This window comes from Melozone crissalis, unplaced genomic scaffold (assembly GCF_028551555.1).
Source record: "Melozone crissalis strain CALT ecotype California unplaced genomic scaffold, PUWL_Pcris_2 ptg000042l_1, whole genome shotgun sequence".
NCBI lineage: Eukaryota > Metazoa > Chordata > Aves > Passeriformes > Passerellidae > Melozone > Melozone crissalis.
The window spans coordinates 5,189,154-5,251,994 of NW_026535820.1; the positions used below are offsets into that span (position 1 = coordinate 5,189,154).

Here is a 62,841-nt window from a genome sequence, read left to right on the forward strand (position 1 = left end):
CTAGGGCACTGCTGTGCTAGACACCAGGCAGGCATGGTACAAAGAGGAAAGTCTCTTCCCTGAAGAATTTGCAGTCTCTGGCATGAGTGTGGTCATTACAAAGACAACAATCTTTTTTTCCAAGAAACGCCTCATCTTGTTCATTATCCCTTGCAATTAGTCTCATGGGGCTCCACTTCCAGCAACATGCACCTGTTAAGTGCAGCCTAGTCAGAGCTTAGAGAGACTTTGATTCCTCTGTTTTTTAATGAACAACAAATGGTGCATTAGAGATGTTTGCTACTTCAAATATTCAGACATCTGAATTTCTAATTGTTTAGCATTAGTCATAACTTAAGTAGGACAGAGCAGGTTCTATATATAGCTCGTTGCCCAGCCATTCAGGATAGATAGTGTGTTTGTATTTCTCCCCATATTTCCTCACTTGAAAGGAGTGAGAATGCAGTTGCAACATCTCAAGTACTCCAAATTGTTCTGCCCTCATCTCCCTTTCCCCCAGATGTTGAGACTATTTTCCAAATAATAACATTTTTAGAGAAGATTAATTCTCACTCAGTTCTTCTGGTGTTTATCTGGGGATTCTCAGCCCTGATGATATAGCTGGATGATGTCTCTAAGCTTGAAAATTAATATTTTAATTTTTTTTAGCAAAAGTTGAAGTCATAGCAAGATTCCAGGGCAGGAGTTGCCCTTGGTATCACAGAAGTCCTTTAATTTCACTGATCATTTTCCCCCTTTAGTCAGTTTTCATTTTTCAGTCTCATTCCCATGCTGTACATACTCTTACATGTGAATGTATCATGTGTTTTACATTGCTGCATCCAGCTCTGGGGTCCTCAGCACAGGAAAGACATGGATCTGTTGCAGTGAGTCCAGAGGAGGGCCACTGAGATGACCAAAGAGCTGGAGCACCCTTCCTATGGGGAAAGGCTGAGAGAGTTGGGGTTGTTCAGCCTGGGGAAGAGGAGGCTCTGGGGAAACCTTAGGGCTCTTTCCAGTACCTAAAGGGGGCTGATGAGAAAGATGGGGAAAAACTTCTTAGCAGGGCCTGTTTCAATAGGACAAGGGGTAATGGTTTTAAATTAAAAGAGGGTTAACTTAGATACAAGGAAGAATTTTTCTTACTGTGAGGGTGATGAAACTAGAACAGGTTGCCCTGAGAGGCAACGGATGCCCCCTTCCTGGGAACGTTCAATATCAGTGTGGATGGGGCTCTGATCGATTGGAAGGTGTCCCTGCTTATTGCAAAGGGCTTGGACTAGATGACCTTTAAAAGGTCCCTTCCAAGCCAAACTATTCTGTGATTCTGTGATTATGAAGGAAATCCTGGCTCACAACAAGCACATGTGGTGGATGTTTTGCAATTGAATGAGCGTTTCACTTCCTGAAAATTCAAACTCCAGCATTTATTCCATTACCTTCTTCTCCAACAGTGGGTTGGCCATTGAAAAGAACATAGATTCAGAAGTTTGCTCAACTCTCTTCTGCCTGGATGCTGGAGAAAATGCCACAACAGTTCAGTTGTGCTCAAATATTTCTCTTGAAATGCTGAAATATTTCTCTTGAAGTGTTCAGATCCATCACCCCAGCTGCCTGGTTCCCCCATGCTCGTGACATGGCTACAACATCAGCGCAAAATGCACTTAACCTTGCTGCTGACACTACTGGCTGATTAGTGAGAGCCCTGGTGCTGCACATGATAAGATCAAGGCAGGTCCCTGGTATCAGTGGTGTGTTTGAAGGCTGAAGCCATCTCTGGCCCCATGGTCTTCCCCATAGGAACATCCCAGCTGGGCAGACAGACTCTCATCTGCTCCTGGCCCTTTGTGGACAGCTCTTCACAGAGTTCCTGGAACAACCCTGCCAACAGCCATCCATAATATGGACACAGCACTGTGGGCTCCCCTCTGTGCCCCCCTTCCAACCCCACTTTCATGGGCAGTTCTGGGCTCTAACCTCCCAGGACAGAGATGTTCCTGGGGAGAGGCTCTGTGGAATTTCCTCCCTGCCCTTCCCTGAAGGTCCACCCTGGTTTCCTCTCCTTCCCTGTGCCCAGTGCCCTCCCCTGGCTCAGCTCCCCTGTTTTTCTCACTGCAGCCATACCCTGCTGTCCATCGTGTCTGTGTGTCCATACCTCTGCCCCTCTGAACTGAAGTGAACCCGGCTATCCCAGTGGCTTGCTCCAGATGCATGCCAGATGCAAACCCAAATCCTTGCCCTTGCCTCACTCTGCACCAAGGATAGACAGACAAATTGGGCACTCAGCTAGCCAGCAGAATTTCTTTCATGGCCAAATGTACACCAAGACAACCAGGAACACCAGTTGCTTGGACATGCCTGTTTGATGGATTTCCTCGTTGCTATCAATAAGTGTGAGATTAGCTCCTGCAGCATGATCACTCACAGCATAGAGGGCTCGTGCACGTGCCTGTGCAGCCCTCTCCAGCCCTTATCTGAGAGCCAGAATAGCAGCTGACAAGTCTTGTGAGGTAAATATAAAGGTCAGCTGTTGGCTCCCTGGATGAGCGCTGTCAGGAGGAGAGAGCACTTTCCTGCCTGCTTGCTTCTCACAGCCCCTGCAAGTCCCTGCCCTGCTCAGAAGAAGAGAGCAATGCTGTGAGGCCTCCAGAAGTGCTTTTGGTGCTTCCAAGAGGGGATGGGAGCAGCTCCTCCCCGTGTGACCCTCGCTGGTGGGAATATCCCCCAGAACAAGAAGAGCTTTGGGCAAAGGGAAGGCTCTGGATGGGCAGTAGGGCCATGCCTGGGATTCCTGAGCAGTGCACGCTGCCCCTGCTCAACTGGGGCTCAGCCATCCCTGCCAACCCACCCTGTGTGAGCTGCTGGGCACGGCTGTGCTCCTCCCAGACATGGTGGAACCAAGAGGATATTCCTGAGGAATGTTTCCTTCTGCTGGGACCCCCCAAACCCATAAAATTATGTCTTGTGAGCAGATATCTAGGATCAAGAGTATGAATAGGAAGTTGTAAATGAAAATAGTCCTCTCGTTGAGCTAATGAGCTTGGTCTCAGATAACGCAAGATTCACTCCTGCTTCTTACACAATTCCTGGAGAGATACTTGATAAATTTCTTCACACTCTAATGCTGTTTTCCCCCATGGAAAGTTTGGGAATTTAAGGTGCTTTACTCTCTCTCTCTCACAGGACTGTAGGACAATCTGGTACAAGTTATAGGTGGAGCTCTGCTGTAAGATTGAGGTGCACCACAGAAAATCTCTGTGACAGGAGCATGTGACTTCCTTCCCAGAGCAAGGTGATTGAAAAATGAAAGAGAAATTAAAAGTGAAGGAGAGAATTTTGAAGACTTCTGGGGTCAGAAGCAAGGGCAGATAGCTGAAATCCTTATCCGTTTAATTCTTCATCCTGATCTACAACACACTTTTTTTGTATTTAATTGATTTATTTAGATTGATTTTTATAACTCACTTTAATTGAGGTTCTCTATGATTATTCTAGCAAACTCAGTCTGCTGTGGAATGATAGGCAAATGTATTTTGTTCTTAAAGTGACTTATCACCTTCAGGCAGAGTAAGATACCCTGAATTTTTCTTTTCTTTTTCTCTCAGTTGTCCTAGAATCCATAATATTTATAACTATCAGACACAGATTTCTTTGTATCTAGACTACCAAAAGATGAAATGGAAGTGTGATGTACACATGATTGCTGGCATCTCAGATGAGCTGAGTTCACCTGAAATAGTCAGACTGTTAGAATGCATGTCTGATCACAGGGATCAGGAATGAAGGGCTACTGTGGGATGTGGAAATGTTTGCTGAACTCACCAATGCAAAAAATCCTTACTGCCTTCTGACAAAGTGGTAATGAAACCCTGCACTGTGGTAGAAAGTTGATCTACATCTAGTGTGTCCTTCCACGTTTGTAGCTGGACATCCTCAGAAATACCTGGGGTAAGAGCCATACCCTCAGTTTAACACCAGCCCTCTGCATTGCCATACTTAGAGCTGCTGATCTCTCTGCTGTGGTCAGGCCCTGAGGAGGGGATTCTTCTCACATCACACTGCCGTCTGAGAATCCTGTGGCCAGGCAAAGGTGGCTGTCTGCACTCCCTTTATAGACAAGGGAGCAAGGTGAATGTCCCCAGGAGCCTGAAGATGCTCTGTTGCAGTGGGTGCATCATGCTCTGGACATGCTTTTGCTTCCCCTGAGCTACCTCAGAGCAGCTGCAATTGCTTTTCAGGAGGTGCCTGGGTTTGAGATCACCAAGGCTAAAGGGCAAGAGCACTCAACCCAAGTCAGAGGAGAGGAAATGGGCCTCAATAGTGCTTTTTATTTCTAGACAATGTTATTTTGTGATTCACTAAAATTTCTGTTTGCTCCTGATGTTTGCAGAGTGAGTCAAATATGAACACTTTTCCTATGAAGGGTATGCTAATCTCAAACTATAACACTAAACAAAAATCTCTAATCCAGATGTACCTGATACCCTCCTTGTCTTTCCTTTTTCACCCCTCTGGGGAGAAGCCAAGATTTCTTCTGTGGCAATCTCCTTCAGGAGTGACAGCTGACATTTCACTCAGAAGCTAGTGACTCTGGAGAAAGGACTTTTATATTCCTAGGCAGTCAGTTCTGCATTTGAAGTGCTGAGGGAAGGGCTTTTTGGTTTATGTACCTGTGATATTTTATATTCCTCATTATCAAGACATCCGACTGTCTCACAGTGTTCCCTGCATTGCTGCAAGCCCTCTCACACATCACTCAGGATCTATGAGCAAACTGGGGCAATAAGACCATGTTGGCTTAGAAACAAGCTTGTGTGAGACATTGCAGACCATTCTCAGAGCCAGGAGGGAGGAAAAAAATGGAGGAGAAGAAACTGGCAGGTTGTACAGGTCTTGTGAAAACTTGAGAACCCCAGCCTGATTCTACGTTGCATTTGCTATACCTGGATTTTCTCAAGGGATTAAAGTGTCTGCCTAAAGAGACCTAAATAATATTGTAAATTATTAAAAACACAACATAACCTGTGCCATTTCTCACTGACATCAATCTTTTGAAGAAGAGCAGCTCTGTCTTATCCAGATCTCATCCCTAACACAAAAAAAAAATTGATCAAAATTCTTCTTTCTTTACCTTTATGGTCACATTATTTTAAGAGGCTTTTGTGTTTTTAAAGAGTGTTAAACCTAAAAATGGAGACGCTGTGATAAAACCCACCCCAGAGCACATCTGAAGGGTTTGAGTTTAATAAGTACCTCTCACATTTTCCTTCAATAGATTGAACTTAGCTCCTGTTTCTTTGAACCTCTTGTTCTCACTGAAAGCCATGCTGACATGCTCTAAAAGCATACAAATAACTGCTGCTGCAACTAGCTACACAATATATTCTGTTCTGTAATACACATTTCAGTTCATGAATGCCTGAGCAAAAAGTGGTAATGAAGAGCTAAATCTCTGGTACTACTATTTGTTTTTCCATTTGTTTCTTCATGATGCACAAGATCTGATTCTTTGGCACTTTGCAAAAAGTGCATCCGAGGCTGGAGCTTGGTATAACTAAAATTGAAGTCTAGAGCATCCCTAAGGAGATGCTCAGAATTGGGCTGTGGCCAACCTCATACATTAAGTGGTTTTAACTTTGTTATTTTATTAAGGAAATTGAGTTCAGATTTATCACTTTGCATCAATAGCATGTGATCACCTGTTCTGTCCCAATTCCTCATTACGATGGGACACACTCAAGTGTGTGACCCCAGGAGTTTATTGTCTAGACAAGATAAAACCAATAGGGTTTCTGTAAAGTTCTCCAATTTAAAGGGAGGGATATGACTGATGTTTCAACTGAGGCAGCGGAGAAGGAGGACTGAGAGACGTTGGCAAAGATAATGGGATACAAAAATGGAAGAACACACATTACACATGGAATGGACGTTGGGCAGAAGTTATTTCTATAGGCAGCACTTCCTTTTGAAGAGATCAGAGGGCAAGAAACCCAGGTGGAGACATTGATGTAATATGGCCTGGAGCCTGAAGACATACTGGTCATGGGAGAACACTTGGAAAAAAGCTCCACGTGGTGTTAGGACAGGCTGGAGGGGAAGGCCTCAGCTGAGGAGGGCAGGCAGGGAAAGCACCCGGCCATGGCGTCGAAGAGGTGGGGAAGGTCAGCCAGTGGAGTGGAGAAGGGGAGCAAAGAGCAGGTGCTGTCTCCCCGCAGGCAGTGTGAAGGCAGTGGAGAGGAGCCCGGCGGGAGCGGTCCGGCAGCGGCAGCGGCAGCGGGAGCGGGCCCGGGCGGAGCAGGCGGCGCTGCCGGCGGTGCCGGGGCAGCAGGAGCGCAGCGCCCCGGGGCGACGCTCCCTGTCCGGGCAGGTGCTCCCCGGCGGCCCTGGCGGCTCTCCCGGCCTTCCCCGCCAGCCCCGGGGCCTTTCCGCCCCCTCTCCCTCCGCGGGGTCCCTGGCAGCTCCGGTGCCAGCGCTGCCCCGGGTCCCCCCGGCACCGGCACCGGCGCCTGCTCTGCCTCAGCCCCTTCCCCGCGGGCTCGCTGCGCCCCTGCCCTTGCCCGCCCCGCGGGGCGAGCGCTGCCCGACCCGGGCCGACCCGGGAGCGGAGCGGAGACGGGAGCCACGCAAAGCACGGGCCCCGCGGAGCCTCCCGCGCCCACCCGCCACAGTCGCCCCGTGCGGGCGGGCTCGGAGGCGGCGGAGGCCGGGGGGCCGGGAAGGAGCGGGGATGGAGACGGAGCTAGCCCGGGACAGCAGCCCCGGGGCCGCTCGGGCCGGGTCCCTCCCCGCGGGCCGGCCCGTGAGTGGAAAGTTTCCCCGGAGTGACCTCTCATAGTACGCGCCCGCTAGGAAATCTCATTCACGTATTTTTGTCAATGGGGTGGGGGGGGCATCCTGCTCCCCGGCCCCCGGCCCGGCTGACGTCACTGCAGAGGCGATAAATATCTGTTGATATAATTGGACGTGAGATTTGGGGTTGCGATAGCGAAACTCGGCCCATCGCCGCTCCGACGGGCCCCCATGATTTATTCAGCAGTAGATCGGGGCACGCAATCGGGCTGTCAGGGAGAGCGTCAGCTTATTAGGCAAGTTCTGCGTGATTCCAGGAGAGGGTCTAAGCTATAAAAATCCCGCGCCCCGGCTCTGATTAGTACCAAATCTGATCCCAAGTTCGCCAGGAGCCGGCTCCGAGGGAGAGCGAGAGGAAGGGACGCCGGGCACCGCCGAGTCCCGCCGCCGCCCGCCCTGCCCTGCCGCCGCCGCCGCCCCAGGTAGGTGCGCGGCCGCGCCCGGGCGCGCAGCGGATGCGCTGCCCTGCGCTGAGCGGGGCTGAGCGCCGCGTCCCGCGGGATGCGGGGACCTGTCCTGGCCGCACAGGGAGCGGGGAGGTGGGGAACGGGCGCTGGAGCCCCACAGCTCGTGGGGAGAGCCGCCCCGCCACAGGCACCCCACGCTCCCGCTCGCCCCAGGTGGGGAAAGAGTCGCCGGTCGCGAACACGGGTGGAAGCTCCGCAGGGGCTCAGCCCAGCCGGGTCCCCGGGAGCCGCTGCCGGGGCAGAGCGGAGCCGCCCCGCGGGGCTGTTCCGCGGGGTTCTGCGGGGAGCGGCCGCCTCGACGGCGCGGGCGGACGGGCCCGGCTGTGCGGGGAGCCGAGGGGCGCGGAGGGCGCGGAGCGGAGCGTTTCAGCACCGGGACAGCGGCGGCGGGGACGCCCCCTGCCCGGCCGCCCGCTGCCCTCCCCGCCGCTGCGGCTCGGCTTTGTAACCCAACCCCCGTCCTCCCTCTGCCCCCGCAGGTTTGGGCCCCGATCATGAAGATCCCGCTGCTGGTCTCCACGGGAATCCTGCTGGTCGCCCTCCTGCCCTGCCAGGAGTGCAGAGCTCTCAGCAAGAGCCCGGCACCCGCCCCTGGGGCTCTGCACCAGCCAGATTTCTTCCAGCAGCAGCGACAGCAGCAGCAGCAGCAGCAGCAGCAAACTCTGCCCGTCCTGCTCCGCATGGGAGAAGAGTATTTCCTGCGCCTGGGCAACCTTCACAAGAGACCCCTTGGCTCTTTCTCCGCCTCCTCCAGCAGCACCAGCCACCTACAGCCCGACGCCTCCGCCAGCAACTTTTTCCGGGCGGCGGTTCAACAGCTGCAGCAGCTGCCCGAGCGCTCGCAGGGGAACCGAGAGGACGGCGAAGCCGAGGGTGAGGCGGTGGAGAGGGAGAAGCGATCCGAGGAGCCCCCTATTTCTCTGGATCTGACTTTCCACCTCCTGCGAGAAGTCTTGGAGATGGCCCGAGCCGAGCAGTTAGCGCAGCAAGCTCACAGCAACAGGAAACTGATGGAGATAATCGGGAAGTGAAACGGCCCCTCCCCGCCTTGCCAAAGAGATTCCGCAGTTAGCACAAGAATAATTACACCGTCCGATGTACCATAGTGCTGCTCTGATGTCATCTCTTTATTTTTATATAGCTTTAAACCTAGAAGGGCGTACTCCGAACAGCCTCTGTCCCTTGACTAGCATGCACAACCGTGTACCAAGTGCAGAAACACGAGTGTCGTTTGTAACCTCCCTTACCTTTATTTATTTCTCCATTTCCCAGTTATTCTAGTGCCATCGCTACGTAGGGATGTGTGAGCATTGGAAGAAATGGTGCCAAGAAGACAGAAAACTTTTCTGTTGGGAGCAGGGAGGTGGGAGGGGGAATCTCTGTAAGCTACTTTCAATCCACTTTTTTTTCCTGTAAACATTTTCACAATAAAACATCTTTTCAGCGCTCGGTCGATTTGGTTGTGTAAGAGAATGTTTAATATTTATATTTTTAATAAAAGCTGCAAAGTAAAGATGCCTTGATAGACTTTCTTGCCTAGACGCCTGAGGGCTGCTCCGCCTCCCTCGGCGCTAACCGGGGCGGGGGGGCACCCATGGACACCCAGAGCCGCGGGGAGCCCTGGATGTCCCCCGGGGATGTTTCCCCATCCCGGGGAGCTCCGTCTCCGCGGGCTCTCCCGAGGCGCGCCCCGACGCCGCCGGCCCCGCACGGGGGCTGCTCTGCCGCCGCCCTGGGCGCAGGCTGCTCCCGGGAACGGGGTGTCGAGGGCAGATCGGTGCCCCCGGAGCTGCCGAATCCCAGCTCTGCAGCCCCCCGAGGGGGCTCCCTGCCTCCTGCCGCTGTGGCCGGGATCAGGCGGTGGGAAAGCGGTGAGGCGCTCCCGCATCTCTTTTGCGTTTTCGCATCCTCCCCGCAGCCCAAAAGGGCAGGTTCCTCCCTGCCCCGGCTTCCCCCGTCCCGACGGCCGTGCCTTAGCGGGGTCCCTCCCAGGGACTTCTAGGGAAGCTGCAGTGGGTGTGGAGAAACTTCCCGGGAGGAGCTGGGGGAAATCTCCAGGACGACTGGGAGAAAATAGTAAATCCCTCAGCCCGAACCAAATCCCAGAGAAAAGCTGCTCCAGCAGCCGGAGGCGATGCGGTGGCGGGGCTGGGCGGCGCTCGCTCCGGGCTGTGCGAGCTCCAAAGCTTTGCAGAGCTCGCCTGTGCAGTCTCCGAAACTCTCGCAGGAGAGTTTTCCAGGGAACGTTCTCCATGGAAAACAGATACGAGCGAGGGCCGGTAGCAACGGGACAGGGGCTGAACCCACACGGCCTGCTGACCAGTCTGCACTGCCTGCTCACCAGCCCTGCTGGGGCACAGCGCAGCCTTACGGCCCCACACAGACCCCTGCCAAAACAGGGCACCGAGGGATTTGGGATTTGGGGATTTGGGAAAGATCCACACGTAACCCTAGTGCAGAGCTTGACACCTGGTCCCCTATGGCACCAAGCATTCCCAGCAGCTGCCAATCTCTTAAACACTGCTGAGTGTTGACACCCTACTCTCAGTGAGAAAAACCGCAGTATTGCCTTCAGTACAACTTGTAGAGCCTCTTTTAAGACACAAATTCGATTTCATTTGATGGCTCAACATCTGCAATGCATATGAAACAGGGCAGTCAGCATCTACCTTTTCTACAGCACAGCACAGGGTCTTCAGATTAAACCTTGAGTGAGTACCTGTGGCCACCTTATTGCACCCTGGTTCCATGTAAGAACATGCCCCCTTTTGTACACACCAATGGCTGAGAGGACATGGGCACAGGTTACAGCTGGACAGACTGGGCAGCACTTCAGCAACTGCCCCACATACTCTGAGATGTGTGGAGGTCCTGGCCAGTGCTTTTGGTAAGTGTCTCTTCCTCACTCCTGCCATTGGGAATCTTCCTTACAATTGTGTTTCTGCAAGTGTCATCTGTTGTGGTTTAGTAGGAAGAGCAAGCGCAAAGGAAGAGATGGCAGCTTCCTCCTTCCCTCCCGTGTTCAGCCTCCGCAGCCTGGGAGGCACCAGTGCTGTTAGACACAACTCTGACTTGGGGCTGCCAAGGACATGATAGTGTCACTGAAGTCACCAGCACTGACAAGCGGGGACGCAGGAGGATACTGAGGAGAAACTCTGTTTTGGCAAGGGATGCTACTAGAGAATATCATACCAGTGTTTTAGCTAAGAACATCGGTGAGGTGTTTACACCTACATGGGGACGTGCCAACAAGTGAGTTACAAAACACTAGCAGTGCTCAGCCTAAAGCTGTAGTGATGCTTCTTCCCCCTTGGAAGCGAGAAAATATTGGAAAACACTCTGACTACAATACATAGAACAATCTGTCCCCATGCTCCCCTCCCTCTCAGGTCTGTCAGTTCAAGGGTATGGTCTGGAGGTCAGCTGAGTTCCCAGGAATGAAACCTGCTCGGATGCCCCTTCCCAGGCCGGTTTCTTTGCTGACTGCAGCCAGGCTGCCTGTGCTCACGGTCCTTCTGAGGAGAAGCACACCAGAAGCCAGCCAGAGTGAGTCATCACTCATTCAGGGAGTTCAGCCACGAGAAGGAGAAGACATGACGAGCCGGCTCGTCACCCCTCTCACTGCTCACGGGAGCTTCCTCCACTCGTCCTTGAGGGTATGGCTCAGAACCAGTCTGCAAAGGAAGGAAAGGCTGATAAATGGAAGAGGAAAATATGAATTGCATTAAAATCCGTAAGACTTCACAACATGCAGGGAAACAGAATGAAGTGGGACAGAAGGGAAAAGGCAGGGAGCATGGAAATTTGGGAAGTTAAGACAAGTCTTCTAACACCAAAGAAGTCAGAGGCACTTTTGCCATGACAGTGTCTGAGGAAGGATTATGCTGGGTGAGCGTGTCGCATCTGTGCAAAGGGCTTAGTCCTGATTTGGACCTCTGGAATATTATTGCACTGAAGGTGATAAATGCCTGTTCAGAAGTGATCCTGAGCCAGCTTGGCTTGTGTAGCTGGGCCTCCAGATTGATGTGAACCAGAGCCAAATGTTATTGCCAGTGCATTGCCACTCAAAATGATACTTGTTCGGCTGTTATGAAATCTGCCTTGGAAGTGTTTTCTTTTCTTTTTTTTTCCTTAAAATCTTCTAATATTTATTTCACTTCAATTTGACTCAGATGAGAAACAGGAAATAAATAATACAGAGATATAAACTTCAGTTTATATCCCTCTTTTTTGCATAGGTATCCTACACTTACAGTAGAAGAAGGAATCTGGACATGTATACTGTAGCTGCTAATAAAAGGAATTTCTAAAATTAATTGAATATTTAACAGACCAGTGTAACAGGCAGAAATATTTTACTAGTTCCAGATCCCTTTGGCAAAGAATGAAGACCGCTTTGTGATAGGATCAGAAATCCTATTAAAGATAAATAAAAATGTGTGATTTGCTAACTCCTTGTGTCTTCATCATTAAAACCACAATTTAACTTGCAATATACAGGATTTTTTCCCCTTGTATTCCTAGATGCACACACACGTTATTGTGCATTCCTAAAATTAAACCAGCCACGCTGCCAGTCTTCTTTGTGCAGCTTACTTCTTTTTTAGCTTACTTTGGAAACCTCAGCATGATCTCAAGTGAACTATTTGTTGTCAACATACTACTCAATAAAGGGTAAATGACAAAGTAGTGTCCTCTGAATTCCAGCACCTCAGTCATTTATAGAATTGTCCTAAACCAGAAAGTTACTTAAGCAGTGTTGCTAATAGACACATCCAGCAACAAACATTGAAGTGGGGATGCTTTTGAGGAGCTGAAGCATGGAATGGATGATTTTACTAAGCATTTTTCTAAGTATTTACTGTTAAAGTGTACTACAAGAATAAGTAAGAACTAGTGGTGTGTTAAGCATAAATTAGCTTTTGGGCTTCATTCCAGTTACTACCTATTTCAGTGTCATCAACAAACAAGACAGCATGAAGGTATGAAAATAAATAGATCCCTGTTTCTTTATTCATATCTAATTACAGTTCACAGTGCCATTTTTATCAATATCCTTGATTGCTCTAAATTGAAACAGCCCTATTAATTTCAATGAAATATTATCTGAGAAACTGCTTTACTATTTGAAATGTGGACCAATCTTTGACTTAGATTCATATTTTCAAAGCAAGGCACTCATGGCGACTTACTGCAAAACCCAAACAGGCATCTTGCAGATGAAAATAGCTTTTGCTTGCTAACTTTATGATGTATTTTATGGAGACCACAAGCATGGTGAAAACATGGGAGAAACAAGTGTCTACTTGAATGCAAAAGCCCATTTCCAGCAATGCTGCTGAGAAGGGCTGTCTCCCAGGCTCATGCAAAAGCATGGCAAAGAATTGGGCCCAGGAGGCCAGATCTTCAGCTGAAGGCAGGTAACTAAGGAACAGGATTATAGAAGATCTGCCTCTCAGCCCTAGAAAGTGCTGATTGCAAATCTTTCAACCTGACTACAGTAAATACATGGCTCTGAATTATAAGGCATTGGAGCTCTCTTCATCTTGGTAGATGCAGGAGCGTAGGTGGTTTATTAGTCTTTTGTGATGCTGAAAACTTTGCCTTTGTTTTTGGAAGGGCAGTCAGAGTGCCTGGACTAGCTAAGAGTAATTTTGAATCTGGCTGTACAATTTTGTCCAAGCCCTCAGCAGTGTGTGTAAGCAGGCATGGTCCTCACTTCTCACCCTGTAAAAGAATAGGACTGTCAAGAGGTTTAAAACACAATTCCTGTTTTTTTTTTTTTTTTTTAATTTTAATCCACACTGGTACCTTGCCATAAAGGAAGGTTTCCTTTAGCACTTTCACTTGCTATTCCAACCAGCCACTATCCACCAGTTTACAGTAAATCAATACTAACTTTGAAGCAAAGTTTCAAGTTATGTTGAGTGTTTCATAGGATTTGGACTCAATATATAAGAAGAAATAAAGCACAATGCAATGACTTAGACTAGTAAGCTGACTGCATAACCCTGTTAACCAGCACTGCTGCTACTGCATTTCAAGCAAAACAATCTTTGTCTGCATCACTGCCAAAACTGTATTTCATAATGTGTTAACTCCTTCGTGTTTTGCTGCGATGACATCTTCCTGTGTCAGCAAAACAATGTTAGAACTCCAACACATTCCCACTGGGTTTGGCTGGGTGAAGCATTTGCTCCCTGCACCTTGCTGCGCTCAGCAGGCTGCTAGTCTGCAATACCTCCATGTATTTCCAAAACCAATCATTTTCCATCACGCCCAGCTAGGAGTGAAGCAAGCACAAAACTGACAGTAGGGACATTACTTGGCTTTTAGGCTTGTGTTTTCACACCTGTGACACTTCAGTGTTTGTCTCTGAATCACACAGTGACTGAGCTCTGCTCTCTTCGTGTAAAACAAGAAAACATCAAAAGGTGCCAGGAGGAACTTTGTCCATATTATTAAGTCCATTCTTCCCTTCCAACAGCAGCTGACACGACTCAGAGTTATACAGTGTGCTAGAATTGTCCAAGACAAAGATTTCAGCTGTAGATTTTATAGAAAAAGACCTGGTTTGAACCAGGCTGTGATTGTGAAAGACAGTGCAGAAGCAGGTCATTGGGATTGAGGCATCTGACCGCTCTGTAAATCCCTGTAATCTCATGCTGGATTATCTCGCTCTCCCTGTTACTGCAACCCTACTCTGCTCCCAGAGGAAAGCTCAGTGCTGAGCATGGCACAACCCTGGCCACATGCCTTTAAGACAGTCCAGATTCAACACTTCATTGTGTCTGTCCATTGCTATTAGGTAACTTGTCAAGCTTCTACCTGAGCTTTATCTTTGCCTTGGCAATCTCCTGGGTAGGACTTGTTTTTCACATTACTAGAATAACAAGTCCCAGCCCTTTGGGTCCCTAAAAGTAATAAGGAATAACTAAAGGGTTTACCTCAGATTACATTCATCACATTAGGCCAATGCTGAGAGAGTGCTGAATACTTACACTTTGATTTATGTTTTCCCTTGTGGTGTCGAGTGACATCAGATGGTGCTTTCAATAAGCACCAGGAATTTTCACCAGGCCAGCTCATGAAGTGGGGAGAGAAGTATACCATGCATGACTGATGGTTGGTTTTGTTTTTCCCATAAGCAAAGTCCAGGCTGGAGTTTGCATGCCAGTTCTATGGAGGTGCTGAGCAACCACAACTCCCACTGAGCAGCCATTCAGCACTCCTCAGCATCTGGCATGCTAGAATTTGCATGAATAAACAGTATAAGGATCTCAGAGTTGAGCCTGATGAGTCGTTTCAAAGTTGCAAATATTCAGCATCTTTCAGTATTTGCTTCCTTAAGCAGGGCTCTACGTAAATCTGTATTAGGTTCTTGTAAAAAAGGGTGTGGAGATGAGGAAAGAGGTCGGTGGGATGGTTTGTCATAACATTTTCATTTATTAGGTCCCAGCAGTTATCTAGTTTATGCTAGGAGAAAATATGTAGTTTAGGCCTTTTATATATTTGAAATACAGTGAAGTCTACACATTGATTTCTGCTTTACCAGCACTAACCTCAGCAGTCTTTAGGTACAAATTGATTTCTGCTTTACCAGCACTAACCTCAGCAGCCTTTAGGTACAAAGGCTGGGATCTGTATTGACAAACTTTAGTCATCCAGAAACAAGATATCCACTCAAGCAAACTCTGTTCATCCCCTCTAATGGGAGTGCTCAGAGAAAGGCACAACCAGAGGGTGATTTGTCCCATGTTCAAAGAAATGGATTGCTCTCTGGAGGTACCTGTTTCACTCTAGTGACTCCACACACACTCTGGGTGACTGGGTTGGACTACATCTGGCTTTTAAGCAATTATACAACAAAGATTCCAGCCAAGTATTTCAGGATATTAAAACACACCGTGATAGGAATTCAGAACTTTGACTGCAGTATTATTTGATGAGATCACAAACTCCTAAATTTAGGAAGTCAGAAGGAAAGGTGAAGGGCTGAAAGGCTTCATAATCTACTTTAATGTAGATGGATGAGGCAGTTGGAAACAACCTATGTGAATGTTTTCTGGATCAACAATGCCACCCAAAGCAGGTTCTGTCCCTTGGGTCCCCATTCACCTCTTCCTGCTTTGGTTCCATGGTTCAGTGTCCTTTGAAGGGCTGTACTAAGAATGGGAATGTCACTGGAACAACATCTTTTTTCTTTTTTTCCTTTTTTTGAGGTGAAGGAAGATATTTTTAAACCTGGATCATTTGAATGATTTGATTTCAGCACTGCCCAACAAACAGCTGCCTCAGCACAAATGCCCTGTAAGTGGTGGCATCTGGGAAGCAATAAGAGGCAGGGCCATTTGGCAAAAAACTCCCGAATCACCTTTTCTGCCAGAGGAAAAAACTGGATCCACACCCTTAGAGGCACATGCACTACCCAGTGCCTTTGCTGCCTCCTCTTTATCCAGCAGGAGAGCAAGGGTGTGAATTTGTTAGAAAGTGCGGGTCTTGGAGAGAGAAGCAGTGAAAATACAGATTTCTTGCTTCCAGGGTTTCTGTAGCCTCAGAAAATGAGCTAGGAATTAAATTTAATTCCCATTTTTAGCTGGCTTGTTTAGAAACAACCCCCAATGTTGACAAGAACAGGCATGATTAAAAAATGCTAGCTGGTTGCAAAGCAATCACAGAATCTGTAGGCTATGTTTGTCTGCCTCAAATGTCAAGTGTTACACTGCTGGCACTCAACACTTCCAGGCAGCGGAAACAAAGGGAGCACAACAGGTTATTTTTAAATAGTTTAAACTTTAGTTCAAGCATTTTGTTTTCATATTTTTATGCAGTCTAGCTCCTTCAGCATAACACCTGGCAGCTGTCACGTAAATCACAACAATATTGTTTCAAAGCTAAGGGGCTGCTTATTTTGCAGGGATCTTTTTTATCAGTGGGAATCAACAGAGCATTCTCCAAAATATTTGTTACAATTACCTGCCACAGAAATACATAAGGTAGCAGTCAAAATTATATGCACAGACAAGCTCCATCAGACACAGAATTAGACATATCACTCTCTTAATAGTGGTCAGTAATTAATTTTAAAAGTCCATTGGGAGGAAATGCCTTTCTTCAATAGATCATCACTATATTACAATTAACATTATATGGACAATGTCTAATGCAGAATCTCTTACATAATGATCTCAAAGTGATAAAACATATTTCAGAGGAAAACAGCCCAACTGGCTTATTTTGGTATAGGTTCCATGCATCTCCCATGGGACATGGAGGTCCAGACACTTGAACCTGTGGTGGAAACTACATTAGAGCATGGTGTGGGAGAGCAGCTTTCTTCTCAGCATTACTTGGGACAAATAACATACAGTTCCCCTATAAAAGTCACCTGTTATTTTCATAACTCAAGGAAGAAAAGGAAGAAATAACATACTTGTGTAATATTTGACCCATTGCTGCACCTCATTGATCCAACTTTTCATTGAGAGTAATTAACTACATATTTGCATGAAATCTGGTCCTCCTACTGGGCAGGAAAATGAAGGAAACCCAAGAGGAGAGTCTTAAATATGCATGAATATTAAGGCTGCATGATCAGAACAGTCTGTCCTGCATTTATCCACACCTTCTAGGAGTGAAGGTTTTTTGGGACCTCCTGATCAATAAGCCTTTACCATTTCTGCTCACTTGCAGCCCTGCTGGAGAGCTGTCTAGCAAAGGAAGAATCCTATTGAGAGGCTGCAGGAGTAAGTGCTGGTCACGTACTACACACTGGTCACCAGTGCCAGGAAGCTACTCATGAATACCAGCTCTTCCCTCTTCCTCCTACTGCTGCTTTGTCACACAAATAGATAGGAATTCAGATTAACAAGTTTAATGTGAAGTAAAGACCTTCCAAGAACTTCTCCATGGCAGTAATCAATCTAATCCGTGTTGTAGAAACTTTGCTAAATAGCTTTCAGGGAGAAGTGGAAAAATAGTAGTGGTTTAACGTCCTGTCTGTCTCTGTCAGGCAGAGACAGACTTTCCTTTGACTAACGTGGACTTTTGTATTTCAAAGCTTTTTCTCCTTCTGCAAATGGTACTTTTGGAAATCCAATGAATGACACAGTGATAGTTCAGCTGTGATTCACCCTGGAGCTCCATTTGTGGGATCAGATAACAGAGCCAGCATAGCTTTGTGGTGTGTAGACACACACATCCCATGCTTGGAGGCTCATCCCAGGCTGCTCACATTGTGAGTAACTGACTGCCCTAGGCTCTCCTAAGCCTGCAGGGGGTGAGAGTGGTGTTTGTGAACTGTGGGCACAGCACAGCTCCTCTGAGAGAAAAAAAAAGTGGAGATTAGGGACAAAAACCCAGATTGTCAGCTAAAGCAACCTGTTGCCATTCCTTAAAGCCACCACAAAACAGAAGAAGAAAGTCTTGGCCACAGTTACAACATTTTTTTCCCTCATCAGCTGTTGCTGCTACCACTTTTTCTTTCTGTGCTTATTTTTCCACGTCTCCGGTTGCCTGAATCTGCTCCTTACTGCAACCACAGCAACTGAAGCTGTTATCCAAGCTATGACTCTGCTCCAAAACTCCAGAATTGCTCAGTGAGTAGCACTGTGATTGCCCAGATGGGTGTCTGTCGTGTCAAATCTCACTTTGTAATCTCTGCTTGCCCGTCAGCAGTGCTGGCCTGCTTGCACAGCACTCAGCCAAGTGATGAGCGAGATATTAAATCAAGTTTCCTTCTGTCCATCTCACACTGTTCCCAGGTGAAGTCCAAGGAGCTGTGATAAATTCTGCTCATGGAGCTTTGGATTCAGTCACAGTTATTGACCAGTTATTGACAGGGCATGGAGTACAGATTGCAGTCACTGTCGCCAGAGGCAAGCTTGGAATTCACCTGCATGTGGACAGGCACCAGCTCAATTTTTCTTTAAAAAGAAATTTATTTATTTTATAAAATTAAATTTTGAATTTGTACATAAATATAAAAATGAATGTATTTTAAAAACAAATATTTTGCCAGATGTTGAAGAGGCTCATCAGCACTAATGGGGGAAATGACAGCTATATTTTCTTGGTAAGGCATTTTGTAATAGAATAAGTCATACAGCAAGTGTTTCATCATGAACAAAAACCACTTCTGTGAACAGAAGTGCTGAGCCAGGAGTGCTCTGAGTGACTGATCTGTATTTCGATCACCACCTTCAGTGGCTGAGACAGACCCAGGCAGATTTTATAGGGTGCTCTCTAAATTGAAAAGAGCAGTAAGAAATTCAGATCACTTATCCCCCAGGACTGTGAGCTCCTCATTCTCTGCTCAGTCAAAGGCATGATGTCTCTGTTTGAACATGGTTTGAACATTTCAGTACCTCTTGGCCGGCAGCCAGGGATAACAGGTTTTTTTAATTAGTCACTGGCCTCTTACTTAATGACCTGAGGATTATTGCAAAGATGCCAGGAATATATATCACCTGCAAAGAGATACAAGATTGAATCATCACTCTTTGATATGTCTGTCTCCCCATTTTCCATTTAACTTTGGTTGCACATGGTCTTTATCTCCATTTTAGTCCCCCTGGTCTTTATCTCCATTTTAAAAGCCCAGCAGGTGGGCACTGCAGGATGCTGCAGCCCAGCCCCTGCCTGCTCACAAGCCTGGAAACCCTGAAAGGGGAAGGATACCCTTCCCAAACATAGGGGTTCAGGCCCAGTTAACTAATTGCCACCACTGGGATTTTCAATCAGCTAGGCTGGAATTTAAATGTTGATCCATCTCTAATGCTTACAGGATACCAGTGCTGCTTTCCAGAGGTGAGTGAGTGCTGCACTGAAAGCCTGGCCTGTCTCAAGGCAGTAAGATAACTAAGCAAATATCCCAAAAGCATGTGGTTTGTGTAGTTGTGACATACATCTACCACAATGTGATGTAAACCAGTAACAGTTCATCCATGATTAAAAAATATTTTTTGTTTACATTCTATTTTCCTTTCCAAACTCCTTAACAATGAGCAGAACAGTGATGCTTGGAGGAGGAGGCTGAATGGAGGTAGAATTCAGTATTTAGACGAGCTAGTCACAGAAAGACAATGTCTAGGTGAGCCTGGCTTTGTATTAATTTCAACAGGAAAAATAATTTTGTCCAAACTGTCACTGTGGAGATCCTTTTACTAGTAATAGACTGAAAAAAATGAAATATCCATAAATCAGATGGTATCTATGACTCACCAGACAAACAGCAGAGCAGACTATTTGAGGGAAAACTTCAGGTGAAGTATTTGCCACTCATATTAATTATGAGAAACTGTTGTCTGAAATCTGGTCTTAATGCATTGCCCTCACGACTCATCACTGCTGTCTCTGAATCACCCAGATAATTCTCAAAATTAAGGGAGAGGGAGGTGTTAAAAGAGGAACAATCAAGACTTTGCTGATCTCCTCCGCATGTATTGCCAAACTGAGGGGAAAAAATTCACCTGAAGTACAAAGTCAAGAAACAAAATGGAAATTTACAGGCAAAATTTGTCACCAACTGAACATCAGCCTGAATGGCCACAGATGTAGCTGCTATCACTGAGTCCCAACTCACTGAGTCAAGCTACAGAGAAGCAAAGGCAGAATTTCCTGATTGTTAACTGAGTTTCTTGCATCTAGTGTTTGTTCAGGTACAGGCTGAATGCTTCCCTCCACAACACCCACCCCCCCCCCCCCCAGTGAAATTTAAAAGATGTTTAGGAAGAAGATCGAAACAGAGTTTAATTTGGGCTTCTACACCAGCTGATTCAAGGGTCTCCTACAAAAAGCTCAGCTTCATGGAGGACAGATGACTCATTTTCATTCAGTCAAACCTTGCAGATATTTTCTAATGGTACAGGAATAAACTCATCAATTTTCCACCTAAGGAAAGGTAAAATACAGATATATAAAGACCTAGATAGCAAATATCAAGTTGATTTTTGCTGTCTGCAGTCCCAGATCTTTCATTAGCACTAAACACCCTTGTTGCAGGGAGCAGAGAGCCTTTACAGCAGCAGCTGGTGTCTTGGAAGAGAGCTACCTGGGCCATGCCCGTGGCTGATGCTAACAAACTTCTTGTTCTGCTCTGGGGGAAACTGTGGGAAGGTGTGTTGGGGATGGAGACCCTTTCTTAGCCCCATTCCTGCAAGATCCACCCTCACAAGACTGCCTTCTCTTGAGCAAGAAATCCCTCTTGGAACAGCTGGCTTGAAGTGGGTGCTTGTCTTCCTCACCTGAGCACATTGGCAAGACTTAATTTCCAATTTGGTGAAGAGAACATTTCTTATTTGTGTTCTGCTGCCTTTCTTGTGCAAACACTCCAGAGCAGCACTGTGCTAAAATGTGGGACCATGCCTTTTATACCCTGATGGAAAAGTGGAGCTATGTGAACAAAGAGCACAGTGCAATCTCTTGGCCTTATTTTGGTTTTAAATGATCTTATTTTGTCCATGTTGTCTGCACATTGACATGACAACCAATCAGCTAAAAGTTAGCTAAATCCTGACTTCTCTGATGTGATTTAAAGATGTTTCACGGGGAAAAAAAAAAAAAGAAGGATCACCAGCTGAAATTAAAATATTCAGCAGCAGGGCAAAGAGAACTACAGTACATGAATACAGAGAAGACTGTCCTTATGGTAATTCTGGCAGATGGCATAAGGTTGCAAGAAAGTAATAGAAAATTTTAAAACTAATGAAAGAAGATTAGCATAGGCCATTCCATTAGTATTTCTCCTCCCAAACAGTTCAGTCCTGATTATATTTTATATCCTCGCGGAATTAAAGAACTGTACTTGCTGGCTGCAAAGGGAAATTAGATCAGGCTACTGTTTGTGGATGATTAACTTGCATTTCATTTCAGACTAAATGTATATACACTGGAGTCCTTTGGAGCCACAGACAGACTCTTTTCTGAATTTGAGCAACGGGATGCAGGGTCCAGTACTTCATTTTAGCTGAAATAAAATGGGTAACCACACACAGACCCAAACCAAGACTTTAATGAATGCTCACAAATTTATATGGTTTCACTCCATGAGAGATGTTGCTGACAAAATATGATCAGGGAAAGTTGTGGGACTCTGTTTCTCCCTGCTGTCTGTGTCACCCAGCACTAATGCAGCCCTCCCCATGGAGCCAAGGCAGTTCATTGATGCTATTCCTGCTCCCCATGCTGTAATCATTTGCTGCTGGTTCTCATCTCCCGAGGCTCAGATCTCCCGAGCTTCAGACACCGAGCAGGGGCAGCTGGGCTGGGAGCAATGTCACCTCACACTCAGCAGGCAGGTGGGACAGGTGCCAAGGGACAAGCAGCAGCTGCTGCTGAACTTGCTCAGACTGGAGATGCCTCTCTTTCTCTGTCAGAGGCAGAAGCAGCCCGTGGTGACCACACTGCTGACTTAGGCACTCCCCAAAGGAGGATGAAGCTGTCTGATGCAGAGTTACCTATTTTGTTCATGCTGAATAATCTTCTTTTGGCCTTTCTTACACCAAACAATCTGCACACCTGTGGGCTGTGGCTCCTGTTGCCTTGTCCCTGCTCTCACACTCTGGAGGAAATTTAGAGATGCATCAATACAATTTCTTAGAGTGACACGACCCTTAAATAAAGTAAATGTTGGGAATTAATAGGGGAACTGATCTCTTTTTGCTGCTGAAAATGAATGAAAGCCCTATTGGTGCATTCTGTTAAAGGAGCCTGAAAATAAATTATATGCTGCTCTTATGATGACAGTCATGCAGGTTTATATTATTATTATAAATAATTATACAGTTATTCAAAGTAATTCTGTTATTTGGCTTTCGGGGCTTATCACACAAATGAACAAGGGCAGTGACCTGATCTTTCATATGAAAAATGAAGACACATAAACTGTCTAATCAGCCACCTCACTATGCAAGGAGAATAAAACCATTTTTATGCAAATAGAATCTGAGACCAAAATGTCTTTTTCCTTCACCTCCTTTCTACTTCATTATTAAATAAATCATAAAGATGTCACTGGAGACCACACAGAAAGAGGTCTCAAATAGCAGAAATAAGAGCTTTCTGCCTTTATCTATTTTTAATTTTAAAAGGTATTCTGAATTTAAAAAATAGGGAGAGGGGAAAGAAAGCATGCCTGATTTCCCAGGAATAAAAACAACCTCTATGTCCTTTAGTAATAATACAAGTTTTCAAAACCAAACACAAGTAAATGAAGATTAAACTATGGTCCATGAACTTAATTGAGATTCACATTGCCCAATGCTCTTCAAATTCAAATTACTACCAGACAGTGAATCTTTTTGGCCAATTTATGCAACTAAAGTGTAGATGATAACTTCTTCCCTCTCCCTTTTAATTATTTTAATTGAGAGATATTCTTCTGTCATAGTGCTGGAAGTTCTGCACACTGAATAATAATTTGTCACTTTTGCTGTGCATGATGCTCCATATCATGCACAGTGCTGAGACCACAGTGCAGAAATGAGCAGGGAAAACCAATCATCTTTGTGTTGAAGAATAGATTAACACTGAATTTGTCTGTCATTTGAGCAAATACCCAAAGCTAACTACAGCTGGTTTGAGTCAGGTTTTTTGTTTTCAGTAAACAACATTGAATATCCCAGTTATAATACAAAATTCTCTGTAGATCAGTTATATCACACTGAAAACTAAACACACATGTATGTCTTACCTAGAGGGGCACAAATTTGGAGCTGGAAGATAGTAATGGATATTGTCTACCAAAAAAGGGGTTACTCCAGAAGAGATGTTAAGGAATAGTTAAGGTTTAGATTACAGAGTTTGTATTTGGGACAACTTCATTTGATAGAGAAGTTCTTAGTCCTTGATCTTGTGGATATTTCAACTCTTAATGTGACCTAAGGAAAAAAAGCCTTTGTCTAGATTGGGTGGGATTCCTGTAAATGCTGCATTTCAGGGCCATGATTAGTGTTCCATGCTCACTGGGAATGTGGCAGAGACAGCTTTGAATGGCAGTGGGACCTGAAGGGAATGTGGGGTGTGCTGTGTGAGCTCAGGTGTGAGGGACCTTTTCCACTATGTCCATGGGGAACTCTGAAGAGTGGGGCTCAAGCCATCCACCCAAGAGAGCACAGGTGATTTGCTTTCTGTGGTGATCCTGGCAGCAGGATTATTCAGTGGATTTGTTTTCCTGACCTCAACCCCTCTGATGCCAATTATTACTCTCCAGCTCTTCCTCCCCTAATTGTTGGACTGAACAAGCTTGGTGTTCTTCACATCTGTCGACCAACAGATTCTCCATCCTGCTGGTCATCTGAACAGCAACTGAAATACAAGCCCATATATCTGCAAGAGTAAATGTCTCTTTTCACTTTGAACCAGGAAGATGCAATATTTAACCATGCAGGAGTAAGCTGAAGGGTGGCATTTGTGATGAGGACGAAATGATTTAGGCAGCTCGTGTTGTGAACTAGCATTATGTTTTTGGATAGGAAGAAAGGGGAAAAGTCCTTTAAAGCTATAGAGGAACATCACCAGATACACTATTTGAGCTGTTAGTTAGTGGTAAAATGAAATATTTCCTACCCATGAAAGTACAAATCATGTATTGAATCAGATTCCAAAGACGATGTAGTATGATAAGAAATGCCAAAAGTGTTATGCAGAATGCTAACTCCTGTGAGAAAATAAGAAGAGTGCTTCACCAGTGTTGTCATCACATGAAGTACTCATTATCACTATGTTCTGTCAAAAAGCTCTGTTTCCACAGCACTTTTCAATGATATACTTTAATTAGAGGAAGGGAGTAAATACAGTGGTGTGAAGAACATCAGCTGGGGTTAAAAAAAAAAAGGGAGGGGGAATATAGCACTTCAGAGTGGGTTGAGTAAAATCACATGCAGGAAAAATACAAAGTTGAAGTTCACATAGCTGAAAATGATCACTGCCCCATGACAGCAGTCATTTCCTTTGTGACATAGACACATCTCGATCCTTAAACCTGATCACAGCATCATCTCATGGCATCACCCTCACTCAGACACTCTGCTCTTTCTATTCTTCTGCACATTTCTGCTTCTTGTGCTTTCCTATCTCTTGCTGTGTCTCCAGCCCATTGGCAATCCCATCCTCAGCTGTTTCCCCGGCTCCTGTCTCCCACATCCCTAGAACCATGAGCTACTCTACTCAACATCCTCCTCCTCCTTCCAAAATGCCAGTGTCACCTGTGATCTGGGAAAATAGTGAGATGCAGCAACCCCAAACCCACATGCCAACAGGAACTGACATCTTTCCTATGTGCCTGTTTTTGCTCCTGGTGCTCAATGAAGAAAGCTGGGTACCAGGCTGCTGTTGTTTTTCAGACAGCTGCCCACATCAAACACAAGTTTTGTTCCTTTTCTTCTTGCTGGGGCTGAGGGACACAGACCACACTTAGGCAAGCTCCCAGGGAATTAACCTAGTACAGAATTTATCTACCTATGGTGAGATTAGGCTGCCTGGTCATCAGTGTAACTAATAAAAGGAAACAGCTCTTAGGAAAGCTAAGAGGAGACAATAAGTTTCACTGTGAATTTACTTGTTGCCAGCTTATTTTGAGTATACTTAAGAAAACAATGTCAGAGTAGATTTGATAATTTTAAAGTACTTTTAGTTTTAATTCCACTCAAATATTCCCAAATAAAACCCTGACTTGAAAAATAGCCACTGAAATTTAGTGGTCAGATGTTGCTTTTGTTAAGAAAGTCAGCAAAGTCAGCCACCAAATTCAAGTATCACTGACTGAAACCTCTAGCAGAAATTCCCCTTTTATCATATCTCTGTGAACTCCTTCTCTTAACTTTTTGCCTGGAACATGATTGTTTATCTATTGTCATACAATTGTTAACTACATAGCTGCTTATGTATGCTATATAGTCATCTCCAGACTTAAAGGAAACAGCATGAAATACTTAATACCCACTTTTTCTTTCTCTCTCTCACACACACAGACACACAATCTCCTCTCATTGCACACATACAGGTAATTGCTTTGTTAAAACATGCAGCTAGGACCTGCAAATTACTATGGTTTGTTTTACAGTGCTGCTCATGGGCTGGTAACCAGACACTGGAGCAGGACCTGGTGTAGTGTGCAAATCCTTGCACAGATCCCTCAACTCTGTTCCTTGTGTCTGGGCCATGTGGAGTTTGTATACATGTGCTGAAGGAGGATTATTCAAATTCAGGTTATACCAATTCTAATATTGTCATTTTAAGGAAAACATCCTCCTGTACTCATCAGGATACATCAGTATCTGTTACCCCATCATGCTACTGAGTGTCTAACACTGAACTGAAATGTATTTTCTTCACGCTCTCTTTTAATCGAGTCTCAAGAATCCTTGGAGCAAACCCTCTGCCACAGATCTGAACCCAGGAAACCACACTCGTTACTGAGAGGCAACCAACCACGCAGGAAGGCTCTGGGTGTTTGCATAGCTTCATGTTCACATGGGGAAGCACTCCAGGTGCAGCCACAGAGCTGCAGAAGGCAAAGCCAAGCCATAGCTGCTCAACCAGTCACGGTAGGGCAGCACATACATGGACTGTCAGCAGGTGATGAAAGTAATCTCATGCACAGGATTTCTCTGCCACTAACACATGCAAATATCTGATGTGCAGAGACATCACTGGCCTCTCCAATAGCTCCTGTGTGTAAGTAATTTGGATAACAGCTGGCACAAGCAAGGTGCACTGGCAGGTAAGCACAAGCAACCACCAGCATGCTGCTTCGAAGCTACAGTCAGCCTGTCACACATTGAACCATCTATAAATCCAGTTTGTGCTGCTTTCACATGTTTGAAATTGCTCTTATTCTTTAGCATGCAGAGGAAAATGAAGCCACATTTTCCTTAACATTGCTGTTCCCGCCTTGCTGCATGTCCCAGCCCTCTGGGGTGACTTTGGGAGCACTGACCTTGGACGTCGCTGCAGTGGCATTACTTTCCTTACCACTCCCTGCTGCACTCTCCTCGATTGTTGCTGCTGTCGGGGCTTCTGCCTTCTTTGCACTTGTTTCCAGAGAAACAGGAGTCCCTACTTTCCCCAGCCCGCTCACCGGGCTGGAGCTCGGGCTGCTTGGTTGCCGTGACTGGGATTTATACCAGCTAGGGTAAAACAGGGGATCCGTGGGTTCTGCTGGGGCCGGCACTTGGGTGTCAGACTCGGGAGTCTGTTGAGAACCACTTGGTGTCACAACAACATCCTTAAGCAGGACAGATAAAGAGAAGAACAAGCAGAGTGCACCACGTTACCTTCCTGCTGTAGCCACATTGTTCTGCGTGTTGTGTTTGTTAGATAGCACTGCAAGGCATAGGTTTGTCCTACTAATATGATCTGAAAGAATTGCAATCAAAATGCAAAGCAAAAGCAACTATCATTTGAATAACACAGACAACAGAAAGAAAATAAATGTACCCAAAAATACAACAGGAGGGTAGAACTAGCTGGGAAGGGGGTGCTAACTGAGAAAGGAGTGAGCAAGGGGTTCCTCAATTCAGATAAACCCTCAATTCAATCCTAAAAACTTAAATTCTGCATGAGAGTCTCACGAACCCATACCAGCCATGAACGACAGGTGTAGGTACCTTCAGATGGCTTGTTGGGTTTTAGGCTAAGAATAACACTTTTGCCAAGGGGTCTGTTGATACAAGCAGCAGAATAAAGGGAATACTGGAGAGAAGCATTTGCCCACAAGCTTTGCCATCAATGCTGTAAGCCAAGCACTGTTGCTCTGCCAGGAAGAGGAGCAGCCAGATGAACTGCACCTCTACCTGCATCAAGCTCTTGGGGTTTCTGCACACACAGTCTGCTATCACCACTGCATTTCTGCTTTGCCTTTTTACACCAGAAGGCAAAAACTCAAATACAGGTATCCCCCACACCACAACACCCACATACCATGTCTGACTCCATGCCTGACTATTGTAATGGCATTTTACAATTTTTAGAGCAGCATGCTGTACCTTTCTCACCTAAACCTAGAAATTAGAGAATTCTTCTTGGTGGGCAGAACTGCTTATGCCTAGTTCTTGTTTGCATAAAACCCTGCATCAGTCAAGGAGCAGAAGTTTAGTTAAGTGAGAAAATCTTCAAATTTTGATTTAATCAGTAAAGCCTGATTTAAGAGCATCATCACATGACTGGTGAAAACTCACACGTGTTTTTAGATCAAAGAAAGAATGAATCTATAATATTTATTTTCACTTGTTTTAGATAGGGAGCTTCCTACAATCAAAGAGCCTTTGTGTGCTTTCTTGTTTTCACATAGGCCTTCTCAAATATATTCAGCAGCCTTTACCCCTCAGCAACTTCACTGAGCAAATTGTCTAAGAGGAGAATTTAAGTTAATGCTATGCAAGGCAAACTAAAGTAGCACATGAAGCATATTTTTAATGTACATCTTTTAGAATATGCAGCAATTATAGTCTCATTCTAATCAAATTCCCTAAGAAAAGTGTTGGCCTAAAATATTCACACCCTGAACCTGTTTGCTGTCAGGTTATAAGAGGCAGTTTCCTCTCCTGTTTGGTGTATGATACTCCTGCATCTAGCTAGACATATCCCAGGGATGATCAGAGCAGAAGGCAGCAAGCGCCATTCACAGCTCTTCCTCCCCTAATTGTTGGACTGAACAAGCTTGGTGTTCTTCACATCTGTCGACCAACAGATTCTCCATCCTTATAAGAGGCAGGAGAAAACAGATTAGAAGTATAATCTAAAAACTGGTGATGGAAAGCTTCCTAAATCCAGAGGGAATGCCAAATTCTCTTGGTATAAATATTTTAACAATCATCTCATTTATAACAGTTAGTCTGAGTTAAATCACAGCAAGCAGAACATTCGTTGTAATGCACTTAACTCCCAAATGGAGCCTTTTTTATTTATCACTTTTGTATCCCATATATATCTTAATTTATCTAGCAGCTAATTTTTTGCTTATCAAGTGACACATGCACATGTTGAAGCAAAGTTGCATATATGTGTACAAGGGCAATAAATAATTTTGCCCTCCAGTGCATTAACTCCCTTAGCCCTGCTCCTGAGTCATGGTGCCCACAGGACACAGGGGAGCATTTCTGGCTCTGCCAGGTGCACTCAGCAAAGCTGGCAGGGCAGTGGGGCAGCACAGACATTTACCTGACCAGCTGGGGCAGCCAGCACTGGTTCAGCCTGGGGCTCTCCCCCTGCACTCTGTGCTTCAGGGTCCTGCTGAGGTGCCTGTGGTGCTCCCTCTGACCCTTCCTCTTCCACCTCTTCCTCCTCTTCCTCCTCTTCCTCCTCTCCTGATGACTCTGTGTGGACTTGACCCAAGCCTTCGCCATCCTCTGTCTCCTCCTCTTCTTCTTCTCCCTCCTCCTCTGACAGAACACGTGTAAAAGGACATGATGAGCACCATGTGAAGAGTTCAGCCTTTAGGTAATTAAAAAGCCATTTGCAATTGCATGGCAAAGTCACTGACAATCTTCTGCCTGGCAGAGAGGAACCTGCTCCCACCAGCCTGGACTGGGCACTGCCATGGACCTGCCAGCTTTGGGGCAGGGAAGACACTGAACACACACGCTGGGGAAAGGGAAGACACTGAACACACATGCTGGTTAAAATCTTAAGCTGTCCCTTTCCATGGGAAGGAGGACAGAAATACCTGTCAATGCAGTTTTCCTCATGAGGAATGTGCAGCACTGCCCTGCACATTTTTGGGGAGAGGCTACCTGGGATCTGGCACAATCTGTCATGAGAAAAGTCCTTCTTCCAATTCTAGGTATATGTTTGTTTAAATGCCATTGAAGCTGTGCTCATAATTCTTTACTGGGTCAGTGCTTTGAATGGATGACTGGAAGTTTGAGATACCAACATGCCTAAACCAGACTGTCAAACTTGGTCAAACTGTTGCTTTTGTGCCATCTGACAAATCCTGTGGTCTGCAGTCATGGCTCAGGTTGTTTCCAGAGGAAGGCCTCTAGCACTGCATTTTCTTTTTTATAATCTCACTAGTTATCCTAAAAAATGTGCAGGGCCATCCTAGCACTTTAGAGAAATAAAGCTAGATTTGATTATAATTGATACATAATGCTTTGGTTACATTTTGGCATAGAGAGAAATATCTGATTTGAGCTTTCCTACTCAGTATGATCATTTTGGTGAAATAAATTACATACCTCTGTCAAAATCAATTTCTCGTATTATTTTTTCTTCTCTACTGAGGTTCACTGTGAATTGGTTCATATTCTCATACCCATCTTCTATTTTTTCCATTTGAAATCCTTTAGAAGCTTCAGTAATTCTAAAATAGAAATTGGTTATTGTCATTGGATTTGAAGATAAATTTATAAATTGTGATTATAAAACACAAGAGTCTCAAGTTTAAATACTTACTTTTGTAGCAATGTTTTGGCATTCTGTAGAAACAAAAAAGAAATAACTGAATTCATAAATTATTCAATTTTCTCAGAGATTTTATGCATTGAGAAATAATTCTTACAATATCAGCTTTTAAAAGCACTAATAAGAATTTAATAAGTGACAGCCATGACATCCAGGAATGAGATGAAATTTGGATGGTAATTAGCATACAGCTGAGTGAACCTTTTAGTTCTTCAAAGATGTTTTAATTAAAACAGGAGTATGATGGGAAACATGCAGAGCTGATAGGAATAAACCCAAAAGGAAATTTTTTTCCTCTTTTTTTTTGGTTGTGTTCGTGGTGAAAAGCATTTGGTCTGTTACCCTCTTTTGGAGACACAAAATTCTGTTTGTATTGGAAGAATATTGTACTCTTCAAAGACAATTATTTGATGAAAGTAAGTGTTGGTTATTTTAATTTGGTTTTGTTTGTGGTTGGTTTGGGTGTTTTGTTTTGTTTTGTTTTGTTTTGTTTTGTTTTCTTTTGTAGAAAATGTCCTTCCAGCCTTTAATATAGAGGAATTGTAAAATTGCAGGACAGAAATTCTACACCAATGAATTCATTGGATGGGCTGCTAATGGCTCCCTATTCACCTCTCTTAAATTTACAGTAAGAAAACAAAAGACAAAAATATAAGTAAAGGTATCAAAATGTAGCTTAGCACATAAATTATTGAAAAGTTAATAATTTTGTCAATTTACAAGTGAAACCCATAATTCTCAGAAGATCATGTACACATGAACATATTGTCCCACCATGGTATTGGTGGGAAAATAAAGATTACCTGGAAAATGTTTGAATTTCTATTTCTTCCAAGGGGACCAGAAATTCATACACAGGGTAGTATATTTTGTTGCAAATAGCAAATACTCATGTTCTTGATTTGAATACTATTCACAAGAAGAGTAGTTATTTGTCTGAGCTGATTCAGGTGTTTAAAAAAATGAATTTGTATACATGATCACTTGAAGATAAATGAACTCTGAATGGGCCTACAATTGAGAAATGCTTAAATAATATATCAACAAACCCGTCATTCTTTTTCTGTCTTGACTTATAGACTTTATACCTGCAAAAACACAGCCATTTCTGGTTCTTCCATGAACTGGATTCCGGATTCAACCAGTTTTGAGACAGCTTCCAAGTGATCCGCATACTTCTTCATCAGGGAGCGGACGTGTTCCAGTTTCTCCTCTTGGGTTCTAGTGATTATTTGTGTCATCTCATTTTTTCTTTCTTCCAGTACAGAATAGAGATAATCAAATTTTTCACACAACTGTTCTTTCTGTCGTTTGCAGCATTCCTGTGAATCATTTGGTTTATGTTAAACATGTTATGTTCTTAAAAGGGTTTCTATTTTTACAGTTACTTGGAAGCATTTTCATCAAAGAAATTCCTCTTTCTGAACAGTGCAAAGGATTCTGAATGACCCCAGAGACTTTTATAATTTTCAAAGTCCAAGCTGTGGGAACAAAAGTTTAAAAACTCTTCTCAAACTCTGAGTTTCAAGCCACTGAAAGCCCCCAAACAGGTTATTGTATAACTTGTGAGTCTGCTAAAAAAAGTAAAAAGGTATTTATGATGTCTGTAGTGATACATCAAAGTCTGCAGAAAAAGTAAAAGCTCCCACCGTATTAGCAGCTGGGTCCATTTGCGTGAACAGAATGGTTTTAAAAGGAGTGAGCATCTCAAACAGCTCTGGAGAAATTTCTTTTTCTGCCAGAGTACCTGGAACAATCCTGGCTGGGCTTGATTTTCACATACGCCCTCTTAGACTCTATTTGGACAAGAGGTGTCCATTATGTTCCATTTACTGTGCACTGAATGAGGTAGAGGTTCTGCAAAGAAAATGGGGTGTGACAGAAGCACAAAGACAAGAAGGAGGAATCAGATTCCAACCAGATGTTCAGGAACTGATTTTCACATAGTTTCATGAGACACTGCTATTGTCCCTCCAAGCAGAGAGCAGCATCTTTCACTGAGCTAGGAGGATGTGTTTGATGCATTGAGCACTCTCTCAAATGAACAGACTACGCTTGTGAAGGAGGATTTATGGGGAGGAAATGGGGGATAGATTATATATAATGTCTAAGGTCTACCAAACAGAAGTACTTGAGTCATCTGTGTGCCCCAGGGCATGACTTTATTGTGGTTAGACCTGGTTGTGGATGGTGTTGATTATTTAAATCTCTTTCCTAGGAACTGAGGCTGAATCGATTCCTCATCTTTGTCCCTTGAGGCATAATGCTGAGATTCTGGCAGCACAGGATTATTAACAGCCCCACAGAACTTTAGGTAGTGATAAGACTTATTATTCACAGCACTTGACCAGAGAGAATCCCACTTTTTTCCTTGACTTTCAGCCAGAGCTCATTCCTATAAGTGGTATCATGAGCTCTGCATCAAAGGAGAAAGCCTTTCAAAGATCTGCATTTGGCTAAAATTCACTGTCTGCATGAGGGCAGAGAGGGGATTGAATGCACATCTTGATGCATTAACCCAAGTATCCACTTCTGCTTCCCAATGAGGAGGGCTAGGCTAAACAAGCACTCCTTGCAGGGGGTACAGGCTTGTCCTGCCCTTGTGGGAGTCCTTGTCACTTCCCAAAAATTCCTGATTAGTGCAATTACAGGGTGGAGTTAAGGAAGTTTTCAAACCAAGTGGGTCATGGTTTCTGAGTGTCCTTCTATGTTCAGACCTCAAACAATCTTCTCCCACTCCTCTCCTAGCTTTCTCCCCATGAGATGTCATTCAGATCACTTGGAAAACAACCTTAATTTCGAGACAGGTGTGTGCTATCTTTGTCATTTGACACAGGACAAATGTTAGGAGAAGAAGAGCAAGCAAGCTATAGCAGGGTGCTCTGAGAGATCCTTCCCTGTCTTTAAGCACTAATAGATGGTGTTTCCTGCCAGCAGATATTACAGAGTTGTGAATCTCATGAGTAAGAGTGCAAAACAGGTTTCTAACTGCAAATGCTGAAATATTCTCTTTCTGCATAAAAAGTTCCCATATGAAGCCTCTGCCTGATGGAATTACTCTAATCAGATTCTGTGTAATGAAAGAGGTTAACAAATACATGACTTTGCATTCTAAAAAGTTCTCAGCCTTTTTGTTTTTTAAAGCACAGCTACATCAAAAACAAAGGAGTCCTTGCTACTGAGCATGAATCTCACTGCTTGATCCAAAGGACCTGTATTGACTGGCCTATGCTCTTAGCATTTGAAAAAAACACTGTAATTTTCTCTTTGTTACTAGACTCATTTACAGAGCCAAACAGAACCTAATTATTAATTATAGTTTTCCGGTATTTAGCATTTTAAATTCCTTTCTCAATTTTCAGTATAATATGGGAATTAGGTCGACTCTTCAATCAGTTAAAAGCTGTATAAGTATTTTTTTGCTTTTCTGGTTTTTAAGGTTGGACAGGAGCAGTGGCTAAATGTAGAACTGTAGACTATTACTTATTCCAGCTAAATGTAAAATGATTTTCTGCTAAAGCAGATATTTGGACTTAACACAAAGTGTTAAGCAGAAAGAAGGGACAATCCTGGATTGTGTTATTTCCATGTGTAAACATTTCTGAGTTCTGCTGTAGTCTCTTGTCTTCAAGGACAAACTGATGTCAATTCAGACAAAGCCCTTGCATAGTAGGAAATGTGATTTGCTTGAAATGTAACATGGGAGTGCCAAGGTGAACTCTAAGATCTGTTTTCTGCAATCTTTGACTTTAAAGGTGAAAAGCCTGGTAAAACATCAGAAGGTAAAATGGCTGCATTTTCTTTGGGCTTTGACTTTAAAGGCTAGATTTTAAACTGAGTGGATGACTCTGAGGAAGCTAGTTTCAGAAGCTGTTGTATTTTTAAGGTATTTTTAGCACAGTGTTTTCTCCATACTTCAGACTAGGTGTTTGAAGATTTGTTTCTGGTTCAGCTAGTTCAGCTTAAATGAGTGTAAGCTTTTGCTATTGTATATTTCAAATTTCTGCAGTTAACCTACTTGAAAGGCTTATTTCTGTCTGCAAAGTCCTGATAGCAGTCAATTTCATCCTTGCAGTGTGAAGGTTTCCCAGCTACAAAGTTCTGACTGCCATTAATGTGCTCTTTCTTTCACTTGGGCCAATGGATTTGTGTTCTTTGAAACAAACTCATACATTTTCTGTTCCTTCTTGCTTGGAATTGTGTGCATCAATTGTATAATTGTTTTTTCTCACTAACTAGAATCTGTACATCTTGGATTAACTTATTTTTCCTTACCATTGCTCCTTTCTGCTCCATCTCTGAAGGGTCAATATAATTCTAATTGGGCTGAGAGGGATGCAACTCCTTCAGTAGATGCTTCATCAAATTCTGATCACAAAATCAATTCATATGAACTCCTTTCAGCCTATTGCTCTGTGATGCTCAGATTGGTCAAAGTTGATGTTTATATTTGCTTTGCTGATGTAAAGCTCTCAGAGGAAGTGAAAGCCACTTCTGCTATTGAATAACACAAAACTGATTCCAACTCTTCCAGAGTGAGGCCTTCACCAGAAAGTCCAGTAAGAACCCAAACTCTTCTCTCTCATGAGCAACAAAACAAGACTCCTTAAAAGACACCATATTAAAACACCACTTCTGTGCAGAAGGCAAAGCAACCAAATAGAGAACAAATACTGTGAACATGCTGTGCCTACCCTGTGGCTGAAGCTAAGGCTCTGTTCACAGGACCTGTCAGACTTCAGACTAACTGGTCTTTTATGTAAAGATATTAGATGGTCTTAGATGTAAATCTAAGAATCTGATCTTAGATGTTAAATGAGCTGTGAGTTGATGGCATTTTGTGGATCTGCTTTTAACTTCACTGAGGTCCTATTCCACTAAGAATATTGAGCAAGACTTGCTGATATGGATTATCCTTACTCTTTATCCCCCACCATGTAGCAAAGGTCAGAGGTGCTGAGCAGGGTGTACCCTTTGGTTGGGGCAGTACATCTTGGTAATGTACAAAGCCACAAGGAATGGTTTAGTGAAACAATGTGGGAGTGCATTTGTGTAAAGTCAGGTCTGTTGAAGAATGATCATTACCAGAAGTTTAAAAGATGCAACATCACACTGAAATAACAGCATTTAAAGAGGTGACACCTACCTCAACCGACTTGCAGGTCTCCTCCAGCTGCGTGACAATCCCTTGCATTCTGTCATTGCTCCCCACCAGGACTGCAATGCCATCACTCAGCTCAGACTAGGCAGTAAGGGGAGAGCAAGCAGAAGGGTGTCAGGTGCTGCCACAGTTCAGGGTGACACATCTAACAGTGGGGAGCAGGGGACAAACAAGCCATACCCAGGATATTACTTTGTCTTTCCACCAGAACTGAGAAAAACTGGAGCTTTATGTGCCCACAAGATACCTGCTTGTGTTTTGACATTTGTTTCCTCCCTCAACACACTATGAAAACACAGATATTTTGGAATTTTTAATGGAGAAGAAACTGTGGTTTGGAAAGAGGGAAGAACTTTCTCCTAGGAAGAAAGTTCTAGGAAGTTCTTCTAGACGCTTTTGTCTGAAGTGCTGTTTCAACAGGCCCTAAATATTTCCTTGGGGTTTTTTGAGGGAAAAGACTCTTGAGAGTTGTTTTTTCAGTGTCTGGCTCTAGCCATACCACTGTGGTATTTCCCTGAGGACTGTAGCTTTTGGCTTTGAAGTAGAGAGGAGGTGGCCCATGGACCTGAAGTGACCAATGTGTTACAGAGTCCCTGGCGTGCAGACAATGGGACTGGGGTTGTGGTGAGCGGGGACAAGAGAAAAGGAGGAGAAGAAGGTAGAGCCTGAGCCACTGGCATGAGGGAAATAAGTGGAGGAAGAAAATAATCCCTGAGTGTGGGGATGGAGATGACTGTGAGGTATCCCTAAGAGAGACAAAGAAGCCAGTCCTAGGGCACTTGGGGAGGGTGATGGGGAGTGCAAGGGGCCCTTGGCACACCACTGTAGTAACAGAGACAACTGTGTTCGTGACCTCCACAGCTCTGTACAGGCTCCTCTGAGGCCTTCACAGCTCTGTAAAGCTCCTTTGAAGCATGCATCCTGCAGGCTCCAGGTTATGCCTCTTATCTTGGGCATGACAGCCCCTTTCCATGGGCACTCTGGAAAGGAAGACACAGCTTGCAAATCTCCATGCAAATGAGTGATTGCGGGCATGGATTCAGTCCAAAAAACTTCTCCTTCTTCTCTCACCTCTTTTTGATTGAAAAGGATGTTTTTAACTCCTTTCCTAAAGTAACTCCTCATTTGTAGTTTACATGCACACATGCATCTGTGTGACGAAGTTGGAGGCTGGGATTGTAAACTTGGCCTGTCTGATTGCTTGCCCCACTGGGGCCTTCCAGAAAAATGAGCTGTTTATCTCAGGAGGATAACCCAGTGAGTCAGGTTTTAAATTAACACTGTATTAAAAATAAACAAGTCTTTTATTGGTGACAGCAAGGGCAGAAGATGTTAGGTACATCCTGTGCTGCCAACTATTGAATATTCCTTCATTCACTTGCAGGAGGAGGTTTTTCACTTAACTTTTCTTAAAAATGGCATGCTTAAATGTAAAAGTGTCTGACAGATAACTATTTGATTTGAAATGGTCTGTTCTCTTTCCAGTTCTTAGTGTTGAAAATACCACTTGTTTGTCTCATCTAAAAGAACAGCAAAAAAGAGATTAATAACTCGAAAGAGAAATCCTCAGCTCCATATCAAAACTGGGATAAATTGTAGTATCTTTTTGTGTGATCTCTCATAAATTTATTTTCCTGTGTTTCTAAACAGTTTCTACAGATTTATAGCACACACAAGTGGCAAAGGCAATCCCAAACCCTTTTGGAAACTCACAGGAAGGTCGTGGGAATACTTTCCTGTTGATGGTCCTGTCAGTTTCTTCAAGTACTTTGAGAAACAAAAAGATATTTACCTTCTGTTGCTGGTAAACACTTGTGAGAGGAGCAACCTGACAGTCTTTGTGGGCACCAAAGATTTTGCACAAGGAGCAGGTGGGCATTTCACAGTTCAAACAATAAATATTAATCCTCTCATCTTCGTGCTCTTCGCACATTGGCTGGTCACACTTCCTTTCAGGTCTGCAAAAGAAAAGATTTGTTGAAAACAAAGATGGTGCTCATGAGTTTCTGATATCACCACTTAGAGTGTTAGTATTAAATATGGTACATTTGTATAGCAGCATCCAAGGCTGACTGAATAGACAGAGTAGACTTAAACCTGCCCCATGGGATGACTAAAGAGACAATGGTACAGCTTAATGGTACAGTTTGATACAGCTCAAATGGCACAACATGATGTGATGACAAGACAGCAACATGACTTCATATAGGCATTCCCATATGAATGAGGAATGTGACTGGGAGTGTGACAGAATGCTTGCTCATATTTAAAAATTCAAATAACCTCACCAAGCCTGGACTCAGACTACTCATGTATTTTAATTAGCATGTTATCTAACATCTGTCTGAAATATGAAACATATGTAATTTCTTTCTGGTTCATCATGCAAATTGCTGTGCACTTGGCTTAATGCAGCAAAGCTGTTATGGGGAAGACTGACTTTAACCAAGAGTTGAAGATGCTGATGAACCTTTAGGCCCATAACTCTAAATCTCTGCTGCTGAGCTTTGTGAGGCCCTGGTCAGGACTGTCAATATCAAACAGCACTGGGTCCTTACAGCCTTTCCATTAGGCCAGCAACCAAAACAAGGTGTCACACAAATTGGTTTCAGCCAGGTGGCACATGTTTAACTTTACAGTGTCAAATGTTTTAGCAGTAGTTTATTCATCTGTACCCAGCAGAAAAGGCATAGGCTACACAAGTGTTCTTCTCCTTTGCTAAGCTATGAACTGTTGCCACTTTAGAGCTCAGTCTGATCTTCTCTTTACCAAAACCATTTGGCTGTATACACACAAGTCTTCACAAACTGCTATCTTAGGATAATTTAGTTGTAGTTTCTTTCAGATGAGCCACTTAACCAACATTCCCAGTGCAAGTGACAGCTCTGGTCTGGTGTGTGTGGGCAGGGTGGTACTTTCCTGAGCCCACACTTCAGGCTTAGCACCCCGAGCACATCTGTGGCAAACACATGAGAGTGTTAGCATGTGGTACAGAAGACAGGGACCAGTAGACTGATTGAAAGAGTGTGTCTGAGATTCAAGCCTTCAAAAGCCACCACTGTTACTGGTGGCTTTTGAATATTAAATATTTAATATTTAATATTCAATATTCAATATTTTCAGCACAAATCATTATCCCTTTCTGCTACTGCTTAGAAAGAGAACTATGACTTACCTGTAGCAAGTGGAACAATGTCATCAAATAAATATTTTTTCATCATTAGAAATGATGGAATTTAATGGAATTACATAGGAACATTTTTAAAGTCTTTCTATAGAGCTCTGTAGCAAGGAGGCAAACGGCCATTTTATTAAAGCATAAAATGTATGGGGAAAATAATTATTTTATATAATATTACAGTATAGATTTTCCATACTGTTTGGTAGAGTGTATACAGCATTTATTTCTTAATGACAAAGTACAGATTTTCCCTTCTGAAGGGAATGGAATATGATCAGTAAGATGCATTAGAAAAAAAAATCTAGCAAGAAACAAAATGTCTTACACATTTGTGGGTTTTTTTAATTCAAGAGTGCCCTGGGATTTAAATGGTTCATAAGGAAAATGTGATATACCAGAATAAAACAAGACAAACATTTCTGAAGAATGCCTGTATTATTTGGGTCAGATTTCCAGCATTCATTAACATAAGGCACTTTGTCAAATCAAGCATTGTTTCAATGCTAGTCAAAAGAGGTGTGTCTCCTCCATAAAAGATGCTTTACATTGTTTGCAGATTACTGCAAACAGCCCCTAATATATTCATGCCATAGTGCGCCAGTGGGAGGGCCCATGTGTGAGTGCAATACAATGAATTTCAAAGTGATTAATTAAGCCTGACATAGCAGCTCTTCCTGCAAATATTTACAAGATCAGAGCCAGAAACTACTAGAATTTTATTGGACACTGGAATGGTGCCACTTGCATGAAAGACACGCTACACAGAGCAAAAAGGTGACGGTGTCAAGCAAGTTCAGCCAGCAGCAGCCAACCTTCAGAGGTGCCGCGGAGAGCTGGAAGCAACCTGGCAGAACTCCCTGAACTAGTGGGGCCCTGAAGACAGTGTCAGAAGACTAGAAATAAACAGATTTACAGTCTCCTCCCCAGGCAGTGCAAAAGGAGAGATTTTTAGCACACCACTCCCTGACTTCAGACAGGATCCTCTAGATCTGTGTTGGGGTAGCAAAGGCTGAAACACAACATCTAAGTTTAAAATGGAGATTGCTTCTGAAACGGGAGATTAAAGAGTAGCTGATAGGAAAATGACTGCATGGCTTTAGTTACAGAAAAGATTCACCACAGCTGTGCTGGTGACCAGAGAAATGTCAGGTTGCTGAAATGTCCTGATACCCTTGTGGTCTCATTCTTGGACTCTTCTTTCTGAGATGCTAAGCCTCCATTTGACTGCCAGAGGCTTATTCTTTCCCACTGAAATAGTGTTTGGACCACACCTGAAGAACTGACTGGGTCCTATTCTGAACTGCCCGGTACATGAAGACACTGACATACTGAAAGGGGTCCAGAAAAGGGCCCTGAAGATGATTAAGGGTCTACAGCAGCTCTCCTGTGAGGAAAGGCTAAGAAAGCTGGAACTTTCAGCCTGGATAAAAGAAGGTTAAGGGGAATCTTAACAATGACCTTAAACTTATCAATGCCTTTGGTTATCTAAATACCTGAATGGAGGGTGTAATGAGGATGGAGTCAGGCACTGTTCAATGCCAGGACCAGAGGCAATGGGCACAAACTGAAATATGGGAGGTCCCCTCTGAAGATCAGGAAACACTTTTTTACTGTGAGGGTAACTGAGCACTGGAAGAGGTTGCTCAGGAGGATTGTGGAGTTTCCATCCTTGAAGATACTCATGAACCATCTAGACTTGGTTCTGGGCAACTGGCTCCAGGTGGTCCTGCTTGAGCAGCAGCTGGTTGGACCAGATGACCCCCAGAGATTCCTTCCAAACTCAACCACTCTGTGACTGTGACTTGGTGAGGCAGTGCAAAGTTGCTGGACACATAAAGAGGCACACTTTAATTAAGAGCATAGTTAGACCTTAGGAAAACTGCTGTTAGCATTTTTCTGTAGGATTTTTCAAATCCAAAAAGCCCTCTACTGAAGTGCTGAATCCAGTTATGACACTGTTTTTACTGAGGATCCTAAGACAGGAAGGGCTACAGCATCCTAAGACAGGAAGAGTGTGTGGCATCACATCACCTGGTGTTTGCACCTGGTCAGGGGATGGAGAGGATCTGCATGGCTCTATGAGGCACAGCCAGGTCATTAGTAAAGATATGAAACTGCATTTGCCACAGGATCAATCTTGGGCATACAGTGCTAATAATGACTGGTGTCCACCTGAGTTCATGCTGCTCACCACGACCCTTTGAGTCTGGTAGTACAGCCATTTTTTGGTCCAGTTCACTTTCCACTTTCCACTGTCCACTCTGTCACAGGAGACAGTGTCTAAAGTCTGGATAAACAGTTTCTACTGCTCTCTTCTCATGCACTGAGTTAGTCATCTCACTGTAAAAGGCTTTCACATTGGTCATGCTGATTTCCTCTTCATAAATGCATGCTGACTATTTCTAATCACTTTCATGTCATTTATATATTTGGAAATGGTTTCCAGGAGGGTTTACATGAAATACTTTCTAGGGATCAGTGTGCATGACTAGCCTGTAGTTCCCTTGATTCTCCTTCTTGCATTCCTTGAAGATTGGAGGAACATTTATTTTCCAGTCTACAGGAAACTGTACCAATTACCACTGCCTTTCAAAGATTATTGAGAGTGACCTTGCAATAAGCTCCTTCATCACTTATAGATGCCTCCCATCAGGATGTCCAATTTTTTTTTTTTTTTAATATTCTCTAACCTGATCCCCCTCCACCAAAGGTGAGTGTTCCTCGCTTGAGAATTTCCCACTGATCTCAGGGCACTATGATTCCATAAAACTCAACAGAATAGTGAAGTCTGAAGGCAAGTACATTGGCCTTTTCTACATCCTGTGTTACATGAGGCCCTGCTCTGTCTAGTAGTGAACTCACACTTTCCCTGATCTTCCTTCTGCTGCTGATGCAGCTGTTGAAGCTCTCACTAGCCTCCATGTCCCTCATCATAATCAGTTCCAGGTAGACCTTGGCTTTTCTAACTTCATCTGCATGTGCTTGGGGAGTGTCTCAAAATCTTGCTGAATCACCTGTCCATCTTCTTTTTGTTTTGTTTTGTTTTTTTTTTTTTAATCAGGAGCTCCCTCTTAATCAACAGAGGTGTTTTGTCACCATTGCTTGAGTTCCTGTATATGGGGATAGACCATTTTGACCTTGGAGGAAGGTGGTCCTTGAAAATCAGCCACAGTGATGGGCTCTCTGAAAAGCAATGAAAAGCCCACCAATACCCAGGGTAGAAATGGGGCTTGAAAAATGAGAAGGCTGTAGAAGTTCATGTGGACATAAGCATTCCTGGATCTCTGTAACACTACTATCATGGATGCCCAGCCCAAGAAAACTATTGGTGCAGGTGATCTTGGGGCTTTGTCTTGCGGGGAGCTGGAGAAGATCCAGATGATCCCACTCCTCATCTCCTTCACTGCATAGCTTGTGGGGCTCCTTCTCTCTTGGTGACCTGTACTCAGGGAGCAAATTTCCCTGGCCCAGCCTGTCTGAGATCCCCAGATGCCCCTGCATCCTGGCCTGGAGAGACACATACATCCTGCCTTGGGAGGTTGGGCTAAGACCCCAGAGGTGTCAGGGACAGACACTTCTGGTGCTGCTGTATGGGGCCCTGCAGGACATCAGCTCCATCACAGAGCCCATACAGGCTGCTGTTAGTGCAGCCTGGTCCCTGCTGCACACTCTGCTCCACCTGTGCTGGGGGCTGCAGGGACAGCCTGTTCCTCAGGCCCTCCCTGGTAAGTGCAAGGCAGAAAGAGTGCTCGACCCTACCTGATCAGGATTCAGCAGGTAACAAAGCCCAAAGCATCTTTTGATCTGGAATAGCCAGCTGAGATCATTAGAACCTGCCATATTTCACAAAAACTCACAGCCTCCTGTTGCTACCCTTTCCTGGTGACAGCAGGGTTCCTGATGTTCCTCAGATAGTTTAGGTGATCAGCAGCCTACAGATTTTCAAAGACTGGTTTAATATTTAGCCAACTCAGTTTCCACTGTTTTCAGTCCTTTGCTGTCTTTTAAAGCTTTTTGCAAGCCACCTCCTGCTAAAGAATTCTTCCGTTGTGTTGCTAACGCATTCTAAATTGGGCAACAGGCTATGCTGCCATCAGCTGGAATTTGATGAGCAATGGGATAAAAGACCATATGATGTGATACTTAGTAATAGGAGGGGCTGCATATGAGGGCTCAGGCGGACTCTCCCAACCCCAGTCCAGCTCCTGGCCCAGTTTTTATTTTAAAAAAAAACCAATTCCTTAATTCAAATAGAAATTCCAATTACAAAATAATAAATAAAATAAAATAAAATCAAGAAACCGAACATTTTGAAATAAGCTAGTGAAATCTTTCTCCCTTTAGGTTTATGTGAAATGCAGATGGGAGCTGGCCTCATTCTGGCACATGCAGTTAGAGTGAATTATACCCACAGGAGAACTTGGGAAGAGGTTCCTGAATGGGAAGAGGTTCCTGTCTGGAAATCACATGTGCCAGTTTGAAGGGCTGTCTTGGGAAGAACAAGGAGGCAAAGATCACATCTCACCCTTCTTCCTATGTATCTCTGCCAGACCCCAGTTGTCACGATGGAAGAGACTGGTACAAAAGGAAGAAGTGGGGAAGACTTGATTTCTCTCGACTTTTTGCTTTCAGTGGGACAGCACTGGGAGAAGCCATGAAAGATCTGCTCACACTCTCCGGGGAGCCCAAGGAATGTTAGGCAGAGGGAGATAAGCAGCTGAGGCCCACAAAGGGCTGAATAGTTTAGATAATGCAGCTATGCATTGCTGCTACAATGTAGCCCTGACAATGACTTCCATTCTAAGGACATACATGAAGGTAAAATAAGCACCTTAACAGATTAAATAAACAAATCTTTTGGACAAATATATAAGCAAATCTATGTTTTTGTGGTTTTTTCCTATTCTCCTGTTTTATTCATCATGCATTTTACTTTTGTGGAATTTTAAAAAAAATCCACTAAATCTATTCTCACATTTCTGCGTAACTGTATTTGTTCAAATTCCCCATGAACTACACAGGAAAGGGGACCTGCCCTTTTTTTTTGTTTGTTTGGTTTTGGTGGCTTTTTTTTTGTTTTGTTTTTTGTTTATTAAATGCAACTGTGGGCTGAAAAAAAAAGCAAAACCAAGGAAGACATGAGGCCACACATGTCCAGCTTATTTGATCAAAAGCAAAGTCCACCCTTGCAGCTTTGTTGATTCATTTCCTCCGAGATTTTCCTGACTAAAATAATGTTTGAGTATCAATGACACACACGGGGGCAGCTGACCTTTACTTGGCATGGAGCGCAAAGGGCAGCAGAAAGACAATTTTAAGCCAACTTCGTGCTCTCCAGTGCTTTGGAGCTCCAACCTATGCCCAGCTGCCTCAGAGAGATTCAAGCAGTTGAGAGTAGCCAAAGCCATGTCAGGCTCTAAAGCGTTCTCTCTGCTGGTGACTCTCCTTCTCTGCTGGAGGAAGCGTCCTCAGCCATCCCAGGGACTGGGTTCTGTTGGTTGTGTCCTCCTGCACCAGTGATGCCATCTCTCTGTCCCTGGGAAGTCCAACTCCTTGTTGTGGTGGGACCAGAAGACTGTCATGGAGCATGGCCAGGATTTCACCTTCCAGGTGAACAAAACACCTTGCCATACAGAACCAACTCTAAGGATCCATGCTGGTGACAAAAAACAGCTTCCCTGGGTGAGAGCTCCTTGCTTGGCGGTCTGGCGCCAGGTTAACTCCATTATAGAATCACAGAATTATAGAATGGTTGGGGTAGGAAAGGACCTGAGAGATCATGTAGTTCCAATGCCTCTGCCTTGAGCAGGGACATCTTTCACAAGCCCAGGTAGTGTGAAGCCCCATTCTTCCTGGCCTTGAATGCTGCCAGGGATGGAGCATCCACAACCTCTCTGGGAAACCTGTGCCAGTGCCTCACCACCCGCATAGTGAAGAATTTCTTTCTATATCTAATCTAAACCCACTGTCTTTCAGTTCACAGCCTTGTCCTATCACTTCATGTCCTTGTCATAAGTCCCTCTCCAGCTCTTCTGTAGGCCACCTTTAGGTACTGGAAGGTGCTCTAAGGCCTCCCCAGAGCCTCCTCTTCTCCAGGCTGAACAACTCCAACTCTTTCAGAGGAGAGATGCCCCAGCCCTCTGAGCACCTTTGTACCCCTCCTCTGGACTAACTCCAGCAGGTCCATGTCTTTCCTGTGCTAAGGACTCCAGAGCTGGATGCAGTATCCCAAGTGGGGTCTCATAAGAGCAAAGTCGAGGGAGAGAATTATTCTTCCCAGCTAAGTTCTCCACAGTGGTACCATGAATCCTACCCATCCCAAGGAAATAAAGATGAGAATACATTTTTTCTGTTTCTGGATCCATCATACAACAAATGCAAGAAATTACCATTCAGGAGCAATTATCATTACCATTACTTTTTATAATTGACCATTACCATTACTTTTTAGAATTGACCTATTTCTCTGCTCTAACGTCTTGATTCTTGTGCACAGCCACACAGCTCTGAAACGTATTGTTTACCACTCTTCCTTCTCTTTTATGGACTCATAAATAAGACTTGATTTCATAAGTTCACATCCCAAACTGACAGGAACGGAGATATTTTTAACAGAATTTTCATTTGGCATTATGATGCAGGGTACCTTCTGTGTGAAATTCAGTTTTTTTTCTGTTTGCACTGTCTGTACCTCAGGATCTTCTAGTAAGATTTGAAATCCTTTCCCTTCTTTAGCATGAGAACACACAAATAATTGTCTGAACTGTTTTTGCAATAAATGATGTTAACCAAGATACTTTTCCCTTAATTGTGTTAGTAGCTGTGCTGACCTCAAGGGCCTTGCTTGCATGGGTAAGTGTTGCTCATGTGAATAAATATGGCCCAATCCTTTGCTGTAAGTGGAAGCAGGGAAGCTCAGCATCTATTGGGACACAGTTTTCTGTCCTCAGTGAGAGCTGACTTCATGGTGCAGCAGACAGTGAAGCATGGCAGCACAATCCCTTTCTGCTTTTCCAAGAGACAAAGCGACTAAATCAGCGTCACACGTGTCCTCTGAAGGACACGCATTCCCCTGTTACCTTGTGGACTCCTGCTTGTAGATGTCGATGATGTTCTCCACCAGCAGGTTCCTCTGCAGCCCGTAGACACCGTGTCGGTCCAGGACCACCTCGTGCCTGCAGGAGGGGCAGCGGAAGCGGCCCCCTGACGCCACAGTCGTTCCTCCCCTGGTCGGCAGGTAGGGGTTGGAGGCCTGTTCTCGACAAGCAGCACAAGGAGAGGAAGGTACGGCCGTGAAAAACCATGAAAGCCTTTTCCAAAAGCACCAAATGGTAGGAAACCATTTGTCACTGTGCCCAATGAGAGGGTAATTCCGACATGTCACCCCTGGGAAAGCACCTGGTGGCTGCTGGGCGAGGGGCCAGCCCCTCAGCTCATGCTCGGCCATGTCACCACAGCCAACAGGTGGCATTTTCACCTGCTGGGAGCTCAGCCCTGGCACCCAGATACATCAACTTTGGCCTGAAATCACTCCCCCCACCCTGTCTCACCAACTGTTAAAATTGACCCGCCAAAACATGTTAAAAAATCTTCTTTCCCATTCATTCCAGCCAGTCCTGCTTGGGAAGCAGAGCTGTCTGTGGGAAGAATCCTACCTGGAAGATGTCACTGGCACATTTCCGACAGAGGTTGTGCTGGCAGGGCAGGATGACCACTGGCTTGGTGAACATCTCCAAACAGATGGGGCAGATCAGCTGTTTCTCCAGGTTATCCATAGTTTGCTGCTCTTTGGAGAACGACTTGTAGCTCAGGGAGGTGCTCATCCCTAGCTTTTCCCGGGGCATGCGCTCAGGGCCACGGCCTTGTGGAGAGGTTTTGGGGCTAATTTGCCCTGAGATAAGTCCAAGGCTGTCTGTGATCAGAGGCTCTCTGTGCTGCTCGGGCCGGAGGACATTGTTTGAGCCAGGGGCCGAGCAGAGCTGGGGCTGTTTTTAGCAGCGCTGCGTCACGAGCTGCCGTCCTGCCGTGCCCATATATGCGCGTGAGAGCAGGACAGGCTGGGACAGGTGACAGCTGCTGGGGAGGGGGGAAGGCCCTGGCTCTCCTCACTCACACATGGCAGCCTTCACCCCTTGAGGAGTTGTGGGAGTGATAAGCAAAGGCCATCTGCTCCCTTCCCTTATCTTTGCGGGTCAATGGAGACCGAAGGGCTTGCCCCAGCCTGTGCAACCACATCCTGCAGCCTAATGGACATTCTGTTGTCAGTGGGCAGCCACTGAGGCAGGATGTCATTTTGCCATGTGTTTTGGGGGGCTCTAGGATCCTATCTTTCCAAGGTGTGAAGTACATGTGGTTACTGGAGGGGACAATAGGAGCGATGGCTGCTCTGGAGCTTGAACACTTCAGGGTGTAAACATCTCGCCACCTTGAAAACCAGACTGTCAGACAATTCAGACTCGTTGTGAATTATAACATCTGTATTGTCTCACCCTTCTTGCGAGACTGAAAACAGAATAAAAGTTTTTTAAAAGCCTCTCAGTTGCTCCATCTCTGGGTCAGAAAAGGGTATAATCCAACACCAGCCAAACAAAATTGCCCGCCTATAACTGTGCTTGAGTTTGTTCTGGTAAGATTTTGGTCTCAGGAGCTATAACATAAAAATCCAATGTGATTTTGTGCCATTTGTGCACATCAACTCCATGGACAGGTTAAATATGCATGAAAACATTTGAATTTCCTGATGAGAAAAAACCAGAAAAAATACAGTACGAAAGGCTTTCATTTGTGCTGCTAGAGAATAGGCACTAATTGTATATGGTCTCTCTCTGATAGTTTGATTCAAATACATTTTCGTTTTGGGCACTGCTGTGTTTATATCTGTTTATTAGACACTGATATCCCTTTCAGCTTGGCACTTGTTCCAGAGTTATTTTTAAAATGACAATTTCCCAGATAATTTGCGACATGTGATGCCTGATCTTAAGGGAAAGCCATCTGTGCTTCTAGTTGCCAATAATTTATCGCACAACTGTACAAGCAATAAATATCTCATCTTCAAATTTAAGCCAAAGTCCCCACATTACTGTATAAAATCACTTTGCCACCTTACTGTACATGTAATCAGAATATTTTCTTCTCTTTCAGCCAATAACTACAATACTTTCTCAGTTCAGTGTCTTGTAGAAACCTTTAATGTTTATTCTGCCTTATGACTGTACAGGGCTAGCATCTGAAAAATGCAGTCGAGCAGCTGAGTGAGTGCCCCATGCACCCAGGGACAGACCCCCGATTCTAAAGCAGGGCCCTTAGTCTGCATGCAACACCAGTCTGGAAATTGTGCACTTCAGGAAAATATAAAAGTGAAGGTTTTCTTTCATTTATGCACAAAAATGAATACTATCCTCTGCATGCAATTGTAATAAATAACATTAAATTAAATGTATTATGGACTATTTTATTTTCAGTGCTTCACATGCTTCTTAAGTGTTTGAGTGAACTCCTGTATTCATTTGCAACCCACCAAGCTGAAAATTCCCCTGTGTAAACTTACACACATTTGTCAGCAGCCCCACAGAAACAAATAGATTTTTCTAAGTCTTGCATTCATGGGAAATTAGTCACAGCTTAGTTAAACCCACCTGAAATCACACCCTTGCTTCAAGTGCCTGGTGTGGACAAGAGCCTGGAGTCCAGTGAGAGAAGCTGCTCTGGCAGCTGAGCTGCGGACAGCTGGGGCTTTTGGCAGGGCTGGCAGGGAGCCCTCCCTGGCAGCAGCAAGAAGATATTTCTCTTCTTTCCCTGCCCTCATAGCTGGGTCAGAGGTGACTTTTGCATCTGGAGGAATCTGAACGCCTCATTCTTGCCCTCCTCCTCTGAGTCAGCTGCCCCTTGCACAGCAAAACCTGCTTCAATAAGGGGCTCTGAATTAGATGAGGAAAGCCATCCTCATCTGGCAGGGCAGGAACTTCCACCTTACTGCACAGGCAGAAACAGAGAAATTCTGGAGGGAAAAGCTAAAGGCTAGAAATGTCAGCACACAAAAACACCTGCCTATGCTGATGTAGGGAAGGGGGTGTTCATGGCATGCAAAAAAAGCCATGCTGGCCCTCTGGAGAATGAACTGAGGCACCTCTCAGGGTGTAACATGCCTCTGGGATGTGATTGTGATGATTTTATACCTACCCACAGTAACCCCCAGAAGCCTTCTGTTGTGTAGCTGAGCAGAACATCTGATGCATCTGCAGAGGACATCTGGTGACAACAAGGTGAGGGACAGTGTGCTGCCAGTTTTCCCCTTTCTGTGTGCTGAAGCATGCTGACATGGAACAGGTAACAAACAGCACAACTGAAAAAAGGAGTCAACAAAACAAAGACAAACCCATCTTTTGCAACCAGGCCTGAACTGAAATATTTTTCTGGCAGGAACATGTAGTACAGACATGTGAAAAATTAGTACAGGCTTTTCCGACAAGGTATTGTGAACCACAGCATTAAATTACAGGTAAAGAAATGCAGAGGTTTGACCACACTTGCAAAGGCAGGAGGAGAAGTGCCAGAAAAGCCACACATTGTATGACCACTCTGCAAGAAGGTGGAAGAGAAGAGCCAAGTCCAAGACACTGAGGAGAAACAGGAAGATCCTGCAGCTGGTCTTCAGCAGGGACTACTTAGGATAAGCTTCAAAGAACTCGCACTGAGCAAGAGCCTGGAACTCTCCGGTCTCTCCCTGGCATCCTTGTCCCCCTCCTCTTCCTCTCCTCCCATTTCTGCAGGGGAAGGCCACCAGCACACACAGTTGCTCACCTCTGAAGAGCCACCAAGTCAAGCCATCTCTCAAGGGACAAATAAGGGCAAGAGGAATTGCTTTAACACTCCTCCTAGACAGAAAATCTGGATGTCTGCCAGCCACCACCAAGAAGAAATAATTTTTTTTTTTTTCAGTGTTGCTTTTCTGGGAGTGTTACCTGGCTTTGTTGACATGAGCAGAACACTAATTCCTAAATATAGGCTTGCTTTTACAGACATTCCTTCTAACTCCTCTATTTTGCAGCCAAATAACATCTTGTGGTCTGTGGACTGATGGCTGGAACCTGGAAAGCTGGCTGCAAAGCAGTGGGCTTAGGAGAGGGATTTGGAGGAGGAAAGAGAGGTTGAGTGATGTCCAGGTTCAGGTTTCAATGCCATAATGACATCTCTGGGTTTTGCATTCACAGAATTCCCCTCTGCAACCTCTTATCTTGCACCAGAGTTGTGAAGCTCTTGTGTGTCACTCAGAAAATCAGCCCTGTGGCTCTCTCGCATGACTGGAAAACAAAGAGAAAAACCATATTTTGGCCAGAGGATGCTGTCAAAAATACGCTCCCACATGAGTTGTTTCTCCAAGGAGCCTGCAGAGACAAGGTGCTCTCTGCAAGGAGCAGACTCCTTGTCCAGGCACCCTGTCCTGGACATGGTGGGTGGTGAGAAGCATCCTGGTCCCTGTGGTGACAGTTCCTTGGCCTGCTGCCACCCCACCTTCTGCCTGTCCTGGGGCATGAGCAAGCACCCTGCCACCCAGCCCAGGAGCTGGCACACTTCTACACTGGCAGCTGCCTAAAACAGCTGGGAGCTGCCCGTCATTCCCTGGGCAGGGATCAACACCCACCCCAGCAGCTGCCTCCAGCAGCTCCCCACACTGCTGAGGCTGGTGGGACTCACCTGCAGGCTTCCCACAACAGCCCAGCTGCTGGAAGAGGACAGAGCTGGTGGGTGCCTGAGCAATACAACATCCTAACAAAAATGAGGTGGCCGTCTCCAATTCTGCCTACCCAAATGTGAATCTTCAGGCAAAATTATGATGCATCCTTCCCCTCTTCCCATACTGCTACATCTGCTTGTTGTTCTGGCTGAAAAGATTTTCATTTTTAGCCAAGCATGCCTTGGGGAGGCTAGGGGAGGTTCTCCATCAATCTCACCTTTTGTCTGTGCCCATTTACCCTGCCTGAACAGTCCCAAGCACCGGCATTCCCACCTACAAGCAAGCATGCTGCAGAGGCTCAGATTTCACTAACATTGGCAGCACCTTCATGAGCCGACAAGGCAGCTATAAGATGAAGCCCTCCTACCTATACAAGTGCAAACTGCAAATTCTATTTTGCATCTCATGATTTTATTGTGATCGACATACACGCCATGATAAATACCGAGACTACCCTTGTGTGTGACTCAATTTATGCAGCCAAAGAAAGCCCCTGCAACAGAGACAAGTGCTTTCAAAAACACTTGCCTTTGAGACTGACATTTTTTCCATTCAACACACACACACACACACACACACATATATATATACATATATATATATATATATCTGTCTTTGTGTACCTCATATGTGATGACAGGCCATATGCGGTCAGTATTTGGAGACCTTCTAAAAACAGTCTGAGGATTGGTTTCAGATCTCTTGGAAAACAAAGATCAGCACAGGAGATAATGACATCTTTCGAAAGTTTCTTTTGCACATATGAAATCACAGCAGAAGAGGAAAGCTCAAAGCATTTCCAAGGGTGAGTCACTGGGAGCACATCAAATGTATGGGGCATGAGGTTTCAGGAACCAGCTACAAAGACCAGACAGAGGGAGGATGTCTGCCCTTTTCTTTTTAATAGAGGGATGGACACTGCCCTGAGCTGAACTGTGCTCAAAAGCAGCCCTCTCTGGGTTTATCCATGCTCAAGAACCTTCTACAGTTTGTAGCAAACCAGGAGAAACATGGGATAAAGGGTGTATGAATTAGATAATAACTTCTGTTCCAAATGAATCAGTGGTACCAACATCAATTATAGCAGATAAATCTCAGAGATTTGGATTAAAAGACCCTGAAACAGTGAGAATCTGTGGACAAACTGCATCAAGGACTCTTTTCTGCATGCTGTAGTTTTGCCATTGTTGTGACACCAAGACATGAGCTCAGTGCCCCACCTGTCTGCTGGGGAGAAGGAAGATCCTTTGGCTTCCTTCTGCCCTCCAGCAGTGCCAGCAAGCCAGAATGAACCTGTCACCCAGCTTTAGGGGACACAGGGAAACAAAGCCCTCCTGAAAGAAAGTCCTGGTTTCCTCAGAGTCCTCAATATCAGGATGAGAAATGGTGCTCAGGCCATACCCTTCAGACAGACAGGGTGACCCTGTGAGGTGATTAACATGAGGCATTTACCATGTTCCTTGCAGTTATCAGCATTGTTTAAATTCCCAAAATCAGTGAGCCTGGAAAGACCAGATGTAGGATAACATGAGATGAACAGTTCAGCACCTCCCCAAACTACATGCAACTTTACAAACCTGGAGATTCCCAAACCCTTTTGCCCTCCACACATCACTGCAAGAAAGAGATCCATATCTCACAGCCAAGGCATAAAAGTATGTCTAAAGGACTGGGGGAAGTATTGCATGTGGGAAATAATAGCACTGCACTACTGCCTGCCTAAAAATAGGTCCTTTCCAGGACTAGGGACAAGTTTCACAGATAACAGGAACAGGCTTGCTTTTCCACACCCCCAAACCTACCCTGCAGTGAAAATGAGACATGAAGAAAGAAAGGGTATAAGTAAAACAAAAGCAGTTAGAAAAAGGGGAGAGCACACCCGTTAGAAAAGTGGGAAAATCCCATTTCCTTTTGAAGAGCAAGTAAGCAAGTACTTTACTGTTTTAATACAACCCTCTGCTTTTCAAATGCACCCCTGACCCTTTCCCTGCTACTTTGCCATTGCAGCATCCCTCGGGAGCCTGTTTGTAAATCATGGCTCGATGTCTCCCCTACTAGCAGAAAGGTGGGAATGGTGAATCCTCCCCAGGTACCTGCATTTTGTGGAATAACAGGGATGTTTGATTCTGGAATGCAGGTGGCACAGCAGGGGCAGTGCTAGGGGGCCTCCTAAGCATACCAGAATTTAAGGAAAAGGGAATTGCAGAGCTTTAACAACAGGAATTTTGACTGGATGACAGATTTGTGTTCTGCTCTGGACTCAAGAGGCCACAGCACTCCAAACCCCACTACTGCAGCCCCAGCTCTGTCAGTAGGAAAGGAGAGTGATGTTCAGTAGAGAGGGATTTGTGTTTCACGGCACAGATCCAGCTCAGGCTTCCCAGCTGGCACCAGCTCATCACTTCACAGGGATACAGCCCTGTCCCAGTGTCAGGTTTCTCCCTAGCCTTGGCCTGCTTGACATAAGCCACTCTTGATGCTATTTCAGTATGCTCTCCATTGCTCAGCTGGCAGAGAAGAGGACTGCAGATATTTTTTTTTCCAGGACAATGCTCAGGTCCATAGCTCAAAGGAGAGACTGATTTCAAGTTTGTACTCAGCACAAACTTTATATCACATCAGAGACCTGCTGAGACTCGATCCCAGCTCCCCAGGGTGGTCTAGGTTATATTCTCATCCAACCCTATCTTGAGGGTCATTCTTTCAGGACAGAATAAAGATTCAGTGCTTGAAGATAAAGGGTCAAATATTTCCATATTACAGCTAAAGAAAAATATTGTGTGTGGGGGCAGAAAAGTTTTCATACAGCAAGTTGCTACCAGAACCAGGAAAGTGTCTGTTTATCGGGTGGCTGGTGTCAGAGGTAACAAATGTTCTTAGGGTATTTGAGGTTTTCTAAAATTCTTTTGTTTTCCTTTTATTTCCCTTTGCTATATGCCCTGCAAATGTTTTCAAGGCATATAGCAAAACCAGCATGACTCTTCATTCCTGAGTACCAATGCCTTTTTTTCCCTTTTGAAAGTCAGATAAGAAGAGAAAGTTTTCCTTTTGGCCATTTTCCAGTCAAGTTCTTTCACCCACCCCTTTACATGAGATTTTAGTGAGCATAGGGGAGCACAGCAGTTGAGAGAGAGATGCAGGCATTTGCAAGGAAAACAACAGGAAAAGCCTTCAAGCCAGGCACTTTTAGCTACGATCAGAAATGCCATCCACTGTGACATTGTGTTCATTGTACCAAGCAGCAGTTTATTGCATTAATGTCCTTTTGAATTATCACTTCAGGAACCATCTCAAGCACGCTGGCCCATGTGCACACACGTGGCATTGCATCACCCTCTCCCCACACCAGGCTGTTCCCTGCGAGTCAGCCCTTCTGATTCTGGCAGAGTTTAGGGAATGCAAGGGAAGAAAGGGTGCATAGCAAGTCCTTTCACCATAGCATAACTCAGATTTTGTGTGTCTTCTAAAAGGCCTTGACCTCACCACAGAGGTGGCAGCTTTGCAGTAAGATTTGTGTTTTGCCTGTGCTGACTGAGGATGCACATCTCTCACTACACAGTTCTACCCTCTGCAGTCAGGATTGGGCAATATGAACTAATAGTTCATGGCAACAGACAGCACCATAATTGCCTGATACGATGATCTGGGTGGAAGACAAAGAGCTGGGGCTGGCTGTCTTCCTCTCCTTCCAAAATCCTCCCCCTGATGCAGCCAACAGAGCTTGTCATCAGCCTGGAGGGTGACCCCCCTGTGATCCCAGCCATCAGCACTGGGGGAGGCTGCCCCAGCATTGAATGTAAGGGAAGGTGTGCTGCTGTGAGCTGAACGTGCTCCTCTGTCCCACCACTGTGGTCACGAAGCTGGGAAAACAGGGCTCACCCCACATTCCCTGTCACTGCACCCTTTGGATCAGGAAAAGACAAGTTGGGGAGAGAACAGGCATATGCAAGGCACAGGGAGGGCTGGGATGTTGTGGCAAAGCAGAGCACAGGATCAGTGCCAGAGCTGCTGTGCATTCCCACTGTCACAGCATTTAGAGCTGCACTGCTAATGGAGCCTGCAAACAAGGAGAGGTAGTGTAAAGACAGAGCCTCTGATGGATCTGCTTGTTGCAACTTTTGCTTCCTCATGTCGCTTGTGTTGCTTTTTTTATAATGCTGTGGGGTCAGCTCCCTTCATCTCTATCCTGTTGTAGATGTGCAGAAAATCTTACTTCAGATAATCCGCAGGTAAGAGGTGACAAGCTGGAGCAGTACCTGGCCTTGTTCTGATGCTTCTGATAATTCCAAAGCCTGTAATGCAAACATGAGAGTGGTGATAATAGACTTATGTAAGAGTAGACTACAAATCACATCTCTTCCAGTTACCCACGTAGTATGGCCTTGGTGCTATTTCCATCCCTAATCAGTGCTATGAAGCACTTCACAACAAGCTGACAGCTTTGCAGCAGCATTGTTTTGTGCACAAAATTTGTATTCAAGGCGCCTTTTGGGCCTTGGTTCCCCATATCCCACAGTGATACAGCTGCTACTTGCCATCATGCTGCTGGGACTGGGGCTGCTGTGAGATCCTGCTGGGAGTTTCTCTCTGGACTGCATCTCTCATCTTTTGATAGCTCAGCTCCCAGGGTAGAGGGCTGCACTCTTTTCAGAGGAAGCCTTAAGTCACTAGCTCTAATTACAGCTCAAAGGAGAGGGGATCTTGGCAGGGGAGGAAGATTTCTACTCATCACTGAACTTCTTGTTGTACCCCTGACAGACACATTGAGGAACCTCAGGAGTCATACCCAGAGCCTTTGTCCCATTCCACCCCAGCGTCCACAGCTGCCTTTGCCAGCCGAGGATACCCCTGCCATCCCTGACCTTCATCAGAGATATTCACCAGGGACCTCACTTCTGCAGCCAAAATGGGGCAGGCATGGCTGTTGCTAAACTTTAGCATTCCAGAGAACATGGCAAGGAGCCTGACATGTGCTAGGGGGTCACAGAATAACAGTTCACTGTCCCCTTCAGCTAGCAATGTCAGCAGGCAATCAGTAACACTGAAATCCCACTTAATCCAGCAGAGATTAATTAAGAATGGAAATAAAATAATTCATCCATGAAAAAACCATTAGTATCCATCCAAAATAGATTATATTTATGGAATACTTAAAAAACTATACAGGCTCTTATCCTTGTTTAGCTTAATTGGCAAGACCTCTCACCCATCATCAGGTGTTCAGGTGATATTCCTGAGAAGAGGCGATGCTTCCTTAGAAACCTTCTCTGCATGTAACATCTCAGGTTGCATTCAGTGGGGTACTCCTGGTATGTCAGGTCTCACAACTAGTCCCTTGGGCTCCTGAATGTGTCCAGACAAGATGCTTATTCCCAGAACTGAAGCCATGCATTGTTCCCTTTCAGGGAAGTATTTCTCTTTAACAAGCCAGGTGTCATCCAGTCAGGCAGGAAAAAGGTGCCAACTCTCTCATCCTTTCTCTGGTGACTTGTTTACATGTTTCCACGTGAAATGTTTTTTATACCTGACCTCACAAGGTACATGGAGATGGAAATTGAAAAACAGAGCTTCTCAAGGAGCCAATGGGGAGAGCAGGTAACTCCACTTTTCTTCATCTTGGTGTTCTCAATTTTAGCCCTTCCCTCACTTTACAGGTTTCTTAGGGAAGCATGTCCAGCATGTGGGAGGCAGAAAGAGCCTCTGACCCAAGCCTGGTGTTGTCCCCACTCCTCCCTCCACCCCAAATGCTGTAGGAGCCATGCAGGAGGGCAGAAAAGTGCTGAACCTTTTCTTTCCAGTTTAGGGAGCAAACTGTGCTGCCAGCTGGCTAATGGGTATCTCTGCGAGGTCCCTGTGTGAGGCCACTTTGTAAGACTGGCAAGAGAAGGTTTGAGGGAAGTGGAAGATGCAAAGGGAAAAAGACACAAGAGGATAAGGAAGGAGATTGTGTGCATGCACAGCTGTAAGTCCTAGGCTGTTGTCTGCATTGAACAGGTCCTTTAAAGGTGATTTCTCAAGCCCAGCACAATGCCTCCACCTCCTCTGCTACTTTGCAGCACCACAGCACCCTGCTTCTCATCCTTGCCACATCAACCTTCATCTCCTTTATCCTCTCCCATGAAGGGGTGAACTGTCTGACCCTGTCCCTGAAAAGACAAATCCCATCAATCAGGGAGCAGCCTCTGCTTGAGCAGGCAAGGACTGCTCCCCTTGCTTCTGTTCCCAGCACTAGCTTGAAGCAACACATCCCCTCCAAACCAAGGGTCACTAGGCTCACACACTTTGCTGTATTCTGGTTTTTCCCACCAGAATAATTACAGCAGGCAGGGCAGAGAAGACATGTTTACATTATTCCAGAAGAAAAAAAAAAGAGAGAGAAAAAGAAAATAGTGGCATTGAGATATCAAGCCAGTGCTTTTCCCATGACAGCACTCGGGCTTAGCATTGGAGCCAAGGTATTGTTAGCTGGCCAGGTAATGCTAAAGGAATGAAATCATTCTTGTTTTTGCCAAGAAGAAAGGCCATCCTGTCTCTTGAACAGGGAAGAAGTAGGAAGAATTCTATACCAAATTAGTGAAATTCTCAGGATTAGAAGAATTTGGGGTTTTAGCACAAAATTTTTTTAGAACGTGAGAAGTGCTTTGTTCCCCCACAAGGAAAAGTTTCTTGGTCAACAAAGCCTGAGGTGTGAGGTGTGGAGGAAAGTAGGTTGTCTGCTCCTTACTGTGTCAGGAGGGCCTGCAGCAAAATGCCTGGATATGAGAGAATAGCCACGCTGATTTAATCTTCAAAGCCAGTAAATGGAGCCTGGTTTTCTCTCATTTCCCCACCTACCTCTTTTATAAGTTTATCTCTCTTGGCAACTGAGTATATGTTTTTATTTTCTTTTTGTCTTAACCTGTCTTGCATTAAGTATGATTTCAGTGTAATTGGAGACTAATGACTTGTTCCTTGCCAAAGGATGTGGTAAAACTCCACGTAGAGCTTGGGGCACCTTACCAGCACTCTGAGTTGCCAGCTTGTTCTCCATGATATCCAGAGCATTGTGAAGCAGATATCCACAGCATTGTGTGCAAACATTCACAGCAATGTCCCTTCCTTCAGCTGCAGCCCCCATGCTCTCCCCTGGACAAGAGTCAGGCAAGGAGAAGTATGGAAGCATTTCAGAAATGTATTACCCCTTCTCATTTCTAGCTCTTACATGTATTCACTCCCTTATTGGTCCACCAGCCTGATTTCCCAGCTCTGGCTCCAGCTTTCTTTAGGCATTTGGAGTGTTTGTTATGATCAAGGCTTTGTCTCAAACCATTAGTTTTGGCTGCAGCCCTCTCTATGGCTCAAGCAGGGCCCATCTCACTGGGTCCTGCTCTCAGAATTGTCAGACACCAATTGCAGCTGTTTTGGAATGCAGGACATGCTGCATTAGGCAAAATGGAGCAGCCTTGTTTGCTCAGAGAAATTCTGTTGGAACTACATGGAAATCCATGAGACTACCCTTCTCTAACATCATTCTCCATCCCATCACTGCAGGAGGGGTAGCATCCCTGGGATCTCTGAGCTCATGGAAGCCCTCTATCCTGCCTGGCCTGGGCGTGCAGTGGGTCATCTCTCTGGCTGCCAACTGCAGGAATAGGTGTGAGTCCAAGATGCCCAAGTAGAAAAAGGCAACACCTCCACCCCTGCAAACTCTTGTTTGCAATTACACCCTTCCTGTTGTTATACACCCACCACCCATTTGTACACACTCACCCCCTTTCATTCACTTTGTGGTTTTCCTGGTTAATTCAGGGGAAAATAAAACACATTTGCAAGAGAGAAACTATTTGCAAGTCTTTGCTTATGAAGCACATGCTCCTTCCAGTTTATCCCCCTGCACTAGCCTGAGGCAGTCTGGAAGAATTTGACCTCATCTTCACTACCCACCTTACTTGCACCTCCCAAAGTAAAGTGAGAAAGGACGAAAATGAATAGAGATTGGACTGAATAACAGGTCTGAAGTGAGCTGTCTGTGGACATAGACAGTGGCTCTACCTCTCACCTACTGAATACACTCCCCACTTCTCACTCCTTGCTCCCACTCCATGCCTTTTTCTTCATTAGCTCAGCACAACCCTCCTCCTCCAGGCTGCAGTTTGGCAAGCTTCTGCAAGAGGCTGAGCTGCCCTGGCCACCAGGATAGAGCAGCCTGGGCTTCTCTCACAAGGTCTGGTCCCCTCATTAGCACCATCTGAGCTGATTCACTTCACTGACCATTGGAAAATTACCCACTTCGTTGGATTGTTATGGTGACTCAGGTGCCTCGAGTGCCCACACACAACTATAGCTAGATCAAAGCAAGCTCTGTACTTCAGAGCAGTGGAGAAGAGGGGAGCAGAAGTGGGACCTCTTTACTTTGGACTAAAGAGCTGCCAAACTGGCTCATCCTCCTTTAAAACTTCATCCTCAACTTCCTTATTGTTATCCAGAACATAATTAATACCTTCAGTACCCCAGAAGATAATCCATTACTTGAAGGAGCACTCACAAGCAAGTCAAGCCAAAAGCCATCACTTATCACAGTAGTCAGGCAAAATCACTGCTGCCAGGAAGGCACAGTAGCAGTGCATGTTCAAATAGGGTTGTGGTAATTAACATCTGACTCCAACAGCTCCCAGCATTCTCTGTGGCAGCAGGTTGCATGAATCCCATCCTGCTTCTAAGGAATAGGAAAAAGTGCCATTCATGCTCTTTCCCAAGCTCCCTAACGTACAACACTGGTTAACCGTTTTGGTTTGGTTTTCATTGGCCTAATAAAACTAAGGCTGAATATGCAGAGCTTTTTTTCCAGTATCCTGGTTCTCTCTGGTACAAACCTGTTCATAAAAGCCTGAATGGACAACTGTCATGCCAGAACTCAAACATCAAACAAAGGCTACCATGGGAAAGAAGCTGGCAGCTCACTGACATCAAGTTATTATCAGTAGTGGGTCAACACATTTGACTGCCACAAGGTAAGCAAAGGGCTCAGAAAAGCAGGCAGCAAGTGTCAGAAAGAGGTCCTGAAGCTGAATCCAAAATGTCATAAATCGCCGTCTCTTCTTGGAAAAGGAAAATCTATTTTGCATGTGATTGATGAGTAAGAACTGGAAAACAAGTTCTGTGACCTTGTGGCCTTTGTGGAGCATATCAAGTGACCAAGACCGCACAGCCACCTCTGTGAAGCACCAATGTGATGCTCTGTAGGAATTCAGAGACAAAGCCTGTTCAGACAGTTCAAAGAGCATCACCTCTGGCAGCTAAGCTGCAGGAAAAAATTATGGAGTAGAGACCAAGAGTAATTCAGAGGTCAGGGCAGGAACCAACATGTGGACGTGAGTCAGGTGTGTTGTAACAGGAGAGGTACTGATGTGACAGTGGCGCGAGGGCTGCCTGGAAGATGGGGTGCTGATGCTGGCTGCCTTCAGAGATGCCCTTATCCCTCGGAGCAGATCAGCTCTGTGTCAGTCCCAGCCCTCCAGGCTCTGTCTGTCCCACCTGGGGTCCTTCCCGGAGGCAGAACCAGGGGTGGAGTGAAGGGTGGTTTGTTACAGAGCTATGGAGGCAGCAGATTCCTGCTCCTCGCACCAGCTGGGATTCCTCCTCCAGACACCAGGGGAACAGGCAGACTCTGCTGGCCCAAATGGCTGCTAGGGGCAGGCAGACAACAAGGGCATGACACATCTGCCAGAATTTGGGAATTGGATGACATTATGATGTTTTTCCTCCTTTCCTTTGAGCATAGATATTGCAGCAGGTGATGCAATGGGACTTATTCTCAGCTTGCACTTGCAAAGTTTCTCCTCACAGTGAATCAATATCAGGTACGGAGCTTGGACGCGGCTATTGGGATTTCCACTGTGCAACCTCTGCACTCTGATAGTGCTGGGCATCAGAAGGGGCGTCCCTCGGGTCCCTTTGGGAGATTATAGGGCCACCCTCATGCAGATAAAAAAACAGCTGGGGGCCAGTGGCGCAATGGATAACGCGTCTGACTACGGATCAGAAGATTGTAGGTTCGACTCCTACCTGGCTCGTTCTTTTCAGTTTTACATTACTTGTCGCCCTCCTAACTCTGGTCCTACCCTAGCTTCCCACACATCGCCTCTGTGCATAAGTGGAGGGAAAACGGCAAAACTTGGGTAATTAAAAACAAACCAAAACAATCTCAACAACCAAGCAGTTCAAAACACGGAGATGTAATCTTGTATTCATTTATTTTGATACCCACACATCCTGCTCATTCTGCGTGAGAATTTTCGATTGGGTCAACTCCACCCCCAAACAGATGTATTTTTGAAAAGATTTTATTACATGGATCTTTCCCAACCCCACCGGGAACTTTCAATATTTACATCTATTCCCAGCATTTTCCAGTTTTCCACTGTCACACTCCAGCCTGGCTGACCCTGGAGGATGCTCATTTATCCAACTCCTCCTGCTGAAATGGGGCAGGGGAATGTGCCAAGGAGATAAAAATAATGTCTAAGTGCCCAGGATGTGAGCTGGGAGAGCTGCTGATAGCTGGGTAACCCTGAAATCCCACTTAGGTCAGGTGAAGACTACCTAAGGAAGTCTTCTTGTACTTAAGGTACAAAAAGAAGTATGTGTTTACAATATTCAAAATACATACACTGACAAAGAGCTCCTCAGTAAAGGAACAATAAAGTTTCAAGTACTAACAAAATCAGGAAAGTGCTCTCTTGTTTCCAGTGGTTTCCCACCTTTGCAATCAGCAGAACATCTTCTCTATGCATGTGCCACATATCTCAAACTGCATCCATCAGGAAGCACCTTGTTATGGAGGAACATTTTCACCAACTCTCCTTTGAAGTCCTTCAGGCAGACTGAAACTTTTTACCCTCATACTCCTATGAGATTTATTATGTTTTCCCTTTCTCCAGTAAAAGTGACAACTTTTGTTTGAAATACAAACAAACCTTTTCCTACAAGACAGGTCCTGCAAATTTCCTTTCTGTTGCAGCAGGTGTCCCCCCTGTACCCATCAGGCTATTTAAAATCCCCTTATCCCTTGATTGCCTAAAGTGCCCTACTCTGGTAACCAACCCAGTGTATCAGAGTGAAATGTTTTATGATTGGGGTTCTTATAATCTCTGGCATCTTCCACTATTAAGTGATAGAAATGATTGAATAGACTGTACACACAGAGCTTGTTATTGGCCCTTGCTGGAGGTCAGATACAAAAATATTTATACACTTGCAGGTGACTGTCAGTATTAACTTGCACCTAAATGAAGTATTTCACAGGTTACACTATTAAGCAAGCACTGAATAGTTTGCTACTGTAGTGAAAAGCATTTAGTACCTTTAGATCCATGAGCGTGTCCTAGAAGAATGGGAAGCTGAGCCAAACAGTCACAGGAATGTAACAGGCTGTAGCTCAAGAGACAGAATAGGTGCTTAGCATAAAGGAAGACCTGAGACCAGGACATTTTGTGAGGGTTTTTGGTTTTGTTCTTTTTCTTTCCTGGCTTTCATTATCCCTCAGGAGTATTACACCCTTACACAGAAATGCATGTCAATACTTTCTGAGTGGGTGGGAGAGAAAAAATATCTTAGAGGGATAAAGGAGATGATCCCTTCTCTTGAAGAAAGTATGTGTGTGCTTTTATTTTGGAAGCTATCCTTCAGAAGTGAGAAGAGTTGCCACTGAATCAGTGAAAAGGAACAAAGGAGTTTAGAGACATATATACAGGAAGGGGTGAATCTTGGGAAGAAAATAAATCTCTGGCCCTAAATAGAGTCTGTCCCACACCAGGGAATGGCACAGGGATGTGCTTTTGGACTGTGGATTCAGATTTGACTGCTAGTGAATATGAAGTTGTGTGGATAACAGACAGCTAAGGAAATAGATGTGTTGCCTCAATTCGTGCTCACTGAGGTGCCTCTGCTCCCTAAAAGGCAAGTTTTCATGCCTGGGTTCCTCATGGGACAGTTCCTGAGAGGGATACACTGCACCATGCTGGAGGAGAAGGGAAGAAAAGGTTGTTGTTGGTGTCTGTGTGCATGTCCACACACATGCACAAAAGCACACTAATTATTGAAGGGGTATCTGGGACCAGGGATGTAATGCACAAAGAGAAGCAGCATGCAGGTCTGACTCCTCCTGAGCTTCACAAATCTGTTTCCCTGCTGATAATCTTGCTGGTACTATATTCCCACAGAGAGTGGGTCCCCCTTGCTCTCATATCTGAAATCTACCCCAGAGAAACACTCCCACTCAGAGAGAAGACTCACCCGGGCTTCTGTTGAAGAAGAAAACTTCACTTCCATTCTCCCCCTGCTATGCAGACAGATTTGGACACTTTCAGACACGTTTACTCTCTCCAAGCCAGGAGCTGCTGCCAAGCATGTTTTTCTGCACCCCACGTAGCACCTGCAATGGAAAAGAAGACTTGAAGGAAAAAGGAACAATAGAACACAGGAGAGAAAAAAGCAGGGTATGAGTGCTGGCTCTCTTATTAACTAAGTCCAAAGCAAGCCCATGTTGTCTGCATTAAACCCCTTCTGTGTAAGGACCTCTATGACTCCTCTCCCTCTGCTCCACATTCTGCTGCAACATCCCATGTCACCCTTTTTGGCACATCTAAAGAACCAAACATCACATCTGTTGCCTTAAGTCAAGAGACAGTGGAGGACTTTCATCCACTCCTATGAGCCGGGATGATCACAGCCCTCCTTTGTAAGGATTATCTGGCACCACAGAAAGATTGTTTTACATCAGATAAAGCAACATGCAACATGAGGAGAGACTGTCCAGAGTGGAACACAAAGGATTACCATGGGAAAGAAGACCTAACAAAACTACCTAAGGCTGAACTAAGTTATTTTATTAATTATTTTTGGCTTCATATACAAGAATCCTAAATAGATATTATTAAACTGAGATGGAATCTCATTAAGTCATTCATATAAGTATCTCAGAGGTGGGTGCCATGACTCTTTTCAGCCAGACTCTTTTCAGCAGTGCCCAGTGACAAGACAAGGAGCAATGTCCATAAACTAAAATTCCAGCTCCATAAAGAGA

The 62,841-nt window shown here is 44.9% G+C and overlaps 2 protein-coding genes and 1 non-coding gene across 3 annotated transcripts; 2 read left to right on the forward strand and 1 right to left on the reverse strand.

Moving 5' to 3' along the window:
• The first annotated feature begins 6,964 nt into the window (after nt 1-6,964).
• Nucleotides 6,965-8,808, forward strand: CRH (corticotropin releasing hormone). The gene is made up of 2 exons (XM_054285265.1): nt 6,965-7,250; nt 7,775-8,808. Exon 2 carries the CDS (start codon nt 7,790-7,792, stop codon nt 8,324-8,326), a length of 537 nt encoding a protein of 178 aa, XP_054141240.1. The 5' UTR covers nt 6,965-7,250; nt 7,775-7,789; the 3' UTR covers nt 8,327-8,808.
• Nucleotides 8,809-10,849: 2,041 nt separating this feature from the next.
• On the reverse strand, nt 10,850-45,864 carry TRIM55 (tripartite motif containing 55). Its single transcript, XM_054285263.1, has 6 exons — nt 45,697-45,864; nt 45,121-45,293; nt 36,653-36,818; nt 34,842-34,941; nt 17,495-17,521; nt 10,850-10,938 (listed from the first exon to the last, which is right to left on the reverse strand). The coding sequence occupies exons 1-6, from the start codon at nt 45,862-45,864 to the stop codon at nt 10,850-10,852; spliced, it is 723 nt and encodes a 240-aa protein (XP_054141238.1).
• Nucleotides 45,865-59,757: 13,893 nt separating this feature from the next.
• TRNAR-ACG (transfer RNA arginine (anticodon ACG)) lies at nt 59,758-59,830 on the forward strand. The gene has a single exon. It is a non-coding gene; the product is annotated as a tRNA-Arg (tRNA).
• The last annotated feature ends 3,011 nt before the right edge of the window (nt 59,831-62,841 follow it).

Coding starts and splice junctions, on each gene's coding strand:
- CRH (XM_054285265.1), top strand. CDS start 7,790: ATGAAGATCCCGCTGCTGGTCTCCACGGGAATCCTGCTGGTCGCCCTC.
- TRIM55 (XM_054285263.1), bottom strand. CDS start 45,864: ATGAGCACCTCCCTGAGCTACAAGTCGTTCTCCAAAGAGCAGCAAACT. Junction 45,294..45,696: donor GTGCCAGTGACATCTTCCAG/GTAGGATTCTTC, acceptor TGTCGAGAACAG/GCCTCCAACCCCTACCTGCC. Junction 36,819..45,120: donor TACAAGCAGGAGTCCACAAG/GTAACAGGGGAA, acceptor TTTCTTTTGCAG/ACCTGAAAGGAAGTGTGACC.